Below are 70,590 nucleotides of genomic sequence, written 5' to 3' on the forward strand. Positions count from 1 at the left end.
AGAAAATTAACATCCAAACAATACGATTATCCAATACAAAGTCCACATTGCAATTTGTTTGACTGTCCCCAAAGTGTCCTTCATGGCCTTTTGAAAACCCAGAATCTAAATAAGGACCAGGCGTTCCGCTTGGCTGTCAAGTCTCTTTGGTCTCCTTGAATCCAGAACAATCCCTGCCTTTGTCCTTCCTGACATTGATGGGTGGCGTAGAAAGTCCCACAGTCTGGATTCGTTGGGATGGTTTCCTTGTGATTAGATTCGGGTTAAACACGTCATGTTTGCCACCGTATCTCACCAGGAGCCACGGCACCCACATGGCTCCCGTGACTAGCCGAGGTGGGCTTTTTGGTTCAAGCGGGGTCGGCCTGATCTCAAACGGCAAAGGGCCGTCTCCCCCTCATAGTTAATGGCGTTCAGCTCAGTTTCCTCTTCAAAACCCATGCAGACTCAGGCCTTTCCTTCTCCTGACCTCTCCCCTGAAGCTTTTGTAGCTGCTGAGGATGGCTGCCCAGGTCCAGTACTGCTTGCAAGAGGCTTTCTAGCTGATCAACCCTTCCAGACCTCCCTGCCTCCCCTCACCCCCTGGAAGGACTCACATTATCTGTGGGGTCCCGGGCAAGAAGGAAGGCGCAGAGCTTCGTTTCCAAGAGAGAATTTCACGACGGTGGGCATGGAGGATGAACCCGAAGACGGGTGGGTGTCACAGTGGGTGGTGGCTGCGGGCTCCCCAGTTCTGTCCCTGTGTTTGGCTCTTTCGTGGTCACTGGCCCCACTCGGGCCAGCCAGGGCTCTACCAGGCCGGCACCCGTGTCCTTCTCACATGTTCCTATCGGCCTCTGAGGACCGCGATCCTCCCTGGAACAGTAAGATGGTCCCCGGGCTCACTCTGCCCCTTCCTGGCCCCGTAGCGAGAGTCAGGCGGGCCTTACAGGAGCCCTGGTCTCCTTGCGGTCGGGCGGGGATGGGGCATGGCTGCTTAGACTTCCATCTGGAAATCCAGTTCTGCCTGTGCAGTGCGCGCTCTGCACTCCTGGACGGTCACTGTCTCTGATCCTTTCCGAGAAGTATCGTGTGTGCGCGCGGATCCTCGGAGTCGACGCCCGTGTTGCCGGGCGCTTCCTCACAGGTCCTACCCCATGTGGGTTCTTCCTTCTCCCACAGTGAGAACCCGAGTTCCCCATCACCCTCCTGTGGATCCTCGGCTGGTCTTTCCTGACAGCCTCCACTCGTGACCCCAAACCACCCCCTCGCGGTCCAGAGTCCGCTCGTTCTTCTTGTTCGAAGAATGATCCCACAGGGACACTCAACACTTACTTCGCCTTTGTAAGGTCTGATACCTACCTAGAGGCCCATGTTTCTGTTTGTCCTGAACTGAGCGGCTTGCTGGTTTTTTTTCTTTTCTTTCTTTCTTTCTTTCTTTTTTTTTTTTTTAACATTTTCTTTTTTAGAAGACATACATTTCTGTGGCTCAAAAGTTGAAAACACAGGAAGGAATGCTCAAAGGGGTCCCCTGTCCCTTCTACTCCTTTTCCATTCATTCTCCTGGAGGTCACCATTTTTCTCAGGTTTGGGTTTATCTTTCCTGTTTCTTTTTGAAAAACCGCGTTTTATGCGCACTCGATACAAAAGACGGTGCACTGCATGTAATCTTTCGCACTTTGCTTGAAAAGCACATTCTGTGATTTCATCTAGAGCGCTTTTTACCTTCTGATATCAGCGCGATGAGAGAACAGTGTTAATAAAAATGTGCTGGAGAAACCACTTATTAACAACAAAAAGCGTTCCTTCCCACATCAGTTTTTGGACTTTTCCATAAAATGAGGGGTTGAGCTAGTAGCTCTGGGCAGTCCCCTGCCGTTCTAGCAGCCTAAATTATCTTCCCAGGAAGCCCACCTTGTCGGACAGGAATAACCCTCCTTGTCTTGGGGACCAAATTCTTGTTGATTTCTGAGCACCAGCAAAATCATTTCTGTAGCTGCAGAAGTTTTCAAGGGCAATGTGGAAAATCTAGAGCCTCGGCATGGGGGTGGCTGTGGGAAGGGAAGGAGGGAGAGAGGTAATTAACCGACCCAAGGTGGTTCTGTGTTCCTTGAGGCGACTCTGTATGGAAATGAAGGTGTACAGAAAGGCAGAAGGAGGGGGGAAATGTTGATGAGGATCAAGAAATCTTTTCTTTAGGAAAACCTTCCCTTATAGGATCCTCCTGAATAGTCTGTCTCTCCAGAGCATCAAAAATGAGTCCATCTTCAAAAACCCGAGTCACATTCTTTCCTCCAGAAACACCTTCTTTTTAAAGCCACACGTCTGTCGGCATTATCTAAACGCGGATCTTATAAAAAGTAAAAAAGAATCACAAATCTGTTGCAGAGGCTTTTGGGAGCTGAGCAGCATGAGGTTAAGGGGGGGGCGGACGAAACATTAAGCAGGAATTGTTGGTTTTTCTTAAGGACCCTGAGAGGGAAATTCAACACACATACACACACACACACACACACACACAGAAATATACATACATATTTTTTTCTCACTAAATCTGGAAGGTTCCATCTTTCAGGCTGGTTCAGAGTTACAGACGGAAAGTACTGAATTGGAGTGACCTTACTTACATTACAATGCAGGTTAAAATGCTAGATTTGAAATAAGATCACTTACCCCCACTCAGCGATTTACAAAACTGAAGTGACATTATAACCCAAACAGAATAAAAAGCATTCCAATCGGGGTCCCGGGTCTCCTAACGTCTTCACCAATTCAAACGCTTAAACATCACCTATGAGAACCATAAAAAGACATTTTGGAGTCTTTTTCTTAACACGTTGGGAACACAGAGTCAATACGCACCTATAAAGGGCTATTTTTATTTTTTTTTTAAGATTTTATTCATTTATTTGACAGAGAGAGATCATAAGTAGACAGAGAGGCAGGGAGAGACAGAGAGAGAGAGAGAAGCAGGCTCCCTGTCAAGCAGAGAGCCCGATGTGGGGCTCGATCCCAGGACCCTGAGATCATGACCTGAGCTGAAGGCAGCGGCTTAACCCACTGAGCCACCCAGGCGCCCCTAAAGGGCTATTTTTAAAACGTGATTTGCTTACCACGGTATAAACTCCGTAGCACGTGAGACCGAAGAGTTCCGGGCATGCGCCAAGGGCACACAGACCAGGAGCCCCTCTTTTTTTCCTCTTTAAACGAGGTTACTTTCTGTGTCCCGAGGCTCCGGGGGCTGGAGGAAGGGGAGGGCGGGAGGTGAGCTGGGGACCAGGGCTCTCCAGGGCGGGCTGTGGGAACCTGAGGGGAAGGAGTGCCAGGGCCCGTGGCCAGGCGTGGGCTGCCCCGGGCAGGGGTCCCGGCAGGGGTCCCGATGGCTGGCGAGTGGGCACCACCCCTGGGGGCTTTTGCCGCGCGTTTTTGTGCAACACACACGACATCCGCCTCCGCGAGGCACAATGCAAGTGCCCGAGTTCTGTGTAAATTTAATTATTAGCATGAACTGAAGGTTCTGTCATTGTTTAACTCAGCCGACCTTTTAAACGGATAACCAACCTTGAGGCTTAATTGGATTTAAAAAAAAAAATCAATTTCTAGCCATTGCATAGTGTGGAAATGAAGTACCACATTCTCAGGCAATTGTACCATCAGTTTTGCTCCAGCCTATTTTTTATTATTTACAACTTTAAAATGACATTCTCCATGTCGGGGAGCGCGCCGGGTACACAGACACACACGCACACACATGCCTTCCGTCAACAGCCACCCTGCACACGTCCGCATGCCACGTCATGTCACCCAAGGGCCGCTGCTTTCTGTCCGGCGGTGGGATTAGTCAGCAGCAATCTCTTCACACCAATTACACGAGAAACTGAACTAGGATAATGGCATACCACTGTTTGCGAGTCTCTCCCAGCCTCTGTCTGGTCTCATCTTCGTAATAAGGAAAAAAGTCCTTGAGGAGCCTTTAGCACATCCCATCTTGACCATTAAATCTCTCTGGAAGAAGGTCATTTAATTTTATGGAAAGAAATGAACAACTAAAGTGGCATAAGCGGCAACAGTACTGGTCTGGAAAGGAGAAGCTCGAAGGTTCTAGCTCCAGCCCTGGGTGGTACTGGTCCTGTGACCTCGCCAGCAAGCCCTGGGACGGGTCTCGGGTCTCGGGTTTCCGTCTGGGGCGGCGGCGGCGGGGAGTAGGGGCAGGAGCTGGGGGAGCGGCGGTGGAAGCGGAGGGCTGTTGTGGGGTCCCGAGTCAGAACACCAAGTCAAAAAAACATGCTTCCCTCGGCACTTCCTCCAAGAAACACCAAATGATGCAAACCAGAGCCCCCTTTGCCTCCACTACATCTATGAAACGAGAGAAACAGCGATTACTAATGGCAGAATCAGGATGACTAGCTAAAGCAATTTTAGAATAATAGTTGACAAACAGAAAGCACTAAACCCAGTGGTCTACTTTGACTAAGTCTAATTTAAATGTACATTGTACTGAACGGAGTCTCATTTCCATGATCCGTTTTAGCCAGATCACAGAGCTGAACGGGAGGCCCACGCAATTATCCTGAGCATTCAGGACAGTCCAGAGAGCTAATTGGGACAATTGGACAAATGATTATTTTCTTTTGCCTCAACTGACCAGATAATTGTGCCCAAGTTTCTGCCATAACGACTCTGTGGAATGTCCGTTGGAGGGAGGTGGGGGGGAAGGAGGTCTGGCCGGAGACGGGTAGAATGACGGGGAGGGTGGTGTGCGGTTGGGGCAAGGAGCACAGGGGACCCAGCTGATGTCCCCTAATTCCGAGTCCTAAGTCTGGAACGCTTTTAGGTGAGCCCTAGTCTCTGCGTGTGCCCGCCCGGAGTCCATGTGAGTTCACCCCCACACCCGCCACTGCCCTCCATTTCAAAACAAATGAAATGGAAACATCAGGCAACAAGTCAGAGGTGGCATCTGGGTGGTCAAGGGAATCTGGAGAGAGGAAATTCGGAGATGCTAAGGGCTAACACACACGCGCGCGCGTGCACAGATATACGACTTGAATCCCACGTCTGTACGTGCGCACGCCGCTGTTTCACTTGCAGCCAATATCAAACGAAGAAGTTTGCCTCCCCAAATCCTAGGAGACAGTGGGACTCACAATAACTGATCGGTCCGGTGGTCCCCCTGCAGCCCTGTCCTGTCCCCCGTGCTCCCGACTACCAGACATCCCTCCTGTGAAGACATTACCCAGACCTCTCCATCTGGCGCCCACAGGTTTTGTCTAGAATAAGGGAGCCTGATGGCCAAAATTAAGCCAGCATGTTAGAATAACACGCCATCCCACCGAGTTTACCCACAAATTATACCAGGCAAGTGAGTTGTTTTGTGGCAGGGAGGAGAGACCAGGAAGAACCTCAGGTCACTCGCTCCTTGGGTGACGATCAGAGCTCTTCGAGGAGGTGCACGGATTTCAGCAGGACACGTCTCTACCAGCCTGCCCTCCTCCGTCAGTGCGGGCCTTCGGGAGGAACCACCCCATGGCCCACGCTCCTGCGCCTCTGGGCCGGTCGCACGTGAGGGCCAGGACCGAGCCTTCGTCGCGCCCTGCTATCTGCACACACCTGCAGCGCCATTTCCAGAGGGAACCACCAGACATTCATCTGGAAACCTGACCCCCTGAGGTGACCGCTCAGGAGGCACCCCCCCCCACACACACAGAGCCCACAGTCTGCTCACACGCATCGCCACTTACACGGCTGTCCCATCCAGGGTGGAGGGCTCCTTCAAGGTTATCACTGGTCAGAATGTTCTTGAAGCCTGAGGCAAGTGTCTATCCTTTGAGGGGCAGGTTCGATACTTGGACAGGGCCAGTGGGCTTTGAACAAGTTGGGGAGATAGAATTTCTAGCCAAAAAAGCAAGGAGCGAGCACGACAGGAGAAGGCCACCCGCTCCGTGTGGTTCACCAACAGGAAGGAAGGTCAGTGACCTCCCTGGGCAGCAGGCGCCTCGCAGGACAGAATGCCTGGCTTGCCACGGTGACTCCCGGGAAAGCCCGCTCCCGCGGAGCAGACGCTGGGGTTTAAGGACACGAAGACAGACGCCATCATGCCTGGATGACGTGAAAGGCGATGCTTAGGTGACAAAGACCCACCCCAGCCTTTGAGGAGGAGCCCGGACGCGGACACGTTCCGGGTGAAAGTGTGGGCCTAGCTCTGGGTTTAGCTGGCAAAGACCATCCCTGAAGTGTTCGGTGTAACAGAACAGGAAACATCTAAAGGCACTTAGAAATTCCAGTCTCCTGGAGCCTGGCTGTAGTAGGATTTCTCAGCAAGGCACACGGACTACATTTTACTTGAAGATCTCCCAAGTGTTTCTGGGTATGTGTATGAAGCATACATTTTCATAAGAAAAGTAGTTGTCTGCCTTTTCGGCAGTTTCCCTTTTGTATGCTGGACAGCAGACAGATCGGTCCCTCCGCGCGCATCCATCCGGCAGATGGATGGACTTTCAGACACAGGCAAGGCCTCAGACACCAAACAAAGAGTCATTGGCCCAAACGATCCCAGAATGGACCAGGCCCTCCCGGAACACAGACGCATTGGAAGAAACGCAAGCCCCGTCGTTAAAATTAATATGAGGACTGCAGCATGTTCTTTAATCCGCACGACTGCTTTATTGTACAAAAAGTTTCCAGGAACAGTAAATTAGTTTTAAAAAAGGACAAAAAAAAGTCATTTTGGATAGAAGCGCTTCACTAATTGCTTTATTTAAGCACACAAGAAGAAAAGTCTTATCTGACCAATTAGGTTGGAAGGGTTTTATTACCTTTAAGAAGCCATTAGCTAGGATAAAACACTGAAAGCACTTGTGTCAAAACAAATAAATAATGCTCTCTCAATTAGCAGAGAAAGCGGTAAATCCGTTAAATTAGAGACATACACTGCTTCACGTCCATGGCGAAGACAGCACCCCCCGCCCCCAAATTAATACAAGAAGAGACAGTAGATTTCAGTTACAATCTCGGGAAAGATCAGGAGCTTTGGAGACCCCACGGTCAACACTGACTTCTCTCCTCTCCGGTGCCATCCAAGGAACCACCCCAGGACTTGCTGGAGGGGGCAGGTGTCCGGGGCTGAGCCCAGGGGTGCCCGAACGGAGCTTTCCCTGCCGGCCCTCTTCTCTGCTCGCACCGCAGGCTCGTGACCAGAGCCCGACGGAGGGATGCCTCGACCTTCTCGCACGCGAGGGCTGTCTGCAGGAGCCCGTCTCCTTCAGAGGGGAAGAATGACCCTGAGGGACCGGGACTCCATTACCAGTTTTCTCTTACTTGCCCCAAGGCTGCTGATCTTTCCCTAATAAAGGCTCAAAAGAAAAATACAGTGTTTCGAGGAGCTGGGCCCGCTGGCGCCAGGCTCTGGGGCGGCCTCCCGCCGTGGGGCAAGGCAATGGCAGCAGCCAGTGGGGCTTTTGCTGGCCCCGCGCCGGCTTCAGACCACTCGAGATCCTTGACACCACGTGTGTTAGCTCTATTATTTAACCCAAATGGGGTGAGGGGGTAGGGAGCAAAAACCAACCCCGATCACCCCTATTAACTGAAAATAAACATAAATAAATGGCGGTCCCTTCTTTCTTGTGGGATCCTTTCTTAAAGGGTCACTTTCCTTCAAGGGTAAGACTGAGCACGTTAAAAGCTCCACCAGTCATCCAGGAGTGCCACTGGAGGCCGTCGGGCAGGGAAGAGCCCTGCCCGGCGCAGCCCTGCTCCTCGGGGAAGCTGGTCTCCAGGACACCCAGACTCTGCCACCGGATTCGACTCGGCTGTGAGTAAGGAGTGCCTAGAGCTCCTCACGAGGTCTGGAGAAGCCCCACGTGTCGGGGGTGACCCAGGAGGTGGGGGTTCATATTTCCCGACCTTTTTCCCAATAAATAACTGTCTGTCAGGGAATACCACGTGATTTCCTGAAATGCCAGGGGTGCCTCTAGATCATTCTACAGTCACGGCAGTAATATGAAAACCAGTGGCCTCCTGGAGTCACAGACGACTTGGGAAGGGAAGGCTGGGACGTGGGTTTGGGTATTAAGACCACGATCTGTTTGGATGACTTGAACCTCTGGACTTGAGTTTAAGTTTCCAGAAACCTACTTGAAAGTCAATCCTAAAGAGATATTTTATGTGACTGATCCAAATAAAGCACGGCACATTTAATGAAGTCATGCTCCTCTCAAACTTTTTAGGAGAGGTAAAAAAAAACAATGGAAAAGCCATCGGAAATTATACAAAGACCATTAAAAAGATACTGGTGTCTCAAGACCCAATAAAACATGAACAACTTCAGCTTTCAAAGTCGCCATCACTTTCCACATTATTCTACAGTTCTAGAAATATATTCGAGCACCATATTAACAATAGGTAAGTAAACGGCAAAGTCTTGCTTTGGCGATCTGATTCATGCTCACGCAAAGAAGGGATTTCCTAATCCAGATTTTCACAATCTGCAGGAACATGCCTACTTTCTTGGGCACATTAGCAGCAGTGAAGGAGCTGATAAATCATACCACTGGTGGAGTATTTGACTTTGAAACGGAGTGATGTTTGGTTAATAATTTGAGATCCACTAATCCTAAATGGGGCGGCCCATTCAGAACGGCCTGTGTGTAAATTCACAGTTCATTAAATGGTGTCTGGTTTGAACAGGCCATTATGTGGTTAGTATAGAAGTAATGGATTGAGCAAGGACAGCTGGGGACGAGCACAGGGACACACCGGCTGATTCTGGTGACTTCCATGACACTGCCCATCTTCCATTTGCATGTTTTCTGGTGAGGTCGGTTTGAATTAGCAACTTCTAAGTTTAGGTGGTTTTGTTTAGTAACCCCTTTTGGTTTACAGTAGAAGATGCAGGGCACGGATTCTGGATGAGGAACAGCCCATTTACAGTTAACTCAAACTTATGAGGCCGTTGTAACCGGCCCATCTAAATGTGTTAATTACCATCAATGATGGTTTCTTCTTTTTCACACTTTGTTACTCTGATCATTAACAGTGATGGAAAAGCTAAATTAAGTTAATGGGGAATGGATTATAAATTCTTAAAGGACTTCTCAGTTTGTTTTCAACTGGAAAACATACAAAGAAAGATGAAGAGGCATTTTTGCCTCTACTCACAAATTTTTGGTACCAAATTTCTTAAAAACCAGATGGTTTTTAAAAAATGTTTCCAAAAATTATTTTAACATGTTGCTCCGACATGACAGCTAAAAAAATAACATATGCACATACAGTATCGACCAGCTTGTGGAGTGCCTGTAAACATTCAACTCATTTTCTCTTTCTAAAAAAAATATATATTATGACTGATAACACTGCTCAATCTCTATCCTGCAGCAGTAGCAAAGGTCCTTAAATTCTTGACAACGAAGGAAAACCAGAAGCCCATTCCCTCTGCTTGAGCACGACTGTGACGAGGAGTCCAGGCCGGCGCTTGAGGCCCCCACGCGGTCCACAGCCCGCGCCTCTGCTGTGCCCGCGGGGTGGCCACGCCCCTCACGCCCGGGAGGCCATGCGGGTGGCACACGCAGCCCCACGGACGCCTAGCGAGACTTCACGCCGATGAGGACAACAATGAGGACAATGATGATGACAAATAATATTAAAATCACAAGCATCTTCCGATTCTTCCTTTGATACTGCTCTGCCTATAGAGAGAGGGGAAAAAGGCTGTCATTTTCCCAAAAATCCAAAATCAAGTCTTCCAGTCCTGGGCCTGCGGCTCTGTCTGCATCTCTGGCCTCTCTGCCACAGGCTACGTCACGTCACGACAAGCCCTGCCGCCAGTTCTAGCACGTTCCTCAATGCGGGCGGACAGCCTGCAGGAGGCCGGAGCTACCCAGCTACCCTGGGTACACGGGAGCCAGCCCGGGCCCACAAAGGACACAGGCTGGCGGCAGGAGCCCCAGATTCCACCCCAGGGCTGGGTGGACCTGCTTCTCCTCCCCCTTCCACTGACCCCAAGGAGCCACTCTTTTGAGGAGCGCCTCCTGTTTCTGGACACAGTTTTTGGGTCATCCTTCGTGATGACCTCCAACAACGGGCTGAGCTCACCCCAGCCAGTGTGTATGAACTGACGGCCCCCAAGAGGGGCGTTTTCTGCCTCCCGATGCTGGAAACAGGAACACCCCTCTGCAGCAACAGGAGTGTGGAAGTACGCCCCACGGGTCTCAGAGCACGAAGAGCCTCCCTGAGATAGTCGCTCGCCCGCAGTGCTTCCGCCAGCACAATGGACAGGAGCTTCCAGAGTTCAGCACCCGCTGCACTCCTCCCCTGCCCACAGCAGCCTGGAGGCCCCGGGCAGGGCTGGGCGGCGGGGGCAAGGAGGGGGACGCCCTCACTCACACCACGCCTGCTGTGCTCCACACAAAAACGCCCCACCTGGGTTCCTGGGGACTGACCCGGGAGAGGAGTGTGGCCGAGGAGGGAGCTGCAAGGTTACCCTCCCCAGGTGATGCTCCTTCACAGGGAAGGACACGAAGGAGACAGCCTGATGGAAACGTCTAAGAATATCCAATCTCTTCTGCTTTACCTCCGTGGTCCCCATCAACCTTCTGACTGGTGGTTTTGTTTCCTAAGGGAGCCTACACACCCACGGGGAGCCACTCAACAACCAGGAGGAAACATCGGGGCAGGCAGATTAACCCATCTGCAGAGTCCGGCCCGTGCGGAACCAGCCCCAGGCTCCATCCTCCTCCGATGAGGGGACCGCCAGGGGACCGGCCAGCCACGCCACTGACAGCCGTGTGACCGGAGGGGGAAGCTGGAGCAAATAATACGGAACCTAGAACACCAGGGAAGCCGATCTGAAATGATATACTTTAAAGCTTCTCAAAGTGATTTATAAAGTAGAACCCAAAACAAAACTTCTAGTTCCCACTGGATTTGTACACTCCTGCAGAGAAAGCTCTGCCCTTTATCTGCGCCTTATTACAAAACATGTCTCGTTAGCTTTTATTTAAGAAACTTCAAAACCAATGCATAATTCAACAGCGTATCAGAAAGTGGGTGTTTCAGGGCAGAAAACTCAAGCTGGTTATCAGTCTTTCATCCGAAGGTTCGGCAGCTCAAGAAGCCTCTGCTCGCCCGGGGCAGGCCCTTCCCTCCCACCGTGCGCCGGCGTCACCCGTGCTCCGCCGCGGCCGCCAGCGCAGGGAAGGGAGGCGCAGGGTTCCCTCCCCGTAAAGCTGGTGCATCGTCAGACGGGGCCGCCCTGCCGTGGAGAGCAACCGGCTTCCGAACGGCGGCAGAGCCGTCCACGTGCGGGCGGGAAAAACGCTCCTTACATGGCTGCAGCCATCGCACGGCCTCAACGGGACTCGCTGTATTTGCGAAGTACGAGCATCTGTTCCTTTTAAAGAAACGGCGCTCCCAATTACACAGGGGGCTGCTCAGTGCCTCTGGACGTTTCTCACCACTGATGACAAGATTCCTAAGACGCTTCCTGGTTATTTTTCAATAAACATCATGAAGGATACCCCAGAAATAGCTACCTTATTAGCAAAGACTAAGAGAGCTACTCTCACTTCAACAAACTACGCTTTTCTCAAGGTGGCACACAGACATACTGCGGTAACTAAAAGGGAAAATGAGATTTTTATCTGCTCCAGAACAATCCTCTGCCAGCAATGCATCAGAAATGCGTCACAGCAAGAGAGACCTGAGTCGGCAGCAACAAGTGGACAGAATGTTCGACCTAGCAAACGCCCATTCCCTTGATTTCCTAAAACAAGAAGAGCCGAAGAACGAAATAATTTCTGAAAGGAAGAAATGCCCCATTCCTTTATAATCTCCTGTCACTTCTCAGCAATTTTCGAATCCAGGTGCAAGGCGCCCGTGGAGTGGCTCCCTGCAGCAGGGTGACCAGGTCCCCCGCGGTCAGCACCGCCTACACAGACCCAGGGCGCTCCCGCACGCCCCGCCGCTGCGAGCCCCTCCCGTGTCCCGGGTACTCGAGAACGGCTCCCCGAACTCTCAGCTGTGGAAACACACGGCATTACCTTGTGAAGCTGTTTCAGGCCATCTTCGGTCTTGGCACAGGACTGCTCTACGTTGTAGTCAATTCTGTCAAGGACGGTACCCTGAGTGAGAGATGACAGCTACAGACGACCGACAACAGCCACTGAGAACCTGCAGCCGCAGCCACCATGACCCAAGCACTATCTGTTTTACTCAACCGCTGCTGGAAAGGGGCACACGGAAAGCTCTGGAACCCATCATCAAGCAGTGTGAGGCACTCAGCGGCAGAGTGCTGTGTTAGTTACATGAAGTCTAACTCGTCAGAAAGAAATACTGACAAGCTGAGGTTTCTTTTTCGGATTTAGCCGCTCTAACATATGCCACACTCAGACTTACTGGGGCTTTAAGAGATACACGGCTGGGTGGAAACAGGCTCTGCGAGGCGAGGGCCTGACTTCTGTGCCCATGGGCTGCTTAAATGCTTGGATTCCAGTGAGCAGAGCGCACTGGTTAAGCCAGGCCCAGTCACGATTAGGCCTGCAAACTGACCAGCACGCCTGTCAACGCCAACACGGGTGTCCACAGGTCAGAACAGAGATGGTGAGCTCCGACCCACCGTGTAAAATTACACGTTTGCCTCAAGGAGAATTTTGTTTTTAATTGTTTAATCTGTCGGTTCAAGCGGAAAGAAGGGAACACCAGGCTAGGTGGAGAACAGAGCTCTTAATGGAACCCGCTGCATCAGACGAGGGGGCAAGCGCAGTTCCTCGGGAACCGCGAGAGTAATTACTGTAACTAGATCTTCCACGGCCTCAACACTCCACTGTGCAGCTGGCTGCAGGGGGATCAGGACCCAAATCCCTGCTGGCGAGATAATAAAATACCCTAATCAGATTGTAACACTGAACAAACAATTTAATTCTACTTGAAAGCTAGTGGTTCCAGTTGCCCTTACACAGCAACCTGCCAAAATTAGAAGGGAAACCTTATCTACCTCCAGAATCACTGCTGAGTGGGGGCAGAACCCACCAGACGCCCCGGTAGGGTGGTCTCGTCAGCATCCTTGAAGTACGGGCAGAGAACACAAGACTGTCTACCCATGTTTATCTTTTACTTAAAAAAATAAACGTTATCAGTAGTTTTATAGGAAATGGACATTAGTATATGGCTATCATTTGCACATACACAGACCCATGGAAGCATGTAAGCACACGCGCGCACGCGCGCGCACACACACACACACACACACACACATACATGGGGGGAGGAGGGTCAAATTTTGCTTCCCGACACGAATGCAGATTCAAGAGTCTCCAGAAGGACCAGATGTCACGGCAGGAAGACTCGGCGATGAGGAAGGTAAAGCGCATACCTGCTCTACGATCATCGCTCCTAAGTCCCGGAATATCTCATTCAGGTCTGAGATGGACTGCACGATCTGGCGGATCTCCCGCTCCCGCTCCTCCACCATCAGCGTGTTCTGCTCCACCAGCACCAACTGGTCGTCCGTAAAACCCTAGCGAGACAAGAAGTACCGGATTTGTAGCTTTAGATTCTCCTCTTCCCCCACCAGATGGTACACTGTACGGCTGCAGATACCATCTAAAGACTGAATTCTGAAAATATTTCTATAGAGCACATCAACACAACACATAAGCACTTATTTTTCCCTGACAGGAAAGATCCAAATTCCTCAACAAGCAGGACAGTCTGAAGCACTAGGGGCTGAAGCAGGGGACGCGAAGAGAACCCATCTGCAGCTACGCAGGGCCGAGCAGCAAAACCACCGGGGGTGACCCTGCACTTCTCTGGGTTCTTCCCAACGTGCGGTGCGCAGACTGCTTTCCCGAAGGCTCTGGAAGGCAGATGGCAAGGCCTCCTTGCAGCCTACAGAAAGGAAGGAACAGTATGGCCCCCATGACTGTTCTTCCACCTGCCGCAAAAACGACCTGACGGACGTACAGGTCAAGCAGCGCTGCCCCATCGGCACTGCACGGAAGCTACAGGTCTAGGAGGAGAAGGAACAGAGCGGAGCGCAAATGCGCAGCAGCCCGTCGTGCAGCCCCGTCACGTACCCGGTCGTAAAGAGTATTATCGCCTCCATCATCCATTAGTGGTACTGACGTATCAAAAAAATGCTGGGATCTTTCCTCTCGATTCTTCATGCCTATCACAGATAGGAATTCACTTTACTCGAATACGTAAACCATCCTGGTTACTGTTCCACCATTAAAAAGGGGAAATCTAGAGTAAAACTCAACAGTCAAAATGGAGATATTCTTAGCTTTAAAAGGAGCCTATCTCCAACAGAGGCGGGGGGAGAGTAAAGGATTATAACCAGGTAACGATATGCAAGCACTGAGGGTTATTCAGGATAAAAATCACACTGTACACATGTACAATTCACTCGATGCGAATGAGTGACAACGCGGCACTTAAAGCCACCTGAGAGTCTCTAAGTGAGGCGGAAACGTTTCATCTAACTGCTGTTACAAAACATTTTTTTTTAAAAATCAGTATTTCTCTCTAGAAGCATCCCTAGTAACAATTCCAAATGGCCCTAATCAAATTTCAGAAGTATTGAAATTAAAATACAAACATGCCAGTTGTCAGAGGTGGGGGACTGGGTTTCGGTTTCTGTTTCTTCAGTATGTGGGGACACTATTGATTACAACGGCAAGCAAGTAGAACCGTTTATGAGGTGATTCGAGCGCGGATGTGGCCAACCAGACTTCCCGCTGTCTAGAAGAAAAGGTAGGCTGAGTGGGTCACTAGTCCAAGCAGCCAGCAGCCAGGGGTTCAACTACTCGCAGAAAAGGTTTCCAGGCACTCAAATACTTCAGTTGTTGTGGAAATATAAAGCTTTCACGTCATTACAACGCATTTCTCCTCTTTGTTAGCAGCTTCCCCCAACCCAACATCTGGAGAGCTACAGGCTTCACACACGTGCTGGAAGGATTCTCCCACAATTCTTGAAGCCGGACGCTTCGCTGCTTGTGGGCTGTCCTGACAGCCTGCGCTCAGCCTCAGTCCAGGCAGCACCTCCCGCGGGGGCGGCGGCTTCCGTGGGCGCCGGAAGGTGTGAAGTTCCCCCAGGGGTAATCATGGAGGGCAGAGGAGGAAAGGGAAAACGAGCAGCAGAAGAGAAGGATGAAAACCGAAGCGGTCGCAGTCCTAGCACTGGCATTCTCGTGACCCCCAAGCCCTCAGAGCGGCCGGTGACACTCACGTTTGAGGTAGCCCGACTGCGCGCGCCGGAAGCCGGTGGACAGCTCCTGCAGAGCCTGCGCCAGCGAGGCCACCACGTTGCGAAGGAGCCGCTCCTCCTGCTCGGAGCAGGCCCTGCGCGCCCGGCTGGGCAGAGCCTGCACGGCTCGCTGGCACCTGTGGAAGAGCTGGGAGAACAAGCCCATGGCTCACAGCGGGCCGGGAAGGGGCCCCGAGCGCCAGCGCCTCCGCACTCCCGTCCCAGGGACGGCAACCGCTCTGTTCACGCAGACGGACCTCGGGAAAGGGGACCAGATCAAAGTTGCCGGAGGCCTCCTCTACATCCTCAGAAAGACCCAACCAGACGGGAAAGGATGCGGGGCGCGCCTTCTAACGCGTCGTCATGTGTCGCCCTGCTGTTGCCATCTTCTCACTTAACCCCCATGCCCACCCTGGGGCAGGCATTAATATTACTGTTCCCATTTTATAGATGAGAACACCAGAGTCAGAGGGATGAGAACCATGGCGTTGTTACCCTGCCAAGAGCTGGGATTCAAACATTCCAACACCCACGGCTCTCCCGGAGCACCTGGCCCCTCCACTGCTGATCACAACCAGGAGACGCAAACAAGTACAAAATGTAAAACACTAGAGCTCACACACTAGTCAGCTTACTTAAAAGTTACTCAAGTTGAGCATTTTACAAGGAATTCTTCTAGGGTACTAAGTTCCTCAAGGATACTAATATACTTGAGTCTTGGGCAACAGCTCCCGATCTTTTCCAATTACGAGGACCATTTCTTAACATGAATAATTTGTAATCACTAGTACACAATTAAAGGTACACACGTCTAACTCAGTCCGTGGTGGTATCTACTGACCACTGAGAAAACCAGCCCCATTCCTCTACAACACATGCTGATGCTTGGGGGAACTCAGGGCCTCATGTCCCTTTGTGAACTTGGGGTTGGGAAGTGTGATTTGATTTAAAGTCTGCACCACGTAATGGCTTTTGAGAGGGTCATGAGAAGCTGGGAAGTGCCCGTCCCCCGGGGTCCATTTCCACCCTCACCTGAGTGATCTCTTGGGCGGTTATTTCGATGGCACGTTCTTGCTCGCCGCTGTCATCCAGGGTGGGTCTGTTTAAATGCTGGTCGTGAAGGCTGGCTAACTCCTTCATCTTCTGTTTGATCCGGCCGACATCATACTGTATCTAAACAAATGAAATCACCAGGACCCCAATGATGCCCGCCAGGCGTCGTCGGCCTCCCAGACAATTCGCTGTACCCAAGTACGAGCGCAGCCTTCGGCCGACTTGTAGGCTCGCTGACGCGTGAGCAACTTTTCATTCAAACACCCCTCCTCGTCACACAGCTCTTCAGTTTCTCTCTATAATCCAGGTAGTCACTCCTAACGCCAAGATCGCTCACACACACACACCTCTTCTTGTGGTGTGTGAACTCAAGGAACCTAAAGCAAAGTATTTCCAGGGACGTGCACTCAAGTGGAACCGGATCAGTCTTTGTGGCAGAGAGCGTAACAGACGTCGGCATCATAATGACTTAGAGAAATAAGAAAGCATGAAACTAACATTCATTCATTCATTCATGAAACTAACATTCAACTTACTTCGTCGACTCCGTCCACCCATTTCGGAGGTGACCGTTTTGTCACGCCAATTGCTGCTTCTGGATCTAAGCTAATGCCTGACACCAGAGCCATACGGTCATCAGCAAGCTACGGGGAAATAAAGGGACATGAAAAAACATCATTCAGATTCCACTCTGACAGGCAAACTCTTACACCCTCTTAAATGTCGCTCCCTAAGAAGACAAAAAAATGGAGGAGTAAGTGCACTTGCCTGATCATAAGCTTGCTCTGAAACTGCTAGGATTTGGGACTGTTTTCCTATCTTTTCATGCACCAGTTCTTAATTTTCTTGGACATACTTGTGAACATGAATTTGACTTGATCTGGCTATAGAAATGTAATAAAAAAAATCAACAAAAGATCCTTAACAGAAAGACCTCTTAGTACTAGTACTGTAACACACGACGGCATGAACCTCAAAAACTAATGCAATCAGATACAAGTTAAAAAAAAACACTAGGTTACAAATGGACTCAAACAAAACGTTCAACAGGAGCGAGGTTCACTCTCACACATTTAGCTTATTTTGGAAATGGGGCTGATCCAGTTATCTTGGTCACAAGATCATTAACTGTGTGTTAAAATCTGTGAAAGAACTGCCTAAAACGATTAGCAAATTACCCACCATTTGGCAAAAGCCATCCTGAAAAATCTGACTGCAATCCTGACTGCCGCTTCCTTTCTTCAGCTCAATGTCCACAGGCAAAGTTTTCACTTATTTTGAAATGATACTGAGCGTTCCCGTTGATTTTTCCTGCATAAGACACTGCCTTAGAAAGCCTGGAAGATGGGGAGGGTGACCGTGGGTCTGGCTTGGTTAAGCTGTTCTCTTGCCTAGAGGCAGTGAACAGGTTCAAAGAATCCTGAGGTGCCTCCAGAGCTCAGAATTTAGAACTGCCAGTTTCCAAAGATCCAAATGATGATCAAAAAATAATGGAAAACAATATATAAGTCTTGTATAGGTAATACTTTGTAAATTTTCTAAATCATACTGCAGAATTGGGTGAAGAATTTATATTGCTTTTCTTCCCCCTTCCTTGCATTTATCTAAATTTATTTTTTCATTCATTTAGCAAATACTTGGTTTGCTTTTCTAATAAAGGAACAAGGCAAAATTTAAAAATCCACAGATAAAGGGGAAAAACAGAACGTAAGGAAAAACCTACATTAAAAAAATTCTTCAAGTAATAAGCCCTAAATCCTGAACAGTTTATAGCAAAATTCTTACAAGCAAACTGGGGTCTTGCATCTGCCCTGCCCCACTCCACCCCCTTGCCCAGTTCTGCCCCCAGGGGCTTAGGGCCTTCTGTGCATTCACAGATCACACCGTGTGCAACGACCACAACGAAGGGACCAGAATCCTCGTAACTGCTCCCGGAGCGTCTGTGAGTCGTGATTAAGTCACCAGCATTCCGCCGCCGCGTGGACCCTACAGGACCACGGTGTCGTCTGCAGTTGTAAACAAACCGTGTGTCATCCAACCTGCGCAATCCGGGGCCGAGTCCACGAAGCGGTAACCCTCAGGCGCAGCTCGCTTTTCAGAGCTCCCTAATAGGGATCTTATGTTCTTTGTATTGTTTTAGTCCTCACAGAAACTAGGTGAGCTAGGAACTATTATTCCAATCTGTAAATGAGGAAACTGAAACTCAGAAAAGTTAAGGAGCTTGCCCAAGGTCACAAAGCTATCCCGGGACAGACGACCACCGGGCGGGCGGACTCCAGAAGCCCCATCTACTGCACGAGCAGCCCGGCCCTTTGGCAGGCCCGGGAAACAGAACTGCAATTTGCTAAGAAAACAAATCAGGACAAGAAGCCTCCAGATTGAAACACCACCAGGAAACACAGTCCTCAGCCCCAGTCCCCCCTCCAGCGGTGCCTGGGACTACAGGGCAGGCTCCCAGGGAGCGCACAGGCGAAAGTGGCCTCCCTCCCTGACCCTCTGTGGACGCGGCGATGAGGGTCCGACTCATCCTAGACAGAGCAGGACAGACAGCAAGCAGCGGGGCTGTCTGTTCCTCCAACTCCTGCTCCGAAGTCCCCAGGAGGTGCGCAACCTCGTGCAGGGCAGAGGGACCAAAGCAGGGGGGGCGGCCACGCACACAGCGGTGCTGGACACAGAGCCGTGGGCCCGCGGGAGCAGAACGGGAACCTCCACCTCCAACTCTTAAAACTCAGCAAGGCTGAGCCGCTGCGGCGCCTCCTCACGGGCGACACTGCTCTCGCGACCCTGGCTTATTACCCGTCCCGCTATGTTTTATCACTGTATCATTTTCAATGGCGTAATAATTTGTTTTATTTATGGCTTTTAAACTCAGGATCTCACTTTGTACTGTTTTTACAAATATACTGAACTAAAAAGATACAGAGATGGTATTTATCTAAATTTATCTGGATAGTAATTAGTATCACTTTAGCTGAAACTAATAAGAAACTGTCAGATGAGAAAAGTCAGTTGAAGTGGACTCACCTCTTTTCAGCAGTACTTAATTTTACACAAGAGCTGTGTTCCCCTCAAAAATGCATGTAAGTCAAAACTGGGGCAAACACATTTCTCTTTAAATGTTCTAAGGAAGCCTGCTAATGAAGAGACCCCCGCCCATAGGGGACAGATGCCAGCTGGCCAAGCTGGCCCTAGCATCCCCTACACTGCATCAGGATTTTGCCAATTTGAAAAATGGGAAAACCTGTCCCCTCTCTAACATAGTCTATAGCCATGCTTATCGTGAAAAAGAAATTCAGCAGCACTTGGATGAAATGTGTCATTTATTTTATCAGTACAAACTTTAAATTTAAAAAACCACATTGTTTTGAGAAGAGTAAACACAACTGAAGATAAATGTCAATTATTTGAAACAGGAACAAAGATGAACATTAAAAAAATACATTTTAAGTGCAAAACAATCACCCTTTCAGTTTCAGAAACCTCACTTCACATTTGAGAATATGTTTTCTTATTTTTTTAAGACCCAGGACATATCAGTTTTCAAGCTGCCATTCTAGCCAACACAGGCTTTAAAAATGGCCAGATTTTTAATTCTCTTTACTCATCCTGGCTGAATTTCAACTTAGTCCCCTCTCTGAATATAGGACACCGGTCTTTAAAGCTTTTCTTAAATGAACTTGTGCTTCTCAAGTAAAATATCTTCCCCTATTTTTTAAACTAAAAAAAAATTAGTAAAAACTGTACTCATAAGAGTATCAGAATTCCTGTCTCTGATTTGTGGCTCTGTCCTCCAAGAACTGTGGGGGTGTGCGACCCTAACCCAGGGTTGCCAACACAGGAAAATTCCAACAGAAGCTCAAAACAGCACACCCAAAAGGCTTCTTACTAGTCTCACTCAAGTCATCTTTCGCCCTTGATCCACTTTGGACGTTGACATTCGCCCCTAAAAGAGCACCAGACGGTACGGACAAGCTCTTGATCTACGGAAGGAACGCACACACACACAGACTCTTATAAATCTGGCTGCTCCGAATATAGAGCCTCTCTACTCTTAGAAAACCCTGAGTAGTGTACTGTAAGATTAAGGACAAGGCAAAGCCTCTGTTGAGATTAGCATGGTCAGACCCACTCCCCCCTCCCACCCCCCGGACCCTACTTCTAAAAATAAAATAAATAAACTACATTCAGGCATAATGCATTGGCAACAAGAAACAATACCGACAGTTCTGGATCGCTTGTGGCAATGAACAGTTAAAAAGGCCAGAAGGGACGCTGAAAATTATAGCCCGGCCACCCTCGCTTCCACATGAGAGAATTAGGAGAGCATATGATGAAGTCAGGCCACAGGCATAACTCGATCAAAGGATGTCAGCACTACCGTGTGTTTTTTAAAATCTGTGAAAGTTTTAAAATAGTGATTACTTTTTCTGGTTATGAAACAATAAATGTTCAAAACAGACACCTTTTTAAATATAAAAAAAATACAGAAATAAAAAATCAGAGAATCACACCATCCAGACAGATATAAATGCTGCTAGTTTCACTGATTTTCCTTTCTTCTCAATTATTATACACATCCTTAAAAAAAATCAGTAGGGAGCAATGATGGCCTGAGTTGTCAGTGCTGCCCTTCCACTAAATTGATCTCTGTATCGCAACAAGTCTTTGGAGGGGACTGCCCCGTTGTACAAATATGGACAATGAGCCCCTGCCTCCTCCCTACCACCGGCCGGCTCCCCCATGACGGACATTCTCAGCAGGTGACCAGTGGGCCCACTCTGGGGCCCCCATGTCCCCACTATATCACTCCCCGCTGCCCAGGCTACGTGGTTGGAGAGCTTGACATTTACTTCTTGTAATTTTTTATTACGTCCTATTATGAATTTTAAAAACCCAACAGCTTGGGAGATGACTTTGTTATACAAGAGGAAGTAGATTAGAGCAGGGAGCAAAGGAGAGGGCCAGATACTTCTCTGGGTTAAGAGAGTAGGGACACCACACTTGGTCCTTCTGGAGAAGGAAGAAGAGTGGTCCCCCAGGCTGCAGACTTTCAAGCTGATTTAAGCAGAATGACAGTCTAGTGCGGACACACTACGGAGCGCCACCGAACAGGATGGCTCTACTCTGGGAGACCCAAGGGGTGCAGTCAGCAAAGTCTGCCCAGACCTCAACTACAATGGGGTGTGCTTCCACCTACCTCACACCCAGGACCAGGTGGTCACGCTCACCACTCCCAGAAGGCACTAATTTGCAGCCCCCTGCAGCTCCGGTGAGGCGGGGTTCTGGACACCCTTCCCAAACATCCCCAGCCCCTACCTCACTCAGCACCTGGGAATTTAGCAGTAACAAGTATACAATTATAACTAGCTGAGTCACCAGTAAGGAGATGGAACGAAGTAAATAAAATGCAATTCTGGAAGCTACACTCCATAAAAGATGGAATGGGTCTGGACAAAGGACACGAAGGGCCAAGTGAAGCGCTTGAGAGCATGAGGAGGCCCGTGCACAGGGCCGGGGACTGGGCTTTGAGTCCAGAGAATTCCGACAGCACGTGAGCTGTGTGTGGCGAAGGGGCTCTCCACGCAGGGTCTCTGATGACAATGTGGAGAGCCCCTTTAAACACCCAGAAGCTAAGAAGAAAAGCAGAAGGGCCTGCTAGCTCCAACAGTGGAAGGAGGAAAGACTGGAAATTGGCTCAGAGGGCCAATCCTGAGTACCCTGACTTTAGATGCGATCCCCGTGTGGACAGTGGTCAACGCTTCTTCAACCCAAGTTGTCCTGTTGCTATCTGTCCCCCATCGCACACTTCCCTTTGGGGGCCATAAGGCCCGTATCTCCGAACTGTTCAACAAGGGGGAACATCTGTTCTACAAGGCCTCCCCCCTAAGCCCCAGACCTTCACGCCGCTCAAGGCTGGTCAGCAAAGCCATGGCACGTGGCTCAATGAGCTACCCGCTTAAGGGTAGCTGCTTTTAAATCCTAATTGTTTTTTAATGACAAAAGTAATACATGCACATGTTTGAAAAACGGATATCCAACCTAAGAAAAAGGTAAGCAATGAAAGGAAGTTTCTCCTCCATCCCAGACTTTTCCTGGATGGTGTCCACTGCAAACTGTTGTCTCTTCAGAAACCTTCTAAGTACACACAAGCACCAATATGAGTCCTTCTTCTCTAAATCAGAAACCGAGAGAGCGGGAATCACATCATGCGTGCTATCTGGCCCCAGGCTCCTTTGCACTCAGCCACGGGTCTGGGAGCTCAGGGGTTTGTGGCCCGCGGGGAAGGGCTACGCTCGGTCGGAGGGACGGAGCATCAGGACACGATCTACCTCACTTATTTCACCAGTTCTCGATGCGGGATATTGAGGTTGTCCCCTGTCTGTTGCTATTATCAACGAGTTAAAAAGGATTTTAAAGCTTACAGGTAGATCTTTATCTTCTAGTTAGGAGCCCCAATGGTTTTGAAGATAGTCACCCTAATCCCAGCTCACTGGTCAGACTTCTAAAAAAAAAAAAAAAAAACCGAAAACAAAAAATACCCCCCTCCATTACTCTTTTTAAAAGGTCTACCCTCAGGAAAAATATTTTTACCCCTTTGCTGCTGAAACGAGTGATGGAGACACAAAATGGACAGCCACAGTTCAATCTCCTTGCCCCTCGACCCTTCCATTAGCGCTTCTAGAATAAAGTGCTAGGAATATGCACCCTCTTCATCTTCTGGGTGAACAGTCAGTAAGTCAGGAAAAGGCCAAAAGTGTGCTGCTGGGAAGGGGGCAGAAAGCAGACCCCACACTCCCCAGCTCAGTGAGCACGCGCGGAGGCTCACCAGCCTCACCCCAAACACAGGGCTGCGAAGCCTCCTGGGCGGGTCCCCGGGGCCTGAGCCCTCCTTCCTTCAGGCTCTCCCCAGACATCATGTCCTTCCGTACTCCATGTGAGTTACACACATAATCCTAAAAACAATCTGGGTTTTGGAAGTGCAAGAAGAGGCTCCATCTTTACTGCTGCCAAAGTCGAAACACTTTCCTAAGAGCAGTAAATAGTAGTTCCTTAAGCCCTTCCCTAAGCCACCAATTTACCTGGTGTGAAAGCATATTAAATAAATCCTGAGGATTAAATTGTTAAGCACAACAATTATAGGTAATCAAAGTAAATGCTAAAATATATATAAGCTCTGTTAGCGTTCTGTATATGACCAAAGACTTCAGGAAAAATCCGACATAATCTTATTAACTAACATACAAAAATATTCAAAACACAATACCTCATCCAGCTCCTGAAGAGACATGTCGTTCCCATCAGTCCCATCCAGTTAGGGATAGCAAAGAGAAAAAGAAGGATGGGGACAGACAGATAAGGTATGGTCAGTTGAGAAAACACTGATCTTAAGCAACTCTAAAGCAAACTAAAAATAAAGATCCACTAACCCAGGCATTTAAAAAATCTTCCCCTTTTGATTGTTCCTTTAAAAAAAAAAAAAGCTACATCAATATATATTTTTCTTTATTTACTGTGATTGTTGTTTTGGTGAATGAAATAGGAAACAAACAATAAACAGCTGTAAAAATTAAAATACAATAAACAAATAAAATACACTCGCTTTACTTTCACTAAAATATAATGCCAATCTGTTTCGCTTTACTTTCACTAAAATATAATGCCAATCTGTTTCGTAAATATAAACTATCACACACAATATTCTAAATTTCCCTTAGGAAGATTAAAAAAAAAAAAAGAAAGCAAAGCTAAAATGCAGTTTCACTGTGTCAAATACATGTATATTCAGCATGTAAATCAGCCCTGCAAATGCAGCAAAATTAGAAAATGAACACCCCACAAAAATCATCTATGGCTGTATTCAGATAATATTTGAGTGACCACACATGTAAGGTCTCTACAAATTCAATCCCGCAGACACGGCTTTATCCATGGTAATGAGCAAGCCGAGAAACCATTCTTCCCCGGAGAGACACACAGGTGGTAAAAGAAAAGAAAAACTCTTCCCATTTGCTGGCCATATATTATTACTAGCCCAGAAAGCACATAGTTATTTATAAAGCTATTAGTAAAGCAAGTAAACAAAACAAAACAAAAAGATAAGGAGAGATTTTTTTTTTCCTAAGGGGGGTAGGAAGGAAGCAGCTCCGGCAGCCAGAGGATTAAGTTTCAATTTAAAACTAAAGGTCCTTTTTCAGATCGACATGGAACTTTATCTTCTGAACAGATATTTACTAATGATGCATAATCTACACAATGAGGTCTTTTTTTCTTTCGTGTAGTATTGATCAGTGAAATAATTACTGGTAAATTTCAATAATCAACTGTGGTTTTTTTTTAATGCTTAGCAGTAAATTTAGAAAATTAAAAACATAACTTCCTTATTTAAAAATTAATAGTGCAAATGAAACTGGTCTATCAGGGCCAAAATATTATTAAACAATGACAGTAATAAAAAGTGTAATCAAGCAATATTCCTTCATGTAAAAATTCAATTAGCTGACATTATAGAAAGCTGAAAGTCCTCTTCATTCCTCCCACAATTTGCTTTGAGAGCAAAGTGAACTCTATTTATATACACACCTGCCGTGACAGTAGTACCGGAACATTTTAACAGAGAAGATAGTGTCAAATGGAAATCTGATTTAATTACCTTTTACTTTAAAAAGAAAAAAAGAAAATGTTTCTATTTTTTAAAAGCTTTAACATTTTCATCAAGAAAGCACTGAAATGTTTGTATTAATAAAACAAGGCACAGGGCAAACCCCTAACTTCGGGGTCTCTGTCCATCTGCCTGTTCTGCGGCAGCTCCTTGGCATCTGATCTTTGAACAAAGTGTCACTGCAAACCACGGTTAAGATCTCTGCCGCTCGGGAGCCCGTCCTCGCTTATTAACCAAGCACACACACCCTGATCTTTTGGTTTCTACAATTATTAGTTGCTAAGAGGTGAAATCAGAATCACTGGCTAGGTAAGACACTCTCTATCGCAAGTAAGAAAACTAAGCTTCAAAATCTATAAATCCATTTCCCCAATCTCAGAGCTTAATGGCTGAGATGAGGACAGACCCAGGTGTTTGGGCCGCCTTCCACCCCACCTTCCAGCACTTCTAATTTTATTAACAATTCAGGGAATTACTAGCCATAGGCAGCTACTACCATACCACATCTGGAATTAAATTCAGAAGGTCATCTTTTCAAAGAGCCCCCACCCCCACCCCCGCCAATCCCATTTTGCTATTCAAAAAGAGAAGGCCTTCAAAACTCCCCCAGCCATCAAATTACCAGAAAATTCTGTCAGGACCCAAATTAAAACATTTAGAATTACCATCAGGAAAAACCAAAATATAGCCAAATGAAAACACGTTACTGCACATCATCACCTTCTCAATCTTTACAATGTCTGAATGTAGGTTTCTGACCTGCTCGTGGCATATAATCAAGCAAACACTGAAACTCAAAGCAGCACGTGGAATTTATAGTCTAAAGAACTTTCTACATAAAACTGAAAAGTAAGTGGAAACCCATCTGTGTTTACTCAGGAAGTCTGGGAAAGTTGAGCAAACGGAGTTGGAAGCACAGGTCTATGCTATAGTGCTGTTTACTTTATTTCCGTGACTGCACAAATAAAAGTTTGCTTCACTTTTATCCAACAAAGTACCCTTATTCTCAAATAAGCCTCACTGCTCAAAGGGAATCTTTAGAGACAGGAAAGCAAATGAATCTAAAGAGAAATATACAATGATTTCATACTTGGATTCTAAAGACAGAGAATTAATTTTCCAACAGACTCAGTGGGGACTAGAACCTTCAATATGCTGGTAAAAATTGACTCTGTGTGGTTGCTAACTGACATACAGAAGATGCTAGCCTAGTGCAAGAAAAAGGAAAAAAAAAAAAAAAAGATTTAAACAATGGGTTCTTCCATTTCCCAGGACCTGCGCCACGAGTCCTGGAAAGGCAGCCAGCACTGCTGTGGCCCAGTGGGTTAGCACGGGCCTCTGGAGCCAGGGTCCCCGGAGGCCCCATCCCAGCACCCTGACTCGCCAGTCGGGTGGCACTGGGCGAGCTCCCCGACTCCTGCAAACCTCAGTTCCCTCATCTGTCTCATGAGAAAAACAACAGCACCTGTGTGACAGAGCTCTGTGAGGATGAAATGAGGCCATACACGGAAAGTGCCCGCGTGCACAGAGCCCCAGTGCCAGGCACACAGTCAGCCTTGGCAAATATTACCGTCAAGACTGACGAAGTATTTCAGATTTCCTACAACCTTAGTTAATCCTGAGTATCATTTTTTTCCCCTAAAGCATACCATGTTTCATTAAAAATAATGTGCTGGTTCCAAACTAATCTAAGACCAATTAACCCCAGCTTCCATTTACAGACTGGGCGTCATTTTCAAGCAGAGGACAGGTCACGCAGTGAACACTAACCTGTCGCTCCAATCCCTCACTCAGATCCGTCCCAGATCAAAGCAATCACCCGCGTCCTACAGCACCTCATTAGATGGAACAACAACTCAACAACTACGTTTCATTCATTTAAGACTTTACATGCTTTTTGGAATGATTATTTTATTTTGTAAATTCATTTCAGCTACTTAAAGCCAAGCTGCCTGTACTGCTTGAATGAGGTGATGCCTTAAAACCTGCACTTGGCCAAAACAATGTCAAGAGTTATTTCTGCAAAGCACTGGAGCTGCTTCCCGGGATTTCTGCGTGACACTGGGCTGACGGGCACGGGGACGCTGTGGACTACTTCTCCTTTTTAAATGAAAGCTAGGGCTGTGTGCTGGGCCAGGAGAAACTGTATTGAAACCCTAGAACTCACCTAACTTAAGCCCCTCAACTTATAAATAAGGCAAAGACGTCGGAAGGGTTTAAAAAGCTTGCCTACAGACACATTCTGGGTCAGCCGCCGAGTGCGACGACGTAACCCTAAATTCCCAGACTTCAAGTCCTGCGCCTTCCTTTATTTCACACCTGCCCTTGCGGCACAGCGGTGATGGGGGAGCCCACACTGAGGCCCAAACACAATGAATGAGAAATGCCAACCACTGCATTTTGCTCCACATCTAAAAATCAAACCCCAGTCTGTTTCTAACAATTAGTTTTACCAGTATCAGTACAAGCAAAAACACAATGAAGTGGAATTTTGTTCAGTTCTGGGTGGTAAACTTGAAAAAGCATACAGAAACACTAGGTTTCATTCACAGGCAAGAAACTTAACCAGGCTGTCTGAGCAGGGACTGCTGAGCTAGTCGGAGAAAGCTCTCGGCAACGCCAAGGCTGCAGGGCTATCGTGCAGAAGGAAGAGGCTTCCCGTGTCAGAGACCCCGAGGGCCAGAACCCAAGCTAGGACCACAGGACACAAGGTACAGAGTTGGGGTTCATATGGGCAAAGACTTTTTTTGGTAGCACAAGAGGTGGAATGACTGGCTGCTGGAATTTCCTACAGCCATCACAGAATGTGGTCAAGGAAGAGAGGCACAGGGGTTATCACAGAGGGGATGTCGGGTCAAGGACCTTTAGGTCTCTGCTGGCCCAGGGGACTTTGTTTTGTCGCTGTACATCCTCCTTAAATTCCTGCTTAGCTGTGACGTATTTGCCTGAACGCTGCAAAAACCCTTTTAGTATGCATGCATGTAGGTATGCACAATAAGCCCCCCACCACCACCACCCAACTTCTGGGGGATTTTCCCCCCTCCAAGTAGGATGCAAAAAAAAAAAAAGCATGTTTAAGTTTCTTGAATGATACGGCTTTAGGTGTACTTTGTTTTGAGGTGTGAGATATACACACATGCATACATCTTGACAATTTCCACAGCTTTTTCCTTAAATAAGGATGTGAAGGTTCAGATTTAAAACTTGAAAAAAAAAAAACAACCCCAAAACCCCCAAACTATCAGTTCAACGTGATTTACTGATTTCTTTTGGGTTGTGTGTGAGGTAACAAACACACACTAAAATCAACTTCTACAGCTTTTTCTTCTAACTAGGAACTAGAAAATTCAGGTTATGATTTTTTAAATTAAGTTAAACTCTAAAATTTAGTTGCTTCCTTTTTAATTACCCAAGTTTTACATATGTGCAAATTGTCTTTTAATTATTTTTCTCACGTTTTTAGTGACCTGTATATATCTTTTAAGTTTTTATTTACAATTTTTCAAACATACAGAAAAGTATGTAAAATGGTATAATGTCACCCCACAGTCCTCAACAGGCTTAACAATCAGTAATACTTTCCCTTATTTGTTTCATCTGGGGGGGGTTAAGTATATAAAAAAGTGGCATTTTAACATTTTACTACTAAACATTTCAGTAGGTATCTCTGATAAAATTAACAAACTTAATTATAATTAATAAACTCATCATTACTAATATCACCTAAAACCCAGTCTATTTTCAAATTTAACAACTATGATTTTCTTTGATTTGCTACTCGGTTATGAAATTTCCAATTCAGAAATGAGGTGTTAGCCTTTCTATGAGCTAGATATGCAGAGAAAACACTGCCTAAGTTATTTGATAAAGTTTTAAAAAATTGTGTTAGACATGGCTTTCTTCCCAAATGTTTATAGCACTTTTCCAACTTCCAGAAAAGTCGAAAGAATTATACCCTGTACTTAGTCATGTTAACACTTGCCATGTTTGATTTTGTGTGTGTGTGTGTGTGTGTGTGTGTGTGTGTGTGCAGAACCGTTTCTGTTGAATCAATTGTAAGCAAACTGAAGATACAATACTTTGCCCCTGAACGCTTCAGAAAAATCTGACATGCCATGTGTTTTTTTAATGTGCACAAAAATATGAATGTGTATTTTCTTTTTAAATTCTAACTTAAGCCATTTTTGTTTAATTGCAAATTCTGTTTTTTAGATCCTCTGAACTGACTACAAGGATATTTTACATGATCTGATTGCTTACAATCTGAGAAAAATTCCAAACAGACTAATCGAGGTATAGATTATTTTAAATGGTAAAATATACAGAACATATCTTTGAATGTTCTGAGATGTGTGTATTTAGTCTGATCCTGAAATCTATTTTCAAGAAATTGTCTGAGTTTGCTATACATATCTGCACCTTTTGTTGACATATCTATTTTTCCGAATTGTATACTCCAGCCATCCATATTTAATTATCTGCCTTAGCTTATATATATATATATATATATATACACATACATATATATATATATTTTTTAATTGCCCAACGTAGAAAACCATTTTTAAAAAATCTGTTTGACTTAAAGATGCACTTTTAAAAAGCTTCCCGGCTTAGACACCAGGTTTTTAAACTGTCTGATTTAATAATTAATAAGAATAAAAGTCTCATGTTACCCAATGGTTCAGGGCGTTGTGAACCTTATATACGATTAAAAATTTAAAAGCAAACAACGTTTTTCAATAAATTAAAACTGATACCTTAGAAACGTTAATGCGAGTTTTAGTTCTGTGGGGTTTTTCTCCCCCATCAGTAGCCTAAAATCAAGCCATGTAAGGAATATGCAATTTTGACATCTTATTTGATAAAACTGAAATTCCACTGAGGAGTTTTACTCATTCGGTTTCTGCGCTCTAATTCTTGCCTTATTTCAGAATCTTCTTTCCAAAATCTGCACTGGAATTAGCCCGCATCCATTTACACTTATTTCCGGATAATAAGATTTCTTTAGTTAGCATGCAGGAAAAAAAAAAACATTCAAATTCTTAAGCAAATAAAAATCTAAACACACCCCATCCCTGTTTTCTATGCTTTTAGACCCGACTACACTATTTTATTCCTCAAACTGTTCACACGGCTTGAAACAGTTTTTCTATAGGAGCAATATGGCCAAAGACATTTTCTACTTGTGATTTACAAAAAGGAAAAACTGTCTTTGTGGACGGTCTTTCCATCACCAGGACACATGGCATGATTTTCAGAAGCATTCGGTAAAGTCATAAAGGAAAAAAATTAAGAAGCAATATGGTCCCTAAGGGGAGAAATAACTGTGAGATCCCCAAAGCTGCGTGTCTCAAGTATAATGCCTGAGAGTCTGGTTTGGGGGTCACTTTATTTCCCTCCCCCTGCCTGTCTGCAGCAAGGAGCCCCCCCACCAACCAGTTTTGTCACTTCACTTTTCAATTTCGGGTACTCCAGGGCTCATCGCCATCCGGCACGGAGCACCCAGACCCCTCGCCTTATTGATCAGAGCAAGAAAGAGCAAGAAAGCGAGGCTCAGAAAGGGAAAGCAGACCTCTTCGAAAACAAACAAAACCACCTCAGTCATCCTCCCGGCCTCCCCGGTAGACTCCACCGCGGGGCTAAAGAAAGGTTCAGGTAATTAAATCAAAAAACATGGGCTATTCTGAAGGTTAGTTTTCACATACACACCATGGTTTTTTGTTGTTGTTGTTGTTTTTAAAGTTCGAATGGAGGGAAAAGCTTAATTTCCTGTGTGGGAAATGGAAAACGAAGATCCTAGCACCTCAGTCTCACACACACACGAGCCCCCGGGAACAACAGCGAGGCGATCATTCACGGGGAACGCGGCCCCATCCAGGGCGGCGAGGCCAGGAGAAGAAAACGGGTGGGGAAAAAAACAACAAAAAACAAAACAAAACACACACACACACACACACACACCACCCCCGTGCTTGCGGGGGGGGGGGGGGGGGGAGGGTGCCGTGCATTTGCAAGGATGGGGGTTCTGCGAGCCCGCAACCCGGCCATCAGGACCAAAGTGAGGCCCCGTATGGGGGTGGGAGGCGGGGGGGAGGAGGGGGGCTGAAACAAAACGAGACAAAAAGGCTTCAGAAAGGCCCCAATTTCCCCCCAATCTTCGTGTTAAAACATATGTAAATTGAGGCGGCCAGTCGTGCGGTGACGGCCGCGGCGGGGGTGGGGTGGGGGGAGGGGTGCGGAAGTGAGCAGGAGCGGGCCAGGCCGAGCTGCAGCGGGGGCCTCCAGCCGCTTGCTCCCCAGCCGGGCTGAGAGGCGTGCCCGGCCCGCGCCGGGGGGCCTGGCGCTTCCGACCACTCTCAGTCTCATGACTCTTATCTTGTTTTTTTAAACAGAGAGACAGACAGAGACAGACAGACAGGCAGAGCCGCCGTGCACACGGCGCGCGTGTCGGAGAGGCCGCCGGGAGACTCACCGCAGCAATGCTACGTGAATGCAGAGGGCTGGAGGTGGTGTGACTACTCACTTGCTCGGCTAACAGCTGCCGGTTTTGGATGGAATTATTCCGCAACAACAAGAAAGCGTCGGTTAAACGCCTGGTGGCCATGGCTCACCCTCTGGGACCCCCCTCTCGGGCCCCCCGCCCACTGAGCGTCCTGGTTTATTCACTTTCTTTCTCTTGGCCTGGCCCAGGCGGCCCGCCCTGCACGGAAACCCCTCTGGACAAGGCCTCGAGCCCAACAGGCGCAGCTTTGCGCCTCGCCAAAGCGCGGAGACCCCTCCCCAAATAACCACCTAGGCTTTCCAATGGTCTGACTCCCCCTACTCAGGCCTGCCTTCGATCTCTAAGCACTTGAATCCCCCCAATCCTTGCCTGGCTGGCCAACGTCCCAGAGACCCCACCCCAATCCAACCTTGGATCTACAAGCGTCTAACTCGCCAATCCGGCTCTGGACTGGGAGGCCCTGAAGCCCCCTACCCCCCTTTAGTCTCTGAGACCCCCAAGGGTCTGTGCCCCCTGCCCCTAACTTGGCTGCAGGCGTCGAGGCCCGGCCCTGAGGTCTGCCTCTGACTCAGTTTCCCCACCAGAGGCCTGGCCCAGGCCTCCTTTGGACAACCCCGGGACAGGCCTGGGCCCTGAACTCCAGGGCGCCTGGCCCTCCCTTCCTGGGCCTGGTGGGAGCCGGCTAAGGCCCGGGCCCGACCTCCTGACCCCTTCCCTTTCTGGGCGGCCTGGTCCTCCACTGCCACAGCGGCCTGCCGGCCTCCAGGAGGGCAGCAGGGCCTGCCTCCCCAGCCTCCTCACTCCTCTTCTCCGGCTCCCTCCATCCCCGGATCTGACTGCAGCTCAGCCCCGGGCCGTTTCCGTGCTATGGTCCCGGGTTCTGGCGTCCCCCCGGCCCTCTTCCTGTCCGTCCCTCGCGAGTGCCCCCCTGCGACGTTCACAAGGCTTGCTCGCAACGTTCCGGGCGCGGGAGCTCCCTGCCCCCCTGCCCCAGGGCGCGGGAGCGCTCCGCCCTCTTCCCGGGGTGCTCCCGGGGCACCCGCTTTCCCCTTCCCAAACTGGGCCCCGGGCGGGAGGAAGCGCACGAGCGGGTCGGCCTGAGCCTCAGAAGCGTGGCCCCCGGCCGCACACGGTCGCCAGGGGCCTTGGCGCGCACATTAGAGTGGAGCCGAGCGGCAGGCAAATTCGCGCCCGGGCAGAGGCGAAGTTTGAGGCGCGCGCGGAGCCGGGGCGGGAGCGGAAAAGTTGGCGGCGACTGCCTCTGGAGGCCGAGCACGCTCCACTGCAGGCGGCGGCTCGCGCTCGCCTTTTTTTTTTTTTCCCCCAATTCTGAGAAAAGATGTATCCGAAAACAACCAGGAGTGGGGAAAAAAAAAAAAAAAAAAAAAAGCCAGAGCCGGAGCTCCAGGCCGCCCGGGCCGCGCCGCCGCTGGCAGTCGGGGGTCGCGGGGGGCGCCGGCCCTCCCCGGCGGCCGCCTTCTGTAGGGGGCACTGCAGGGTCGTAGAATTTCAAGTGGAAAAGTTCCCCGAAACTTGGACAGCCCCCCACCCTGTCCCTGCGCAACTTTTTCCTTCGCAGCGAGCCCGGGGCCGCGTGCTGGGCCTGCCGCGGCGCCCCCTCCACGACGAGCCCCGCAGCGCCCCGACGTCCCATGGGCCGGCCGGGCCGCCCTGGGGTCCGCTCCCCTGAGGACCCGGGCTCGGAGGCGGCGGGCAGGGGCTCCGCGGGGCTGGGGCCTCCCGGGCCCCAGCGCGGCGAGCCGGGGGCAGCCGGGCGGCCGAGGCCCAAGCCCCGCCGACCGTCTGACCTGGGGCCGCCCCACGGACACCCCGAGGCCGAGGCCCGAGCCGGGCGCGGCGTGGACCCAAGCGGGCCGGGGTCGCGGAGCCGTGCGGCCGCGCCTCGCCGAGGCCCGAGGGATCTGGCTCCGAGGCCGGGCGAGCCGGGACCCCCACCGCGGGAGTGCCCGGCGGGGCTCGGCCGTGGGGTCCCCGCGGCGGGAGGTCGCCCGAGCCTGGGAGTGAGCCCTCGCGCCTCCGTGGGTTCCTGCGGTCACCCAACTTTGCACACGCGCGTGTCTGCCGGGTTCCCGCGTGTCGAGCGCGGCGCTCGCGGCGAGAACCGGCGGCCGCGACCCGCTCCCCGGGCGGCGGCGCCGAGCCAGCCGCGGCCCACACCGCCCGCCCGCCCTTCGGGGAGCCCTCGGGGTCCCGGGCCGGGGCGACCCGCGCGTCTCTTTGCTTTTTTCCTGGAGAATGTGCCTGTGGGCGCTCGTGACACTAAAACGAACGTTAAAAACCCCGCTGGGGAACACAAATGCACCGAGCGAAGGACACGAGCGCGCCGGGGAGCCGGGCCGGCGAGCTCGCGGCGGGGAAGGGGCTGCGCTTGCGGCGCCGGGCGGCGGGGGGCGCGGACCCGGGGCTCCCGCGCGGCGACACCCAGCCTCGCGGCCCGCCCCTCCCGATGCCGCGGCCTCGGCCGGAGCAAGGCGGCTGCCCCGGGGGCGCCGACCCTGGCTTGTCTCGTGCGCGAGAATTCGGGGAGCCGGGGTGTGCGCCCCCGAGCTTCGCGCCGCACCCCGGGAACACTGGCGCGTCCGCCGAACGCTGGAGCGTGCTGTCCCTGCACGCGGTGATGTGACCCCAGGCCGGGCGCACGGCCAGGCCCCCACTGCCCCCTCGGAGAGCACGTATTGTGAATCACAGCCGAGCCAGCCTTTCGGCTGGAACATCAGATTAGACCCGTGGTCCGCACTCCGTTCCGGACTTGTTTACTTCAGCTCGGTCTCTCCCGGGCTGGAACGCGAGCCTCCTCGCAGGGCCCCAGTTTTATTCATCTGTGTTCCCACTGCCTTCTCACCTGGCTTGGAAGAGGCATGTTTTTAAAATATGCTTATGAATGAATGAGAGACCCGCGCTTTAGTCCCCACGCTCTGCGACGTCCCTCGAGTGACTTTGAGCCTTTAGAGCCCTTATCTGTTAAGAAAGGGGGAAAAAAAGGGGGGGGTAATAATCCTTGTAATTTGTGCCCTGTCTGCCTCTCTGGGGCTGTCGTGAAGATTAAGTGGGACGGGTGACAACGTTTGTAAACCATCAGATGCGAGCAAATAGCACATAGGATGCTTATTCATTTTGTCCCCTTCGCTGGGAAAGCTTTTAACGAAGTAATTCCTGGGCTTGTTTTTCAGCCGATGGTGGTCGCCCTTCGTGGTCAGTCTTAAATATTTATCGAGGGACAATCTCGTTCTTACATTTAGGAAATCAATCAGGCTTCCATTTCTTTGAGAGAAATGAACAGTGCTTGCACACATAAATAATGGAAGAAAAATCCTCATATTCCCAAAACAGCCACCCAAGCAACCCAAGGGCCCAAGAGCAGGGAAATCTCCAAGCATCCATGAGATCAGCATAGCAACTCAAAGGCAGCGTTGCACAGCTCTAAGCCAGCCGCATCTAGGCATGGGACTGTGTGCGTGAAATAGTGTTAAGTGAGAAGCAGAGAGGCATGCTGGAAAAATGGTGTCCGGGTACGCCCTGACCCATATTGGAAGGGGGAGGAGGATGTAAATCATTATATTTGAATGTTCCTTGGCTGTTTTATTTTCCTGTCAAGTGGCTTAAGCCTGATTTTTTTTTTTTAAAGCATTCCCTCATGGCCAAGTATGTGTTTCCTTGGAATTGAAATCTAGGTTGATGGTTTTATATTTTAAAAGCTTTCATTGTGACTCATTCTTGGCCTGGGATAGGATTCTGTAATACTCCCCAAGCTCAAAGAGCCTGGGTGTCCTGTTTCTTGGGCCTCATTCGTACCCACTTTCTAACATTTTGCCAGGGGATCCAAGAAGTCACTTTTGGAGACAAGTGTTTCATTGTCTTCCTGTCGTCTTAATCAGTACGGAAGGGAACCATAAACATGGAATTTCCCGGTTGAAGCCAGACGACGGCAGGGACAGAAGGTTTTCAAGTACTGACAAGTTAGTGGTTAGATGATATTGGTCAGCAGTGCGAGACTCACACCCTCTGGAGAAGAAGCTGAGATGAGACAGGGCTGGGGAAGGCCTGATTCGGGCCCAGCATGTAGTAAGTTCTACCCAGATGGGCAATGTGGTTTGTTACGGGAGCTGTCTTGCGGACACACAAAGGCTCTGTTCTCTCTGGAAGGGAGCAGCTCCAAAGAGTAGGGCATCGTGGCCGGTATTGCGTACTCCCCCAGCACATTTTCAAGATTCCTGTTCTGCGGTCTGGGAATCCAGATGTGCCCACAACCGTGCACTCACGTGGAAGAGGGGTTCAGCAGTCTCAAATACACACCTTTTAACATTGACCTTTTTAGTGACTCTTAAAAGACAGATGGTCATTCTTTTATCAAGACGAACAGCAAAAACCTCATAAATATCTCATTTGCACAGATCTGACACAACAGGCAGATTCTGGCCAGATTTGGGAAACAAGAGCTTTCACGTTCTGTATCCCAGAATAGCTCTCGAGACCTTGAGTGTCTCCAGCCTCAGACTAGCTCTGACCTCAGCCACCACGCCCCTCCCCGGCGGATGGACTCTGGGCAGAGGCAGCAAACTCCATTATATCAGGTTGTAACACCAACAGTTCAGTTCAATGGGCATTTCTCCCAACTTAGCAGTGGCCGCATCTCGCTTTTCCTGGGCGCTGCTGAAAGGGAGGAAACAGGGCAAAACCCTTGCCTTCAAGGAATTTGCAATCTCCACCGACCCTGCCCGTACAGCGGCGCTTCTAACCCTCTCTCCACCGCTGGCCTCTCTTCCCCTCCATCCACCCTCCACGCTGCAGACATGTTGACCTTTCCAAGGCGCAAACCTCATCATGTCACTGCCTGATTGAGGCCCTGAAACAGCTCCCTCCGGCCCACGCCGCGACGCTTGGCAGAAAACAGGTGCTCTCTAAGCCGGGCCCTCGCTAATAGTAACTAATGACGGTCTTTTCATGGTTGGCAGAAAAAAAATTAAGTTAATTGATGGAATAGTCTCCGTTTTAAGTGTTTCTCCCCTCACTTTTCTTAAGCCTTTGGTCCCTTCGACCACTTGGCTATATTGGATTACACTGTAAGACTATATCTGATTTGTCCCAGAACCATGAATTTCATTAATTTTTCTTTTTTTGCACAGAGCAACATTTCCTGGTGTTCTGCGTGTGGCTGTTCTGTTTTCTCAACACGGTGGAGGGTCCACGGGGACGGGGACTCGGCATTCAAGGCCCTTCCCCACAGAGCCACCTAAGTGGTGAGCTTTTAAGTGCCTGGATTTCGAGTCTTGCCCATCGGCTTGGTTAAGCTTCTTCGAGACTTAGTGCCCCTGTCATATGGTGTAATAAATGTTGTGGCACGGACAAATACATGGATTTCTAGAAAGGTGAGATTAAATATAGGAAGTGCCCGAGAGTACCAGATGGTCAGTGTCCTAAGTGGGTGACTCTGTCTTCCCCCCATCGCTTGCTGTCCCCACTCACCTAGGCTCTTTGTGTAACCGGCTCTTTCTTGTGACTCAGGCCTCAGACCACCCCAGATGAAGTAGCATCCACCCTCCGACCTTGCCCGTGCCATTGGGAAAGGACTGTCCTCTCCCAGGGCCCGAGGCCCACCACCCCATGGGCCCATGCTCAGTCAGCTTCAAGACTCCATCAATATCTAACCTCAGGGCTTTTGGTCTTTGAGGCCAAGAAAGAGACCTCTTTGTTAATAGCTCATGCCAGCAAAGCAAATCTTCTGCACTCTTTTTTTTTTTTTTCCTTCCAGGATGATGTTGACACACGTGTACTAAAATAAATCAACCTTTCCATCTTAACCATCTCCCTTGGCAGGAACAATAAGTTGATGTGCCAAGCCAGGGCTGACCTGTGTGACTCAACCCTCGAAAGATATGAAGGAAATCATTGTGTTTTCATGGTAACAGGTTGTAAGACCCAGCGAGCTCGTCCACCTTGTTTCTTCCCATGGCTGTAGCCGCTGACCTGTTTGTGGGTTTCTGTGTGTTGTGTGAGCCCAGAGCTGGAATCTGGTTCTCACCCGATGCCACCTTTGTAACCGGCCTTCTCTTAACCAGGTAGCTTTGTATGTATGCATCAGGAGTCCCTTGAGCGCAAGCGACAGAACACAAATCAGACTGGCTTAAGCTTAAAACCAAATGTGTTAGCCCAGGTGTCATTAAAAAAAAAAAAAAAACAAAGAAAGAAAATCAACCTAAAAAACAAAACAACAACTCAGCAAAGCTAGATCTGGAGGGTACACGAGATCAACAACAGTCTCTCCCTCTCTCAGCCTTTCCTTCCTCTACGTTGCTTCATGCTCAGGCTAGCTCTCCCCGGGAGGTAGCAAATTGATATCTGGAAGCTCTGCCCTAGTGTTTCACAGCAGAGCAACCCCAGAGGAAGGACCCTTCTCTTCCCTAATGAGCCCAAAAGAAGTTCTAGAATTAACTCGCATTGACCCGCCCTGAGTCACCTCCTTATCTCTAGACCCCGAAGCCTAAACTGAGGCTAGAAAGTAGCAATCATCTCATCAGTCAGGCCCGGGTCATGAGACCACCTCTGGACTCGTGAAGATGAGGGTGGCAGGCTCAGGGCCGCCCAGACAGAATGCATGACAGGTTTGCCTTTTTGGAAATCAGGGGGTTGGACCCAAGGAAAGGGATGCTGGGTTCTCCGATGCAACAGATTTCTGCCTCAGGCCAGTGTTCAATCCACACTCTGGGCCCTTTGCACACGGCCATCTGCCCTTCCTGGAACTGATTCCCCGGGCTTTGGAAGCTTTGGTCGGGACTGGTTGTCCTTCACAGCCTCTCTGTCGCCCAGCCCGCAAGTGCTGATTTGGCCCCAGTCTTTCGTCGTTGCTTTTCCTGTCTTACCCTTCACCCTCCTAAGGTTTCAGGTCCTACCTGCCCTTGGGCTCTCTCCACGAACGCCACTGTCTGCTCTCCCCTCTCACTCTGAGCATCCTTCCCAGCTGCACAAAGGTGCCTGGGTGTCCCACAGGGAACCTCCGCTTCCCTTCGAGGGACACCGCTCCTCCTCTATTCCAGACCTACAGCAGCGGCAACACCTGGCATCCATGCCCCAGAAACACAGCCTTTGGCATCGTCTGCCATCCCAGCTCCTCCTTGCCTGAGCCACCATACTGTTCCTGACTAGAGTAGGGGGATGTCCGCAGCTCTTCCTCCTCCTCCCCCCCTCCCCCCCAGCTGCTCCGCTGGTCTTGTCTCTTTCGCCTGGAAAATCACAACAACAGCCAGTCTACCTGGTCTGCCTGCCTCCAATGCTGGTCCTGCTGTAGGATAAACCACCACTTTACTGAAAAGATCGATCTGTTCGTGTTCCTCTCCTGACCAGACCCTTGCTTTGTCATCCCGCTGCCTATGGGAGAAAAGGAACTCCTTGACTTCGCCTCTAAAAGCCTGAAGTGCCCCTGTGGTCTCTCAAGCCACACCTGCCGCACATCCTATGCCTTCTGGAACATTCTCTGCCCACTCCATGCTTGTGCTTTCCATCCCCTCTGACACGTGCTCTCCTCTGCCTTGAATAGTTTGCTCCACTCCCACCCTCTTCTCCTTGAAAATCCTCACTCACCTTTCAAGATCATCATGATGATATCATTGCTGAGGCCTTCCCATCCCCCCAGGGAACATCAGTCACTTTTGCTTTGTGGAGCACAAAGCACCGTGTTCATTCCTGGCCTGCAGGATACGCCACCACCTTGGCTTGGGTTTTCACCTCTGTGGGCCCCAGGAGCCAGGGACTTTGGTGAGGGGCAGGCACTGGCCTATCCTCCTCTGAGTCTGGTGCCTGCCAGCGGGAGCTCTCGTTCATCCTGCACGACCTGATGAATGTCATGTGAGCACCTCTCGTGGGGCCAGGGGAGTGAGGGGGACCCACCAGGATCGGAGGGGCCGGGAGGCATTGCAGGCATCGTGGCGGGAGGGCGGATGGGTCCTGCTTTACACGCACAACCCTGGGGTCAGGACTCGTGGCTGGTGAGGCCAGGCCAGGCCAGGCAGAGTACAGGTAGATGTCAGGGCCTGCTCCCTGTAATCGGAAGCCATCCATAAGCCCAAAGGCCTCCGGGGTATTGGGGCTAATGAGAAGGTTGTGATGAAGAGGACAGAGGGGAAAAAAATCTGGCTGAACTTTGAGTCTCCAACTGACACATCCCCTCCTCCCTGTGAAAGGCCCGCTCGTCCGCAGCTAGCGGTCTAAATCAATTTGAGTCTTAAGGTTGGATTGTCGGTGATAAACACACGTCCCTGGTACCCTCTTTCTCTTTTTTTCCTTCCAAAGTTCAGTAGCAAACCTAGTTAAATGTTTTCTTTGGCTCTATTAGATGTGACTTCACTATTCTCCCCTGATGGGATCCGCAGCCTGCTTCATGTCTTTCTGATGGAAATAAAGGCTGATTGAGTCGGACTCGTGTCAAATTATCTCTGGAAATATGACTGGACGTGGGGTCTGGGTGAAGCTCATTCGATTCTCTCTGGGTGCTCCATTTCTCAGGAGGAGCCAGGGAGAGCAGGACGCGTGTTCCGAGCACCTTCCGAAGGAGAGAGGTTTTCGGGCCCATGGGGACTAGAGAGTGATACACCTTGACGTAACCGGGGGTCACTCGTGCAGAAGGCCCAATGCGAGTAGGGCGGGGAAGGGTAGGCTAGGTCTAGAGAGAAGCCAAGCATCCACGGACTCCCCTGCGTGGGTGGTATTTCCTGCTATAGCGGTTATCGTGATCGCTCCGACCCGCGCTTCCTTGTTGATCCAAGGACCCCTCCCAGCAATCGGTATTAAGACCCGAGGCAATCAATGGAGGGACCAATTGCTTTGCCGATACGGAAGAACCAAAGAGCCACAATGAGGCCAGCAGTCCGGGACATGCTAGAGCTGGGTGAGACACTGCTCTCAAAGAACTCGAGCCTAGCTGGGGACACAAAGCCAACAGACAGGAGACAATTAGCAAGCAATGGAGCTTGAGAAAATATGCCAAACTGACTATAAAGGCAGCCGTGGCTCAGCGAAGGGAGAGATTGATCATCTCCGCGGAAGCCTCCTTCATGTAGGGAGGTAGAGGCAGGCCCATGCCTCAAAAGAAGGATGGGGAAAAGCTTCAGGAGCGGAAGGGCATGGCAGAGGTGAGGGCTCGGTGTGCAGACATAGCGCTAGGGGACAGGCAGGCGAGGGACGAGGAGGGAGTCCCTGAGCTGGGGGAACACGGGCGGTGAGAGGGGAGCATGCAAACCCAGATTACACCCAGATCTGGGGGCCCCCCGGGAATCAGGGTTTTCCTTCTGATGTTTATTCAGCTCATAAGCCTTTACGGTGCGCCTATCTTTATGGCACACCATACGTTTATGCCGGCCACTGTGAAAGGTGCTGGGGATTCAAGGATGAGCAGGACACAAAAGGCGAGTCAAACACGGGAATATCTTCTAGCAGGTGCTATCGCAGAGAAACGCACCAGGGGCAGGCAAAGAGGTGCAGCCCGCCTAACTCAGCAAAGAGTTAAGCAGGCTTCATGGAGGGAGTCTCCTAGGGCGCTAGGAACTGGTGGGCCGTGGAAAAGACAGAGGCATAATCTGGGCGGGAACAAAGATGTTCGCTACAATGTTGTTTACTGGAGCAAAGAAGTGGACAATCTAAATATGCAACAAAAAGTGGCCAGTTAGATATATCATGACCCTCCGCAGGAATCCCACGGAACATTTAGAAAGAATAAAGCAGTTCAGTATGTGTGGATTGGGAAAGGTCTGCAAGATAGAGTGTTAAGAAAAAAAAATTGCAAGACCCAGAAAATGATATATTGTTTGCCCTTCTTCACATGAGAAACATACACCCCCCCACACACATATATATAGTTCATTGGCAAATGACTAGATTATCTCTGGAAAGAGACACAAGAAACATGGAATGTTGGTTGTTCCCAGACAGAGGAAGCGGGAAGAGGACAGAGGGGAAGGCTGTCCCTCGGACTTGGCGTGAAATGACTCCATTAGGAGACAGTGCCTGAAGCCTGACTCTTCCAACGTGCTGGAGACCACCCAGCTGGGAGGGTGAGGATAGCATTCTGGGCAGAGGGGACAGCCCATATGAGCCCTGGGGAAGGTTTGGAGGAAGGTTCTCTTGCAACAGGCAGAGGGACAGTCAGCAAAGCCTGGCCCACGGAGAGAATGAGGTGCTGGGCTGAGCTGACACTTGGGTCAGAAACCACTCACTAACGCTGTCCGGCCGTGGTCGCAGACCTCGCGTGATGGTTTTCAGAGGTGTGGACTTGCAGTCTCATTCTGGCTGTGATGCTGTAGCAGAATACACAGACCGGGGGCTTATAAATGACAAAAGTCTCTTTCTCATCATCCTGGAAGCTGGAATTCCAAGAGCAAGGCACAGGCACACTCACGTTCTGGGGGCTGGAGCTCAGAAGCCCGGTGCCATCTCTTTCCTAAGGAGGGGCACTGATCTGAGGACTGCACCCTCATGACCTGGTCTCCCCCCAAAGTTCCCACCTCTCACACCATCACCTTGGGGGGCTTGGATTTCAATAAGTGAATTTGGGGGGCAACGCAACGTTCAGACCACCCGTGTGACCATGCTGAGTTGCACTTCCTAGAATTTCCTTCCTCGTGTGTTGACAGCGAGGACGGGCTACAAGGAGATTTCTGCAAGATTCAGAAGGTGCTTTCCCCAGCGTGAGGTACAACGATCAACATACCAATGTGAGGCTTTTCCTTCCCACCCTTCACTTTCTAGGAGGAGGAAGCAGACAATAGCCGAAGAGAAGTAATGCGAGCCCAGAGACTGAGAAGTGCCAGGCGAAAACTAAGAGGCAGGATGGGGGTCGCTCTAGACAGGGGATATTTTGGGGGAGGGGGAGCTTCTCAGAACAAGTGACGTAGCAAAGGAGGGGGAACATGCGGGGTGAGACCAGAGGCAAAGGTCTTGTGGGCCTTGGAAGCCAAAGCCAGGAGTTTGGGTTTTATTCTAAGAACATCCTGGAGTCAAGGCATCTTTCGAAGTTGGCTGCGTGAAAGCCCCCATGTAACTTTTCCTCTCCGGGTGTATGTGTGTATGTCTGGGCGGGGGGAGAACTTCATGTCTCGGTCTTTGCCTGAGGTTGACCCACAGTCCTCTCCATCCTGCATCGGTGTGAGGAGGGCCCGACTCCCTGCGGGGCTCACCAGAATTCTGTCTTTCCAAGGAAATCAGACTTCCTCTCGCTAAGGAGTTCTTTTCAGGGCCCCTGATAAAAGCATCATGTGGACGCTGAATTACTCGTGTGGTTTCACGCTTCATTTCCCTAGGATGTCATTAGCAACATCAGGCACTTCTGTCTTCATTCGACAGAATTTCCTACACTGTTCTGCCTGGAACAGGGGGGAAAAACAAAAGGGAAGGCATGGTGTTGGGAAGTTGGCTTGGGAGCAGCAGAGGGGCCCTTTCAGGGCAGCGGGGAAGTCTAGCAGAGGGAGAGCACCTCACAACAGGACAGATGGCTGTCATCATCCCAAGGGGTCACTGGTCAGCCCCACGTCCTCTGGCTCCTGTTCCCAGCCTCCCGGCTGTAGCGTTTCTAATTGATTTAGAAATAACGAATGTATTGGTTGGATGCCCAGAGACCACGCAGGCCAGAGAAGCCAGGCTATTTGTCCGAGGTCACATAGTTGCCCAGTGCCAGCGTTGGCCTTGAACCCAGTTTGACTCCCTCCAAGAAGAATGAGTGCCTTCCCAGAGTCCTCTGTGAAGAACGCTATCTCCTGTGTGTGGTTCTCTGGGACGACAGGTGCCATTTCTCACTCAGACCGTGATCCGGTTTGGAAGCAAGGCCTGGGGGGCAGGTGTACAGGTCAGAGGGAGCAGAAGCAGGGAACCATTTCCACGCTGGTAAAAGGACTCAGACCCTCTTGACAAGCGACACACACTTAGAACACACCAAGTTTTTCTTGGAACCATCTGGTACCTCGACTATCTTTACCCAAGGTTGGGTGGATGGGTCAGGATGTGGTGGACCGCTTCCTGGGAGTGCTGGCTGTGCTGACTGGTCTCCTGTCATTTAAAGACCCAAACCTCCACCTTCAGGAAGCCTTCCTGGATTAATGGAAGAAGGAATAGCTTCTCAGATGCGGACTAGTGTTTCTGGACTCACTGGCCTTCCCGGCAAAGGTCCCAGAGCTGAGTCTCATTGGCCTGACCTAGATCACGCAGTTCAATGAGTTGTTCCCACCCGGGGAGTGAGGCTCCCTCTGGCCCAGCCTCATTCACCTACTCCTGAGACAGCCAGAGGTGGCCCAGCTCTCCCGACCACACAGACCGAGGTGGGCGGGGGATGCTTTCCCGAGGAAAATCGGTCTGCTTCCAGAGGAAGGAAAAGCAGACGCTGGGCAGGTACGGGGCAGCAGCCCCCAAGGACTGAAAACAAGCATTTCCTTATCTCCCTCTCAGAGCCAGAGAGCCGTGGGACTACGTATACCCAACTTGCTTCTATCCTACGCTCAAGCAGAGTGGGGGCTTTGTCAATATTTGTGGAGTGAATGAAGGAAAAAATGAATGGCAGACGAGGGAAGGAACTCCTGAGAGCAAAGGCAGGGCTCACAGGTGGGAAGAAAGCAGGCCCCCAGCGGACCCGAGGCAGGGAATGGCCCCGGCCCCACGCGCAGCGGGCCCAGCCCAAGAGACCATCGGGAAGCCCTGGGCGGTGTGGACAGGGCCCCAGCAGCCGGATGGCCTCCCTGCCCAAGGTGCTTGGGCCTGCGGTTCGGCGGGAGGCCGCAGGAGCTGGCGAGCCAGTGGCAGGTCTGTGGGCTTAGGGTGCAGCGTGGTGTGAAATGAGGGGCTCTCGCCTCAAATGGATCCGCCTTGGCCAGTGGCCCTGGTCCTGGAGCAAGCTTCACGGCAACAGATGGATCCGGAGCGATAAGAGAGAGCCCCCGGGCGTGATAATTTCCTTGCTCCTTGAAAGCCGAGCAGTTGCCAGCCCAGAATGGAGAATCACTGATAGGTATTTTTCTTGAGCTGGGGGATGGGCGGCTGGAGGCCTGCACCGCATCCCGGTGGGGGGGATGTCGGGGCTGCGTGGCCTCCCCAGAGGCGGGCCTGGCCGGTGCGGGGCTCTCTGGGCCCCTGACAGCAATGCTGGGCAGATGGAACAGCAACTGGGCCCGTCATTCTTCGGTTTCCAGGAAAGGAAGCCGTGCGCATCTGAAGACGAAACAAGGCCGCTTGGGGTTGCTTTTCATGCGAATCCCATGCCTGAGTTTCCCATGTGGAGGGAGAGGCTTTTTCACAGCTCCTTGATCTTTTAAAATGAGCGGGACGTGGAAGCAGGAACCATCTGCTGGGCCCCACGGGGCCTGCGGGAGGAGGAACGTCCCGGGCTCTCGGCTCCTGCTGGTTGTTGAAAAACTGCCTAACCATGTCCCTTGCCGCGTATGCGTGTGTGCGTGCATGTTTGCACATGCAGGTGTGCACACATGTGTGTGCATGTGTACGGGCACATGTGTATATGTGTGCGTGTGCGTGCGCACGCACACGTGTGTATGTGTGTGCGTGTGTGCACACGTGTGTGTGTGTGTGTGTGTGTGTGTGTGTGTGTGTGTGTGTGTTGGGGGCACTGCTGTAGCTACAGCTAAGCTCCGCATCCGGAATGAATCACCGCCCACAACTGGGAAACCAGGGCTCCTGCCACCTCATTTTACACACAAAGAAGCAGGTGCATGTGCTGACCTGACCTGACCTGAGGTCACTGAGGGGCAGAGCCAGGATGGGACTCAGGTCCAACTGGCTCCAGAGCCCATGCCCAGTCCCTCAGTCATAGTGTTAACTGGGCGGGGGGCGGGGGGGGATGGGGTCACGGCACCCATGATTATTTGAGTTAAGCCACCTCAGCTGAGAGCACCTCCTAAGGAAGCCGTCCGAGGACTAACCTCGCAGAGTCCCCAGCAGTGACAGGGGGACTGGGTCGTCAACAGGTGCTGACAGAGCGGTCACCACATGCCAGCACAGAGCTGGCTGCCCGGGATGCCATGGCCGTCCTGGCACAGAGACCCGGCCTCAGGGCAAACAGGAAGCTCCCAGGAAGGGTGATCAGGGAAGGCCTCCAGGAGGAGGTAACATGGGAGCAGAGAGACTATCTGGGAAGAGCACCGCAGGGAGAGGGACCAGCAGGAGGGTAGGAGCTTGGCTGACACTTTCACAGAATGGGGGGGACAGGGGGGTGCATGGGACAAGAAGGGACACACCAGGGACCAGAGGATGCAGAGCCTAAGAGGCTATGGGAGGGGCCCTGGATTTGGCTGAATCTAATCAGGCCGCTGGGGACTCCTGGGGTCTTTCCATGTGGGCCCTCGCGAGGTGGGAGTCTCAGTGCCCTAAGGGCAGAGGTCCCCAGGCCCCTTCAGCAGCTGGAGGCTCTCTTTCAGGCCTTCCAAGCTGCTCTGTGGAGAAGGTTCTGAGCGGGGCCGGGGAGGTCTCAGTCCCCCATCCCTGTGTCGCCTGCCCTTGCTACCACCGGGAACAGAAAGATTCCAGGGCCCTTCTCCCAAAATTCTTGTGGACCCACTACATGACCCCCGTACAGGGCTGGCTGGCGCGTTCAGCTCCGCGCTGGGAAGAGTCACCACCCCGAATATCTCCTTCTTTCCGAAGCCTTCTTTCTGGGCGTCTCAACCACCTCGGCTCTCCAGCTGGCTTGACTCCCTTTCCTCCGGTGGAGAAACGTTTTTGGCACTCTGTCTCATCGCTCTTTGGAAAGGTGTCCCGGGCCTCCCATCTGAAACCAGAGTCGGAAAGAAAACTGGGGGGTGGGGGTGACCCCTCTGGTGAGTCTTCCTGCCGACATGACACCTCTGTTTGCTCCTGTCTCGACTGGGCGTGGCCTCCTTGACCCACGCACAGTCCTGGGAGACAGAGGAGAGGGGTCACGGCAGCTGCAGGCATCCCGCCAAAGAGAGGGGGCAGAGGACCCTCCCCACCAGTTCCCCAACTTGGTGCCGTGGGGCCGGGTAGCCCACTTGTGGGTGTTCAGCAGCAGCCCTGTTCTGCACCCATAAGATGCCAGTGCCAACCCCCCCGGGACCAGGGGGCAGCCAAAAATGTCTCCAGACCCTGGCAGATGTCCCCTGGGGGGCAGACACTGCCCACCTCCCCCCCACCCACACCCCCGGTCTAGACCCACTGCTCTTCACAGCCGGGGCTCTGGACGGAGGCCCCGAGGCTGGCAACTGTCTAGACTTGAGCTCCTCACACAGGCTCTCGGTGACTCTGGGGCTGGAGCACATACGCTAACCCCGTGAGGGACCCGGGGGGAGACTGCGGCCCAAGGCTGGCGTGAGGCAGCAGCTCACCTCCACCTGAGTGCGCCATCCACTGGGACGCCTCTCCCTTGGTGTCTGGAACGGGGGTCCCCTCCTCTGAATGCAGAGATGGCCACCAAAGCCTCTGTGTCCTAGAGGAGTGTCGTGAGTGTGGGTGCGTGCCCGAGCTGTGGGGACAGAGAGAAGCCCGTGTGTTGGAAGCACCCAGCCCTGCCTGGGGCCTGGCGGGTCTTTGACCAGAGATGCCCTACCTGGCTCCCCAAACTGGTGGGTACGGCCTGACCTTTACTTTTCATGCACTTGCATTTTTCATTTTTACCCCTGGTTCTTGGCTCCAGACAAAGTGGAAAACCATATACAGTGGCCATACTGTTGATGTCTTGCTCAGAGAGGAGGAAAGATTTCACAGTTACTGAGCGAAAACACAGGTTGACAGGTAGGCTAATAAATCACGCCCACATTTCTGCATCTGCCGGTGCGGGTCTATATGGTATTTTTCCTTTCTCAAGAAGAGAATTTGAGCTCTGGACTCTCTGACAAGGCCCCATTAAATAGGGCCTTTCTCCCACCCGCTGACGGCTGCTTTTATAAGAGTGTTTATCAAACAGAACCCGAGTCCCCTTTTCCCCTCCACTGGGAGGGTGGGGAGCCCTGCACGCCAGCGCCTCCGGGGGAGGTGAGTGGGGTTTTTTGCATGAAGTTCATGAAATTAGAGATGGCAAAGGTGCCTTCCTGGGCAGGGGCCATGGGACCCCAGCATCTAGGACAGGAGCAGGCGTCCGTAGGCATTCGGCCGACATTGGAAGAATGACTCCTTGTGCCCACGTTGGCCAGATGGTTGACCTTTGCCTCCGGCGCCTTGCCCATCTCCTCTCTGGCAGCCAGATCCTTCTCCCGCCTCACTCTCTCGCCTCTTCCCTTCACCAAGCCTGTAATCACTAGGCTATAAAATGACTGTGGAGTAACTATCGATCAAATAACAAATATTTTTAACATTTATCATGTATATGCCACTGGGTTAAGACCTAGAAAATGTATGGGGCTTCGGGGAGGGGAATGAGGTTCTCAGTTATGAATAATGGCAAAATCATGGCATGCCTGCGCCCACTCTCCCCTCCCACGCTCGGGGCAGACATCGCTAATCACTCACCTGGCGTGTAGCTCCAGGATTCTGTTTGACATCATGCCGCTCTAGTCTGTGTATCTTGGGAGGATTAAAAACCCACCCCTCATGATACAAAGAACCGTAAGAGGCAAAACCACAGGGGATGAAGCCTAGATGAGGCCGTGGCAAGAGGCCTAGGCTTTCTGTGGCATGGCCTCTCACCTCCACCAAGGCCACCCTGGAAGACTTCCCGGAGGAGGTGACATGCCAGTGCATTAGCTGTCTCAGCTCTCCTAGGGCATTTGTCTTTGATGAAATGGCAGGCCTGCATCCCTGCTCCCCACTGGGACCCACTGATATCCTGCCACCTTGGCCTTGACATGTTCCTCTGCAAGGGCCATCGTGTTTGTTGCTCCTTCTGCCTGAAATGCTCTCGCCCTAGCTCATCCCATGGCTGGCTCCTTCCCGTCCTCCAGATCCCGGTTCGAATGGCTCCTCTCAGAGAAGTCCTCAGGCTGTCCTCTACCAGCAGGTGTGATCACAGCCTCTCTCTCAGCCCCCTGCTGCTTCCACTAGCTGGGAGCTGCCCCCCCCCGCCACCGCCCACCACTGCGGCCCACACACGGAGGGGCAGGCACATTGTAGGTCCGCAATAAATATGCGTCTGAAGACTGAAGAAGAAATAAAGCCCAGAAGGTTCTGCAGAAGGCTCTGGGGACAACCGGGCCTTTGCAAAGCCTCTCCACAGAGCGGCTAATTCCATGACAGTCCCCGGAGCCCCGGTCCCTCTCCCTCTTCTGAAGCTGCCAGAGCTCCCACGCAGCCACCCGTGTCCCCTGCAGTGAGTCTCCAGTCCTCTGTGACGGCGGCGTCTGCATGTGTCCTCCCACCTGGATGGAGGGCGGGGCTCAGCCCATCCCAGGTGAGCTTTGGAAGCAAGCACCGGTATGGCCAACCGACAGAGGGCGGCCGGCCGCAGAGGGGAGATCCGGCCCCCTGAGTGCGGCGTCGCGCGCCAGCACCTGCTGTCCCACGGCTGTCCAAGGGCGTGTCACGACAGCCTGCCAGGGTAGGCACCGCTATCCTCTCCAGTTTACAGGCGGGGAAACAGACTCAGGGAGCTCAGCCATTGTGGCGCAGAGGGGGAAAGGAGCTCAGAGAGGTGAAGTCATTTGTTCTAGGCCACACAGCAGCTAAGCAAGAGAGCCAGGACTCAAACCCAGACAGCCCGACCCTCTCAGGGCCTGGCACGCTTCATCTGGTCCCTCTAGCAGAGGGGCTTGGAGGGGGAGGCAGGTGAGAGCTGGCCTCAAGCAAGGTGACTGTCTCACCCAGGGGCACAGAACTGAAGGCTCTCCCTTGGTCAGGAGGGCCACCCAGGAAGGTCGGCTGCTGGCCATCACCATTCTCTGGCCTCCAGTCCCCAGTAGGAAGCAAGGGCGGACAGGCTAGGAGCCCAGCCCGCATGGAGACAAGCTTCTGGGACCCTCGCCTGCCCTTGGGTGTTCTCTTAGCCCACCTATTCGTCCTAGCTCCCCGGAGCCTGGAACAGTCCGCTCCACAGCCCCGTCCACCCTCCTAGCGGGGCCCAGGGCCAGACTCCGGGGCCTCTGATTTCTGTAACTTTCTCCCAGTGAGGCCCAAATTCAAACTCTTCTGGGTTATGTGGGGCGGCCGTTGTCAGAGACTGCCAAAAACGGGTGCTTCAGACAACGGGGATTTGCTCTCTCCCAGGGCTGGAGGTCAGGCACCTGAAATCAAGGTGCAGACGGGACCAGATGCCTCCGTGGGTCCCTTCTGGACTCTGGTGGCTCCTGCTCCTCCTTGGCTTGTGGTCCCATCTTCACAAGGGCCTCGTTCCTCTGTGGTTCCATGTCTTCTCCTCTTTGCATGGGGACAACAGTCACTGCATTTATGACCCACCCGAAACCAGGATAATATCATCCCAAGACCCTTAACTAAGTATATGCGCTAGGACACCATTCCCAAATAAGGTCACTGAGGTTCTGGGTGGATGTGGAATCGGGAGGCAGGGGAGGCACCACTCAGTCCACCCCAAGGGTCAGTGGCCAGCTGTGGGCAGAGATCCCCGGGTATCCAGGGCTGCCCGCAGACCCAGATGCCCCCGAAGAGAAGGCAACATTAGCAGCTGGGGCTCCCTGCGCTCGTCATCCCTGTGGGTGTCACACCTCCCAGAAGGGTGCTGTCTCTCGGTGGGGGAAGGGGGCTTGCGCATCCCCATCCTCCGTCCTCCATCTCCGGTAGCTCCAGAATGGGCCTGCATGGCCACCTTCGGGGGCCAGATGGAGGCAAGGTCACCTTGGATTTCGTCATCATCATCACCAATTTGAACTTTGTTTTCATTGTGTGTGTGTAACTTGTTTTGTTTTGTTTTGTTTTAAAGGCTCACCGGGGCTAGGAAAGAGTCTTTAGGTCCTGGTAATGTTTGCCACCCGCTGACAGAGGATCCATTGTCCGCAGGGCCAGGGGCCCTCTGGGGAGATATAGGTCTCTCTCCTGCTGGAGCCTGGGGCTGGTCTCAGCTGTCCCTGAATCCGGATTTGCTGGGAAGTGGGCTGCAGAATGGACCCCAGGAGAGTCACAAACCCCAGGCAGGAATGAAGCATGGTTTAGAATGTGAGGATTTGAGTGGAATAATATACAGCCTGGGAGATAAGCCTCTTCTCAGTCTGGGCCTGGATTCCTGTGACAAAGCCCACAGATAGGATTACTGCAAAGAACTGAACCAGGAAAGCTGCATAATGACCTGCTCGCCAACCTGCCTTCCGGCCTTAGAGACAGTCAGCCAGGGTCTCGGCCCTCATGGAGCCCCTCACCCGCAGGAGACACCAGCAGGCAAATGGGAAGTCCCCTACAGGTGCTGGGGGTGAGGGGTGTGGAGGGAATGGGGAAGGGGGCAGGGAGCCCTGGGGGTGGGGAGGGGAGGAGGTTGGACAGAAGGCTTTGCAATACGCCTGCTTCTCTCCATCTCTTCTACCTTGCCCCCTACACTGAGCTCCCGGGATCCCCCCTGCGCCCCCAAGCATTCTCTACCCAAGAACCAGAGGAAGCGTTTAAAAACTGGGTAAGGGTGCACCGGTATCAGACGGTCCAGTAATAACTGCTTTACGGAAAATGACAAGGATGGCATATCTTTTCAAATATATCTATACATTTCACATATAATATATGCTATATAAAGATTTATATTCTATAGCTATAACCCTCGGGATCTATCTGGATCTCCCTCTCACCTTGGCTAGGGGGAATTGTCGCAGGCACAGGGAATGAAGGTCTTCCCCCAACCTGGCTGTGAGCAGGTGGTCCCCCCCGCCAGTGCCCAGCGTGCAGGGCCTCTCTGAGCTACCCCAGACCAGCGAATCCCCACTATGGCACCTCCTCCCTGTTGGCGGCTCCTGACCTCTTAGCGGGGAGTGGGAGTTGACATGCATCTCTGCCTACAGGCCCTGTCTTCTCTGAAAGTCACCCACAGCTCTTGAGTCCGAACCAACCAACTTTGCTGAGGTTTGAAGGGTCCTTGACACGGCGCAGGCCTTAGTGGAAAGACAAGTTCTTGCCAGGGTATAAACGCAACCCTCAGCAGGAAAGAGCCCCTGGATTCCAGAACACTCCAAGCAAGTCCTCTCCGCGGCCCCCACCGGCCCCCGGGTCAGGTGGCTTCTGATGCGCCTGGCAGAGCCCGGTCCCAGGAAGGTGCTTGATACGTAACCGAGAGGACCAAACGGCCAAAACAGGGATAATAAGGCTCATATCTCTGTGGTCTCTTCTTCACAGGGAGATACAGCCTAAGCCAGATGGCAGCAAGACCTGGCACCTTTAGGACTAGGGACAGGGGAGAGAGATGGGGGCACACCCGCCAGGCCCTCTGGAAGCTCACGTCTAGTTAGGAAGACAAGATATTGAAAACCTCACCTCTGATAAGGGCTAAGCAGTTGGTCCGTACAACAGCAGGACAGACAGTCAAGGTGCCACATGATTAATCACCCGGAGAACCGTAGGGATGATCGATGTTTTAGGAACTCGGGGGAGGGAGTCATTTGTTTTTTTAAGCTGGGCAGAGCAGACACCATAGGGGGTGATTGTGCCCTTTCAGAGGGGGCTGGTGGGGCTGTGGTCTCAGGGGGTCCTTGTCTGGGGGACTCCCGCTGGTGGGAATTTGGGGGGAGAGTCTTATTTTTAAGGAGTGGGTCTGACAATCAGTCGCCCCCCTGCTACAGCCTAGCCACACTGGGGGCTTCAGAAAAGCAGCAAGTTCAAGGAAAGGGGGAGCCCGTGAAAGCTTGATTCCCCTTCCAGCTGTCCAAGCTTCTCCAGGACGAGCCACCCATCTGAAGTCTCCCCTCTGGAGAAGGCATCGGATTTCGGTGCTTGCATTGTGGGAAACAAGGGTGAAGACATCGGCTTTGAGACCCCAAAGCAGCTGGGGCCTCTCTCCTCTGGCAAACGGATCCCACCTAATATAACAAAAACACATCGTTTTCATGGTTGTGATAAGACTGACGAGTGTTTGGATTTTGCCTGAAATTTCAAGAGGCGAGAGCCGAGAAGTTTCTCTGAAGCTCTCAGAGCTCTGGACTGTGTTTGGTTTGGGTATCTATTAAGAAAACAGCCATTTCATCACGGCTAGTACTGTAAATTGGTTCGTGGATGCCCAAGGCTCTCTATCATTAAATCGTGTCGCTATCTATAAATGGCATTCAGCCTGTTTCTCTGGGAGCAAGGTTATCTGCCTGTGGAGAAACTCCCACCCAGAATGGGGAGGTGCTGCTGCATGCAGACTTGGGTGAGACAGGCAGCAGGAACAATCCAGAAAGGCCCGCCGCCCTCCCAGGGCTGACGGTGCAGCTGCCCCTCGACCCCCCCCCGCCCCCGCCGGCCTGCTGGGCCCCCGCTCTGGGCAGTGACAAAGCAGATGGCCGACCGTGAATCACAGACTGTCCGCCGGGGCTGGCTGGCCACGTCACAGCTGGGGAGGGGGCTTCTGCAGCAGGGAGAGACCCTGAGACAAATGTGCCGGGCACTGAATGAGCCTCCACGCCCGCCTCTCTCTCTCCCTCCCCGCCTCTTTTTGTCTCGCCCCTCGAACCCAGCTGACTTGGCCCCCCGGGAAACAGCTAGTATCTGCACAGGCGCATCCCTGCCATGGCGTGAAGCCGTCGGCGCGCCCCTCCCCCAGCCAGTCTCATGAGGCGGCTGCGACGGAAATGTGGCCCTGTGGACGCTGCAGGGCCAGGGCCGGGGTCAAGGCCTCACGCTGCCGCTTGGGCCTGGCCTCTCAGCCTCCGTGCCTCACTTCCTTGCCTGGAACATGGGATCGCAGTGGAGAGGACCTCAAACGATGCATCCCAGTGGAGAGCCGGTCCAGAGGGGGGTGGTGCTGGCAGCATGAGGCCTCGCCAGGGACGTCCTGTCCACGAGAAAGCAAGTCCCTTCGGCCTTCTCCTCCAAACCCTCCACAGGCTCAGGCTACCACTTGTCTTCTCAGAATGCTGGCAATGGTGGGAAGAGGGGACATGCTTGGGAGAGAGGGACGTGGTCTGTTTGCCCAGAAGCCAGAAGCATGAAGAAGGGGGAGATGGGAAGGGCCAATGCGTCTGTGGGGCTTTCCTAGTCTAGCCAAGGCCTCGCCGCAGCCCCCAAGGCAGGGGAAAGTTTGGCCAAGCCTGCAGGGGTTGGGGGGATGATTTTCCAGGCTGGACATGGCAACAAAGCCCCAGAGGTAGCAACAGCTCCGTGTTTACAGGACAGCCAGGAGCGGTGGCCGGAGGCAGGGGGAGGGAGAGGAAGGAGGGAGCCTGTTGTTCTCTTAAATTAAAAATAAGTTCCAGATGCTGATGGTCCCCCAAGGAAGGTGGCCTCGGCACCAAAGGCCCTGGCGGTCTCTTGAAGACAGGCTTTCCGAGGGACAGGTCTGAACGGAGAGCATGTTGCCAAATAGGTCATCAGCCGTGTGAGCCACTGGAGGAAAACAACGTTCTGGGAGCCCCCGGCGCACGATGCTGTCAGGACAGTAAGCTAGAAGGAAGTACGCGCGGGGGAGCCTTGCAGAGACCACGGACCCGATGCTCCCAGTGACAAGGCTGATGAGAGTGAAGTTCTCGGAACCAGGGAACAACAGCTGCTGCTCTGTGGCTCTGAGGTCCTTCACCGCACCGGGCAGCGGCGACGAGACGGAGTCTCTACAGTGCACTGCGGGCACTTTCGGGGGCTGCCGTCCGTCCTCCCATCCTGCCAGGGAAAGTCCACGCCCGTGGCCTGGTTCTGCGGCCGCTCACCTGGCAGGTGGAAAACATGGCGGAGGGCATGGCTCTGGAACCCAGAAGGACACGGGCGCCGCCACCATGCTCGGTGGCACTGCCCCCCTGCACGCGTCTTCTTCTTTTGCGTGGGAGCCGTGGTGGAGGATGTTTCCATCCTAGCGCTCGTCTTAAGGACTGAACACTACGACATGTCCCGTGTGCCGGGCACCCAGTAAATGTCTCCTGGTGTTCCCTTGCAAGGGAGGCACCACGTCCCCCTTATAGTGGTCGGGAAACAGGATCCGAGACAGCAAGGAGCTTGCCCAAGGCCACACAGCCAGGAAGCTGTGCAAGGAAGGGAGCGCTCAGGTCTAAATGTCTTTGCCCGCCTGACTTTTTTGTCTCCTCCGATCGCCTTTCTCTTCCCCCACAGAGGGAACCTCACCTCTTTCCTGTCCTGGCCCACTCCAATGCCGCTTCCCCCCAGCTCCGCCTGGGTTCCCCACCTGGCTCCGGGCTTCCTTCTTGGGCCTTTGCACTGGCCATGCCACCCTCTGCCTCGCACCTAGGCTGCCTGGGACTGAGTCTGACTCCCCCGCCGCTAGGAAAGTGAACCCCTGGAAGGTAGCTGGCCCCCAACCCGCGTGCAGTAAGTGGGACCAGGCACCACATCAGTCCCGTGACCTTGGGTGGGCACCACCGTGCCAACATCCGTGTGTATCCCACAGAACCTTCTAGAAAACCAGTTTCAGCCGATGCAACAGGTCTTCTGAAGGAATGTAATTCCCAACCTGGGGGCAATCAAGGCAGGGGACCTGCAGAGTCCACTCTTGTCATGTCCATAGAGTTCCTGGATTCGATGCAGAGAGAGGAAGGAAAAGAACAGAGGTGGGAGAGGGAGGAGAAGAAGTAGAGAGAAGGAAGGGGGGGCGCAGAGGAAGCAAAGACACCAGAAGGGGGAGGAACCAGAACAAGATGGTGGGCGGGAAAAGTTTGAGACCATCCAGAGAGACGACCAGCCTTCAGGGCTTTGAGCTCCGCCATCTTGCAGGTTCACCCAAGCAACCTGGATCTAATCCCAAACTTGGGCCATCCTCGAGCCGGGCATTCAGCAGGCCAGGGCCCGGCCACAGAGGGGAAAATCGCCGAGGCCTCAGCCAGGTGCAGCGCCCGGCCCAGCGAAGGGCGCAGGGCGGGAAGACCCACGGTCACGCTGTGGCTCTAGCCCACAGCCCCTCAAGGACAGGGACGGACGTTTATTCGCAGCTTAGCGTCCTGATCAGAACTATCCAACACCCAAACCTTTTAAAGCTTTTGCCGCTAATAGCATGATTTCTTTCTCTGTCATCAGTGGTAACAAACGGATCTATAAAATGTTTTAAAAATGCTACAAATAGCTCCCCCAGTCCCCTGAAGTCAAGCTCACTGGGAAAACGGCTGATTGTCTTTCTCCCTGCCGGTCTGGGTGTTGGGACACGGGTGGCAGACGGCTCACCTCTGTCGGCTCTGAGTCCGGTGCGCACCTCCGGGAGGGGGGGTGGGCAGAGAGCCGGGTGCGGGCCTCCACCCCGCACTCTCCCTCTGCCCCTGCCTCCTCCTCCCCACTGGGAAGACGAGGGTGTAGGCAGGCCAGGCTTGACACGTCACACTCCTGCAGGGGCAGGGTCCGGCCCTGGCCAGAGGGGTTCACGTTCATAAACGCAGATGGACAATGTTTCCGGTGGTCCCGACAGCTAGGAAGGAACATGGGGCCGTGCCTCTCACCCTCTACCTGTCCTTTGTTGTGTGTCTGTCTGTCTGCTGTCTGCCCCCCACCCCCCGACACACTGGCCCTGGGCTCCAGTGTGCTCGGCTCTCCCACTGCCCCCTCTGGGCACGACACCCCCACGGGCCTTCCGAGGGGGCCCGGCTGGCCCGCGTGTCCCCAGCCCCCCTGCCAGGGAGCACATCCGCGTTGTCTTGGAGCCTGTCACTCTCTCCCTCAAGAAGTGCCACTTCCAACACAGCAGGGAGCGCAGGCGTGGGTGTGGGCGGCTGGCGGGGGCTGGGGCGGAGGAGGGAGGCCAGCAGGGATTCGGTGCCCGCTCGGCCCCCACGTCTGCGCTCAGACGGTGAGTGACTCACCCGGCAAGCGGTGTGACTCAGCTGGGCCCCACACTGATGAGACCGGCATTCAAAATGCACCTTGATAATGGGCGAGCCAGCAGATAGCCCCGAACGCGGCCACACACACACACACACACATACACACACGCTCACACCCACCTGTGCACACTCAGAACAAACGGATCCACCCCCACACACCTCCACACACTCACACACTACATACACGTACATGCACACGTACACGCACACGTACACACAGCCTCCCCCTTTCCTTCTTTGCTTCCCACAGTTCTCCCTCTCCCCCCCAACCTCCTTCCTGTTAAGAATCCAGGCTTTGGAACCAGGGACATCATCCCCCAGCCCAGCACAGCCCAGCTGTCCGTGGCCATGGACACGTTACTCCAGGGCCCGCTCCCTCATGCCCTCATCTACCAGACATGCTATTAATGCCTCCTCCTTAATTAAGCTCCATGCGAAGTACTTGGAGTGCGGCCGGACACGGCGCCAGTGCTCCGTGCTGGTCTGGGGCTCCCCAGCTAGGATCATTCACGGAGCCCTGCATCCAGCAAGCATCTACTGGGTGCCCAGTCTAGGCCCACAATCCTCCCCAGGCCCTAGATCCCAGAGCAGAGGCAGCTGGTAAACAAGTAAATTATATGCAAGGCAGCGAGGCAATTACAGGGCTTCCTGGCTAAGTGGGGTGGGGGTGGGGCACCGCAGGCTTAGGCTCTCAGGAAGAAAGCCCAGCAGAGATCTGGAGGCAGGACTGAAGGCAGGGGGACAACCCTCACACCAGTGCTCCTTGGTCTGGTTACTCCTGCAAACAGTGGGAGGAGAAGGGTCCGTAGGGACTCAAAAGCAGGGTAGTGGCCTGTGGCCAGAGGATCCTTAAGATGACAGGCTGCGTGGGAAGAACACACACTCCCTGTGCCCCTAATTTTTGTTAATTTTTGTTACTTTCCGGGGGGGAGGTGCAGGATGTCTTCTATCAACAATTCTCCTTTGGTTGACAAGAGAAGAAACCCAGTTCAGTGTAGCTCAAGGAAAAACATGGGACTTCACTGATTCATAGAAGTGAGTATCTAGATAGGGTGGATTTCAGGCATGGCAAGATCCAGGGACATTAAAGCTTCCATCAGCATCTTGCTCCATTCTGGGCTCTGGTTTCCTCTACATGGGTGTCATTCCTAGAAGGTTCTAGGCCTGCACCACCTGTATGGTGGCTCTTGGTGGGTCCTGTTTTATAGCTTCTCAGATTGGCCAACCCAAGGAAAGACTTCCTTCATTACAGCTCCCCTCAGAGCCCCATGACTCCATCTCTTGGACTCACTGTGTTAAGTGCCCATCTCTAATTAGAGTCACAGTGGCCAGAGGAATCAATCCTCTGACCGAGCAGCCTTGGGTCATGGGTCATGGGTTCCACACAGACCTCACGGGTTGGAAACTGGGGAAGGGTAGTGCCCCACCACCACCGGAAAACCAAGGCACCACAACCAGAGGAAGGGACCATTGGAAGCAACAGTGTCCTTCTTCTCCAGCTGCAGGGCAACACAGCCTGCTCTCTAACGGGCCACAGAAAGCAAAGAGAGGGCAGCTGAGAGCAACAGAGTAGTAAGAGAAGGGGACCAGGGAGAGGGGGCAGGCTGCATCCCCAGTGAGAGACTGGATTTCAAGGTGGATGAGGGTGGGGGGCTGTAGTGAGTTGATGGCGTTCTTTGGGGTGGGGTATGAGATCCCGTAAGAAGGACTGGTTTCTAAGGGCTGCCAGACAACCATCAGCTGGAAGGCTTTAACCAATGGAGATGTATTCTGGAGGTTGGAAGTCCAAAGTCGAGGTGTTGTTGGCAGGGCCGTGCTCCTCTGAGGTCCGTGGGGAAGGGTCTGTTCCAGGTTTCTCTCCCAGCTGCCAGTAATCCTGGGCTACCCTCTGTGTAAGGTGCATTGTGTCCTCCCTGCCACCATCATCCCAGAGCGGCCTTCCTGCGTCTGTGTGTCCCCTCCTTTCTATCTCTTCTGGGGACTCATGACATTAGATGCATGTGGGCCTCCCTCCCCCAGGAGCATCTCATCTCCAGACCCTCGCCTTAGCCGCATCTGCAAAGATGCTTAGGCCAGATAAGGTCACATTCCAAGGATCTGGGTGGATAGATCTTTTGGGGGAACAGTGTAACCCACTCCAGGGGGCTTGAGTTTTCAGAGGGAATTTACACGACTTCATGTTACTAAGAGAGGAAGAGCGCTACGATGAAGTCACATGAGTGCATTCGTTTCTTTGTTGATCCGTCCAATGTCACAAGCATCAGCCAAGTGCACACGTGTTGAGGCTCCGTTGATGGCTGTGGCAGCGGACATGGTGACATCCTCCCCCCCTTGCCCGGCTCACCCTCCAGCCGCGGGTGTGGGCGCTGCAACAGATCCCATTCCAGGCACCTTCACGCCACCTTGGCAAGGTCTGCAAAGTTCCCGGAGGAGGCAACGTGGCCAGGGTCAGCCTTGGAGCGAGGAAGAAAGCGTGTAGGAACAGACTGAACTCGCTTGACCACAGCGGGATGGGGGTGGTGATCCCTGAGAACAGGCCGTGCAAGTGGGATTGAAGGAGACCAGGAGTCCCTCAGCAGGTGGGCTCAAGTTCGCTGATGGCGACCCCGTACTCAGACGGTCACGGGGGGCTCCTGGAGGAGGTGGAGTGATAGAAGTGAGTGGGGTGGGGAGGCTGGGGTCCAGGGCTGTGATTTTCACGGCAGCTCTAAGTGCTGGCCTTGTAGTTCCAGCCCACGGCGGGAGCCCCCAGAGTTTTAGGAAGTGTTTATCATGGCGCACGCGGGCCAACAGAATGAAACTCGACACTGAGGTCAGACCCTCGTGGGGACCCAGTCTTCATTTTCTTGGGCTCCAACCTGGTGGGTCTCGTCAGCAGTCCAAGACCACCTTGTGAAACCAGAAGGCGTGACAAAGCCTTCCCGCAGGGTTCTGGGAAGCCCTGGGTGGCTGCCCCAGGCACTACCCATCTGGCCTCCCCAGGACTAGGGAGGGAGGGAGGAAGAGGACCCTGACGAGGAGGAGAGGCCCTCGGCGGGGAGGTGGCTTGTTTCCGTGAGGCAGCTTGTCGAAGCAGCCTCCCCGTTTATCGGGGTTGCTCCTGCTCGTGGGTGCTAAGAGGTTTGGGGGGGGTCATCTCTGGGACCACCCAGGAGTGGGCCAGGTTTAGATGCCAGGTTTACCGAATAGAACCACACACACACACACACACACACACACACACGCTCTCACACTCACACATAAGCTCACACGCATTCTCACACACATTCACTACACAATTCCTACTCCCAGAGGAAAGACAGTGAGAAAGGAGGGGGAGGGAGATGGGAAGGAAGAGAAAAGGAGGGGAAAGAAGGAGGAAGGGAGACAAGTAGCCAAACCCTTGAGATGGCAAAGACCCTACCCCGGTGAGTGGGGTCCCTGCAGATCTTGGATTCCCACATGCTGATCAGGGTCCCCTGACCCGTCTCCCTGCCCTCCAGTCCTGAGGCGAGGTGCCTCCTGGCGCGCGTGTATCCATGCCCAAGCAAACAGAGCAACCACATGGCCTAGGGACACTCCTGTCTTTCTCCCTGAGGCTCAGAGGACACAGACACCCACCTACCACTCCCACCTCCATAGCAAAACCAAAGGAGAGCAGGCTTCCCAGCAAGCCCCACTGTGGCAGGGCCCGTCATGCCGGTCATAACCACACATTGAGTCCCTCCCCATGTGAGATACGGGACACAGAGGGGCCTGCACCTCGTCTGCAACCCCAGAAATAGGACAGGAATGAATGAACCACCTTACGAGGTAGTCCGTGTTTACGGAGGAGGATGCTGCCGTGTGCGAGATACTTGTCCGGGGTCGCATCTGTCCTCCGCGCGGGAGCCAGGCACAGACCCAGTTCCGTTAAATCTGCAACCAGTAGTGTGAATTCCCTGTTGCTGCTGTAACAAACTCCCACCCCCTTAGTGGCTGAAAACAACACGCATCTAAAATCTCACAGTCCTGGAGGTCAGGAGTCCAGCATGGCTCTTGCTGGGAAAGGCAGCCAGGCCGGCTTCCTCCTGGACCTCCCGGGCCACAGTCCACATCCCAGCCTCTTGCAGATTCCGGCAGCTTCCCACATTCCTTGGTCTGTGGCCCCCTTTCCCTGCCTTCAAAGCTGCAAACCTGACTCTCTGTCTGCCTCTGCTGTCACGTTTCTGTTTGACTCCAGTCTGGAAATGTTCTCTGATTTTGAGGATCTGTGTGATTAGATGGGACCCGGTGTTTTAATCCAGAGGACTCTCCCCATATCAAGGCCCATAATTTAATCACATCTGCAAACGCCTTTCTACAGCTTCCAGGGGTTAAGACGTGGGCCTCTTTGGGGGGCCAGGCGTTTGCTCGGGTCTCTATACCAGTGCCTGGAGCTGCTCCCCAATCAGCCAGCACCTCCAGGAAGCTCCTGACAGAGCCCAGCTCTATCTGTAGGCTGCTCTGCCTAAAATCCAGGTGCAATCATCATGAACAGGGCACGCTGTGCCACTGGAACCCTCCCAACAGGGCCCTGGGGGTGGGAGGCAAGGTGTAGGCCATGAGGCTGGCGAAGAGGAGAGCAAGCGTGCTGTGTGGGAGGCAGAGGGCCTAGGGGAGTGCAGGGAGGTCAGCGTGGTCCAGAGAGTGGGACGCAGGGCCTGGGGTTGGTTAAGAGGAGGGAAGATGGGGCTGGCAAGGTCAGTAGAGGCCGGACCACAAGGAGCCTGTGTTTTATTCCAGAAGCCCTGCTAAGGTGGTGGTCGGAAAGGGCAAGACTAGAAATGAGGAGTGTTTTTCCCGGGAGGCCTCAGGGTGGTTGAGAGGTGATGGCAGCTTCTGCCAGGTGGTGGTGGTGGAGCGGGGGTAGAAGGATGCTTTCAAGAGCATTCGGAGCAGGGAGAACTGACGAGTCTTGGTGATGCATTGAGGGAGAAGAGGGTCTGGGAGAGGGAGGTCAAGGACTCAGGCTGGGGCTGCCCAACAGAGCCTGATTTCGGGGTAGATTGACCGTTTCTCCCGTTTATGTCAATGAGGTGTAACTCTGCTTGATTTGGTCCTTCGGACAAGACAAACCAGGCCCTCGGGTCCAAAAACTAGGCCTGGGGAACGTGCTCCCCCTTCCTTGGGTCACCTCCTCTTACAGCTGTCCAGGCTGCCCACCATGGGATGACTGTTATGGAGATACACCCATAATGATAGTCTTAAAACTCACTTGAGGGGCGCCTGGGTGGCTCAGTGGGTTAAGCCGCTGCCTTCGGCTCAGGTCATGATCTCAGAGTCCTGGGATCGAGCCCCGCATCGGGCTCTCTGCTCGGCAGGGAGCCTGCTTCCTCCTCTCTCTGCCTGCCTCTCTCCCTACTTGTGATCTCTCTGTCAAATAAATAAATAAAATCTTTAAAAAAAAAAATAAATAAATAAAACTCACTTGAATTAGTGTTTGGCTGGGTGAAAAAGCCCTCTGGTCTTGGCTCTGAATGTCACTCCGTGACCCAGTCATGCCCAGAATGGAAATCTACTCCATTTCCAGGAAGGAGTGAGAGAGGATGGGGAAAGGGGGAAATAGGTATTTTCTTCTTCAAACTAACCCTAAGTCAGTCTGAACCCTGAACTAACATTGACCTTGATCCCAACCCCACTGGAAACCTAACTCCTACTCCAACCACAATTCAACCCAACTCGGCTTGCAATCTCAACTTTAATCCCAGCCCTAAACCCAACCCAATCCAACTCAACCTCAACCCCAATTCTAGGCCCAGTCCAATCCAATCCAATCCAACCCAACCCAACCCAACTCTTATCTCTAAACCCAGTCTTAAACCCAACACAACTTTAACTCTAGCTCAACCAAACCCAACCCAATTCTAATCCAAATTACTCCCCGCCCTAAAGCTAACTGCACTCCAACCCTGACCACAACGGAAAGCCAACATAATTTGAACTCCAAGAGCCTTTCCATTGGTGCCTTCTCAGAAAGCACCTCCTTATGCATTGAGGGGAAGCACGTGAGAGCTGTTGGTCCCACCGTCCCAGGAGGTGAAATGGAAAAAGAGGTAGTGAGCCCCAGGTGCCCCAGGAGCCCCAGGACTGAGGTTCTGACCGCTGGGACCGACACTGCAGCCGCAGCTAGGACTTCGTAGACAGGGCTGGGTGTGGGAGTCCGCCCTGGGCGGGGCCCCAGAGCACCTGTGTTTCACCTGGATTGCCCCTGGGACCCAGCTCTGTGCTTACTGCCTGGCAAACGCTCCCTGGCCAGCACGCTCTGAATGGCACATCTCCAGGCCGGCTGAGGTCACGGGATGACCTTGGGCCTGCTTTCTGTTTTGGACAAGCGTAAGGAAGCTGGGAAGGGAGGCTCAGGGAGGGCAGAGGAGGAGCTCCAGGAGAGAGAGAGCTAACGGTGAGAGGAGACGTGAGATCCCTTCCCGAAGGGAAGAAAACTGGGCTGTCACCAAGACACCATTAGCCTGCTTCCTCCAGTCTGCTGGATCCTCTGAGCGGGGAGCTGGCGGGGAGGGGAAAGCATCCAAAAAGCGGACACCCAAACCAGCATCCTTCCCCAGTGGGAGAGGCAGACGGGGCTTCCAGACGCAGGCGGCAGCTGCCCGCCCTCACTGCCTCCTGGCCCTCGGCGTTTATCTATTCTTGGGGGCCAAGCACACGCTGGTGCCCGCTGGCCCAACCGTCCCTCCCTGCCAGGCCAGGAGTCCTGAGCGCCCACTTGGGGGCAAGATCTCTGTCCAGGTTGGGAGGCGATGGGCCTGGGCTCCAGGGTCTGACACATTCGCATCTGCTTGCGGGCGGTGGCCCGGACGGACTTGGCTGTCCTTGACCCGCGGGGAAGGTACGGGAGGCCGCCCATCATCCACGGTCACCCACCAGGGCTAGGGAGCACGGCTCTGGCTGCGCACGGCTCAGCTTCCACGTGGAGCAGGGCCGGGAGGGGCCCGCTCCGCCTGCTGCTGCCGGAGGGACGAGGCCAGGCCCGAGCGGAGGATCCGCCTCCACCACCAAGTCAGGAGTGCGTGGGGCTGCAGGTGAGCTAGATTTCTCCTGTCCTCACCCCATCCCGGCCAGCAGCATGGTGTGAACAGGGTTGGAACTGAGGCACCTTTGGAGGGTCCCACAGGCCAGGAGGGGCCCAAGCCTGCGTCTCTGCCCTCAGGGAAGCATTGGCATCTCTGAGCTTCATTTGCCCGTCTGACAAGCATCGGCTCGGGACGAGAAGCAGCCGTCCTGCCCCCAGCGCCCCCCTGGCTCAGCGCACCCCCAGCAGGAGACGCGGGGGGATGAGCTCACGATCGCATTTGCTCAGCCCCTGCTCCCTCCGTCAGACGAGTCAGCACACACGCAATCCAAACACACCCGGCGCTCACCACACTACCTATTAAGCACTCAAGAGATTACTGATGATCACTACTATTGCTGTTTCCGTCCTTGTTGTTCCTCGCCCTTTGGGGCGTGGAGAGATCGTCGGTCGGGCCACCGTGCCTGAAAGAGGTGGGCGTCCGCTATTATCCCTCATCACGTTCTTTTCTTCTCCTTCATGGCACGTCGCACATTTGTAATTATATGTTGATGAGCCTGGTTCTCTGATTTTTCCTGTTTCCTCCACCAGACTGGGGGACTGGCGGGGATGGGCGGGGTTTCGCTCCCCACTACAGGGCAGGGGCCCGGTGCAGCTTTTCTGAGAGCAGCATCAATGGTAAATACTGAACAAAACTATTATTGACGTGATCGAATGGCCGATCTGATTTAGTAAGAGAGGGGGCAGGAGGCTAAGCCTGCCGGGCCTCCCCGCCCAGGGATGGCCCCAGGCGGCCACCTTCCCCGGGCTGATGAGCCCTGAGGCCACTCTGGCCATGGCTCCAGCCCTCGTGGAGGCCTGAATTTGGAGCCGCTGGTGGACTCCCCAATTAGGGCCCGTGGGGAACTTATTGCTCAGGCAATACCCCAGCAACCAAAGGCAGGGGAAACTGTGCCTTGGCTCCGGAACGCCGTGCATCGTCTTGAGCAGCACAGCCAACATGTCGAAGCTAGGACAGATCTTGAAATATAATTAGTGGGCTGAACCCAGTGCTCTTCCCCTCTCGAGGCCTTCTGAGCCCCAAAGGCAGCCTTCATTTTCACAGACACACACCCCGCCCCCCCACAGGCACAACTCTTCTCTTGGCTGACGTGCTCAAGGCACCGATCTCTGAAACACACCCATTGCCAGTTCAGGGAAACAGGAAGAGGAAAGAACCCCTTGCATCCCAACACAAAACAAGCAGACTGGCTTTTCGTGGAAAAGTCCTCACAGAGCAGGGTATGCTGAACATCCAGGATGCATAAATCAAGAGAGAAAGTCCGAAAGACGGCAAGCAGATGGCTGGAGATGTTTGCGCCGTTATTATAGCGAGACTTCTGTAAAGCTCTAGCCCTTGGCAGGAAGCCAGAGGGTGACCTCGGGTGGAGGATACGCTTCGCCCAAATCCCGGAGTCTCCCAGGGAAGGGGATCGTCCCCCAAAGCTCTCCGCGAGGGCCCTAAATTGCACTGAAGAATTGAGACCCTGAACACAATAATCAGCATGTAAGAGCATTTGTTTTAAGGAATCTGGAAGCCCCATCAAATAAGAACCTAACCCCAAGGGAGGGGCTTCTCTAAATGCAGCTGCTGACTCGGGGTCCAGGAAGCTGTTATTACCCAGCGGGAAAGTGTCGAGATCTTAACATGCCACAGAGCTCAGTGCCGCTTGGACAGACCTGGCTAGCCCGGAAAGCGGACGTTCCACACGCGGGTGGGAGCAATTAGAAGCCCACTGCACGGGCCATTGTGTTTAATGGTTACAAAGGTGCTTGTGGCTGCTTATGTGTGTCCACTCGGTCACCGGTGTCAGCTGTTCTTGTCTGCATGATTTGCATGAAATCACTCTAAAGACAACCTGGGCTGTAATTGCGGGACTGCTCACACAGCTGGAGGGATCCCATCAAAGGCGAAAATAAGCTTGCCCTGGTCAGGTCCCACTTCCCCCGGGGCAGGAAGAACAGTCACAGCCCCACCTCTGATATGCACAGTGCCCAGTGCACAATCAGCGATCAGTAAATAGTTGTCAAAGGAGGGAAGGAAAAACAGAGCCTCTTCTCCCTCCCTCTCTTTCTACAAAACCTTTCTTATCCTTCAGGGCCTCCTCAAGGTCAGGACTCCTGGAAACAGGTGCCTGTCCCGGCACTAGCGGCACCGTCCTGGAGCCGGACGCCGGCCTTCCCCTTCACTCCGACCTCCCAAGACAGGGCCATGTTCATGGCAGGTGCTCAGTCCAGACCAGTCCTTTGACGGTGAGCAAGGAAAGAGGAGACACGGTCTTCCATGCTCGAACATTCCGTTCAACCCTGTGGAGTCCCACATGGTAGGGGGCTCCATGAAGCTCACACAGGGAGAGGGGACCAGAGGAGCAGGGGAAGGAGGGCCACTGCATTCATCTGGTAGAGCAGGAAAGGCACTGAGTGAAAAGTGGTGGATAAATTCACATCAAAACACATAGCGCACTCTAGGACGGCTAGAATCCAAAAGACAGGTACTAACCAGTGTTGGTGAGGACGCGGGGAAACTGGAACCCTGTTATGCTGCTGGTGGGCATGCAGAACAGTGTAGCTGTTTTGCAAAATAGTCTAAGGTGCCTCTAAGACCAGCATCCCCTAGGCTCCCTGCCCTGGCCCCAGGCCCCAGAGGCCCCAGCGGCCCCAGCCATGTGGCATCCCCAGCTCTGAGCAGGGTGTTTCACTCTGTCCCTCCTGCCCGCCCCCCGGTCATCCCACTGGTCACAGAAATCAGTTCATGCCAGCCCCTCTGAAAATGGGTCACAGCTGGGCCCTGGCGCCCCCGGGAGCCCTCTGCCCACCTTGCCTTGCTGTTCTCCGTCGGAGAAAATGCATTACAAGGAGGAAGAGCATGCGGACAGCTCCTGGTCACCATTTCTTGCGCTGCTGGCTGACACCACCCTTGAACCGGCCCTGGTGGTGTCTTTGGCCTGTGGGGTGTAGGAGCTGCCTGCATCCTGCAGACGGGGGTGTCCCAGGGAGGGAGTCATGTCTGCTGCTTTCTTGGAGCCCAGCAGGCGTGTATGCTGTGTCCGTGACTACCCGGAAAGCATGCCACGGTTGGCACGGGGCTGGGGCGGCCGGGGTGGGAGGGGGTCGCTCTGCGACAGTGCGCCTGCTCTGAGATGCTCCATTTCCTAATCTGGGATATGGGGGTGGCTGTCGTGAGGTCCCCATGAGGAGAGGTGTGCAAAGCCAGTGCCCAGCACCCAGAGGGCACAGTGACAGCTGAGGCATGCAGTCTCACCTGGAGGTGGGTGTGTCTGCATCTCCCATTTCAACACACACACAAGCTAACCCGTGGGCTCCATTGTGGGCCTCCTGCAGATAGACACGGAGCAACAGGGACCCAGGGCCAGAGGGGGATGCAAAGACAAATAAGGACCTTTCTCATGCCACTGGCCATTGCTGGAGGCAATTCCCATATATTAATCTCCGCACACCCTCTGTGACCCCCCAAGGCAGGGATGGCCGTTAGCCCTATTTCCAAGGTCAGCAAACGGAAGCTCAGAAAGATTAAGTCATTTGCCCAAAGATGCACAGCTAGGAAATGGCAACAAGTCGCGGAAACTGCCCTCTAACAAAAAACGAGCCCCCCCATCCCCGCCCCGCTGTTTATGAGCCTGGTGGCTTTGAGGGTGTCCCTTGCCCTCGCAGACGAGGCGAGCCCACCCACTTCTCACTGAGCCTCCAGGTGGAGGGTGCCGAAAGGCTACTGGGGCCAACACAACATGCTCCCTCAGTGCTTAGGGAGTCACCTTGCTGCCTGCGGGGTCAGACAGGTGGGAGGTGAGCAGCCCACAACGCCGGGGGGGGGGCGGGGGGGATGCGCACAAGGAGGCCGGGGCCAGTCACCCAGGAGCATGCACACGCTGGCGAGTGTGTGAGCGGAGTGTGGCTGCCTGGCGGGCACGAGGGCAGAGGCGGCCGGAAGGAAGGGCAACCTCACGGGTGACCCAGGAGCCCCTGGGGGGACCCTCTGTGCGGAGGCTGCTGGGCTGGGGCTGTGAGGGGTCGTGCCCTTTCCCTGTGGGCTCGGATGTTCCAGTGCATGTGTGTGTCTGTGTGTATGTGCATGTGTGTGGGTTTGCAGGAGTCGAGGATGGATCCCCAAGACACTTCCCGGGTCAGCCCAGCTGGCAGAGCAGAGCTCCTACCCCTCGCCCCCCTCCCCAGCAGGCCATGGCCTCCTTGTGCCCTCCTCCCAGAGCACAGCCCCCTCCTGCCGCTCATGCTGCCTGTCCCTCCTCTAACTGTGGGGAGGCCTTCTGGGTCCCCCAGACCCTGACGGGCCTCCCTGCTCTCTGTCCCCCATGGCACGCTCTACTTTCTGGTAGCTCCCTGCACCTGGGAGGGCCTTGTGCCCTCGAGACCGGATGCTCCAGGACAAAGAGCCTCGTGTCCCCGTCTCTGCTGGACACCCGACATTCCAGCACGGAGGGAGTGATGCCAGAAGGACGAGAGGCAAGGAGCAAGGTTTCCTTCTGGCCAAGGCAAGTGCTGAGAGGGGCCCCAATCACGGAGTTCTCCCTGGAGGAGTGGCTGAGAGGCCTGGGTGGTCTGGAGCAGAGCTCCAGGGCCCACTCTGCTGCTCTTGCCTAACGAACCCAAACGAAACCAGTGGCCGTGGCATTGCAGACCGTCTCCTGAGCCCCAGGGGCGCCAGGCCGGCCATGGCATCATACCTCCGTGCAAGGACAAAGTCCCTGTGCTCTGGGGCTATGCGTCTGGCTCGCTCCACACTGAAGTGGGCCCAAGGACACAGCATCTAATGTGGGGACCCCAATGTCAGTGGCGGGCCGCATGATTGGTGGGGGGTAGAGCGGGGCCGCTGCACAACAGGATGGGTCCTGAGGCCCAGGCCTTGTTGGGTTTGGTCCTCTTCGATGAACATCACCCCCTCGGCCTGCTGTAGGCCCACGGCGCAGACAAACGCACAGCAGGTTTCAGTCCAAGATTTTTTTTTTCCCTTCTCTTTCCTGATTGCATATTTCACTTTCCTCCTGAGAACAGTGGGGTCTCTACTCCAGGAAGCCCCCACCTACCGTCCCCTTTGTCTCTTTTCCTTTTTCCTTTGTATTTGTATTTTTTTTTTTTTTCTAGGAAATGACCAGCGACTGTCTTATCCTCGGAGGGTCGGAAGGAGAAAGGAAACCCTGAATGTAATTAATACAACTTCATCTGTTTGGAGCTTCGGGAAGCCAGCGGCGTCTCATGTTAAAGCATTAGAAGAAAAGTGGAAAAAAGCCTTTCCCTCCACCTCCCACCCAATGCCCCCCTTAAAAGCCGGGGGTGGGTGGTGGCGCTGGGGGGAAGGTCTCCATCCGTACAGGTTCCCACAGTGATACAATGTAAGTTTTTAGAACAACACAAACATTGACCTTGGCCGACGGCCCCAGGGAAAGGATAGGCATCATTGACACAGGGGAATGACTTAAAAAAGACAAGATGCCCTCCCCAAGGAAGTGGAGAACGTGTTGTCTCTGCAGGACTATTCACCAGCTGCCAGAGCAAACAAGCCCCGGGCCCTGGGGCCTCCTGCAGAGGTGCAGCTCCGTGGCAGCACACCTCCATGGCAGCACACCTCCATGCCCGTCCGCAGGCACTGCCCCTTGTCCATTGTCCAGGCCACAGGCATGGGAACCGCGCGGGGCACGACTTCTGCCCGCGTCCTCTGCCCTTCAGGGAGCCTTGGGGCTGGTCCCCAAAAAGTGTTAGTTGTCTAGGTTGTCTAATTACTACAGGGGAGGGGGGAAGGGAGGGGAAGGGGGAAGGGAGGAGAGGGGTACCCTTGGGAGCACAGACGCATGCATGACGGGGGTATGGAGGAAAGCAAGGTGAGACAGAGGTGGGAGCTGTCCTTTCCAGCCCCCTGGATAGTCCAAGCAAGAGAGTAAGAGGTTCACCATGGGTGCAAACCCCCGCCCTGCCTTTTCTGCCCGGGACAGCTCGAGGGTAGCTCGAGGGTATCCCCGATGCTGGCTGAGCCTCTGTGTCCACATCTGTGAGATGAGAGTCACCGACACTGCCTGATTTATGGGGCTGTTGCAAAGCCAAAGGGCAGCTGCATTACCAGGGGGTGGGGGGCCGGAGGGCGCCCAGTCCGCACTCACAAGGGGAGCTGAAGGAGGACCCGAGGTTCAGAAAAGTTGGCTCTTTTCCCCTCTTTGGGAGAGCACCCTACCCAGGGCTCAGAGGTGAGACACGGCTGGGCCAGAGCCTGGCCCCTGGGCCCTTCCTTGGCCTTTAGAGATGGGGAAACTGAGGCCCGTAGATGTTTAAATCACTGCCCAGTTCAAGCTTATCATTCCCATGCTGGCGGGAGACAGCCAGAAAACACGGGTGACCTCACTTTCCCTCTTGACACCTCCACCAGGAGGCCTCTGAGCAGAGCCCCCACGGGCCGGCTCTGTGGCCCATGCATGCCCTCCCTGGCTCCCGGGCAAGGGGAGGGTGCTGGCGGGCGGCCATCCTTCCAAGAGGCCCATCTGCTTGGGGCCCAGGAGGAAGGAAGTCTCCAAGGACGTGCTGTAAGCTGACAAAGCCGGGGGCCTCCTAGGCCTTGTCTGAGCGTCAGCTTTGATGAGTGCCACCTGTCCTGTTTGTCCGGTTCTTTCTGCCTCATTGAATTCTGGGTCCCTCTACAGCCCTGCTTACTGGTAGAGAGGCAACAGGGAGATTTTAGGAAAATGCTTCTTTCAGAGAAATGGGAAAGCTGGGGCTGAGATCCCATTCTTGCCTCTCTGAGGCCTCCCTTCCAGCCCACGCTTCCCTTGGGTCCTGAGTGAGGGTTCTGGGAGATTTCTTGGGCTATGGCATCTGTGAGGAGTCCCCACCCTCATGGTCCACATCTGTAAAGTGGGGGTGAGAGCTGCGGTAAATAACCAGGGCAGCGAAAGACCCTCACTGGGCCCCCTGCCCACCACACCAGGTTCTGCGGGTCTCCTGGGCCCAGCCCCTGGACCGGGTCTGGGAAGCGACGGGTGAGCTGTGCCTTGGAGACTGAGAAGAACACAGATCTAGGTAGAGGGTTCCAGGCAGTGGAATAGCATGTGCGAAGGCCCCGAGGCAGGACAGGCAGGTGGCTGGCGTGCTGGAGCCTACTCAGGGAGGAGGGTGGTAGGAAAGGTGGGAGAGGAAGGCCGCAGGCTGGACCACACGGAGACTAGGGAGACCTTCCTGTCCCAAGACATGGAGTCTTTACCAAGCATGGAGGGTCCCGATCAGGAGAGTGAGGGGCTTCTGCCT

The 70,590-nt window shown here is 53.0% G+C and overlaps 1 protein-coding gene across 12 annotated transcripts; it reads right to left on the minus strand.

Moving 5' to 3' along the window:
* Positions 1-6,616: 6,616 nt before the first annotated feature.
* LOC111141341 (syntaxin 16) lies at positions 6,617-32,260 on the minus strand. 12 transcript variants are annotated; one of them, XM_022493806.1, is made up of 10 exons: positions 31,408-32,260; positions 23,701-23,736; positions 23,538-23,549; positions 16,810-16,917; positions 16,253-16,393; positions 15,203-15,368; positions 14,049-14,140; positions 13,346-13,489; positions 12,015-12,095; positions 6,617-9,662 (listed from the first exon to the last, which is right to left on the minus strand). In XM_022493806.1, exons 1-10 carry the CDS (start codon positions 31,537-31,539, stop codon positions 9,558-9,560), a joined length of 1,017 nt encoding a protein of 338 aa, XP_022349514.1. In that variant the 5' UTR covers positions 31,540-32,260; the 3' UTR covers positions 6,617-9,557. The 12 variants fall into 12 exon arrangements, with proteins under 12 accessions (XP_022349514.1, XP_022349521.1, XP_022349519.1 ...); XM_022493813.1 differs by lacking the exon at positions 23,701-23,736 and adding an exon at positions 17,042-17,157 and having other exon boundaries at positions 31,459-31,508; XM_022493811.1 differs by lacking the exon at positions 23,701-23,736 and adding an exon at positions 17,042-17,157 and having other exon boundaries at positions 31,408-31,462.
* Between the last annotated feature and the right edge of the window lie 38,330 nt (positions 32,261-70,590).

The sequence above is a fragment of the Enhydra lutris genome, unplaced genomic scaffold (assembly GCF_002288905.1).
Source record: "Enhydra lutris kenyoni isolate GAN:26980312 unplaced genomic scaffold, ASM228890v2 scaffoldscaffold6, whole genome shotgun sequence".
Taxonomy (NCBI): Eukaryota; Metazoa; Chordata; class Mammalia; order Carnivora; family Mustelidae; genus Enhydra; species Enhydra lutris.

Coding starts and splice junctions, on each gene's coding strand:
- LOC111141341 (XM_022493806.1), bottom strand. CDS start 31,539: ATGGCCACCAGGCGTTTAACCGACGCTTTCTTGTTGTTGCGGAATAAT. Junction 15,369..16,252: donor CCGCCCAAGAGATCACTCAG/GTGAGGGTGGAA, acceptor TTGTTCTCCCAG/CTCTTCCACAGGTGCCAGCG. Junction 13,490..14,048: donor ATAATACTCTTTACGACCGG/GTACGTGACGGG, acceptor TTGTCTCGCTAG/GGTTTTACGGACGACCAGTT.